Genomic DNA, 71,622 nt, shown 5'->3' with positions numbered 1-71,622 from the left:
CACCTCCGGTAGATTGACTGTCAAGCAAACACCAGCCTTGGTTGCACAGCAGCTCATTAAATACTCAACTGGACACTCCCTTCTTGGATGAGCTCAGATGCATGGCTGACAGTAAAAATCCAAGCGCCCTGATACTACTAGACCTTTCAGCGGCGTTTGATACTGTCAGCCATGCATTGCTCCTGGGCAGACTGACTCGGCTCGGGATAGGAGAGCGAGCCCTCGAATGGCTAACAGCCTTCCTATCTGGGAGGACGCAGAGAATCCAGGTTGCAGATCAGGTCTCCGGTGAGGGCGTCTTATCTTGCGGAGTCCCGCAGGGCTCCGCGCTCTCTCCACTCCTATTCAATCTGTACCTGCAGCCATTGATAGAGTCCCTGGCAAATATGAACTGTAAAGTTTTTAACTATGCTGACGATACTCAGCTGCTGCTGAGTATCGACAATACATCATCAGCTCAGTCCACAGCCCAAGACATATTGCGATTTACAGTGAACTGGATGTCGTCCAACTTACTGAAAATCAATCCAGACAAAACAGAGGTTCTTGTAGTTTCAACCTTGACCTCTCCCTGGAACGATCTGTTTTGGCCACAAGAACTCGGACCCACTCCAAGACCCTGTCCTAGTGTTAAGAGCCTCGGCATGAAGATCGATCAGGAACTCTCGATGGTTAACCAAGTGTCTGCTGTAGTTGGTTCTTGCACTAACCTAATCAGGAAATTGCGGAAGCTTGTTCCCTTACTCTCATGGAATATGCTACGAACCATTGTCTCGGCTACAATAGTGTCGAGAATTGATTATGGCAATGCGCTATATCTTGGCCTCCCAAAAAACCTATCCAATCGTCTTCAGGTTACTCTGAATGACGCAGCACGCCTGATATTTGGTGTGCCAAGGCGGACTCATGCCTCCCCCTTGCTCTACAGGCTTCATTGGTTGCCTGTGGTGCAAAGAGTTGAGTTTAAGAGCTTGTGCATCTGTCACAAAGCAATCCATGGACAGGCGCCAGCCTATATAAAAGAGAGACTTGAATTATACAAACCCAAGCGCGCCCTACGATCCTCTGGTTCCTTTCTGCTGTCCTGCCCACGCTTTAAGCTGGCAACCAAAGGAGGCAGAGCTTTTTCAGTTCAGGCTCCGATAATCTGGAATAAGCTACCGGAGGTGCTTCGTAGAGAGCCCAACCTTCTCCACTTCAGGAAGTCTTTGAAGACTCTACTCTTCAAAGATGCATTTACTTCCTAGTTTCTGGTATTCTAGAATCTCTCTATACTCATCGTGCTTCTTGTTGCTGCACTTGGTTAGTAGCGCTTTGAGACCTGTCGGTGAGCAGGCGCGATATAAAACCCAGTACAAATACAAATACAAATACAAACCTGGGACTGTAACAAAGCGGGCGGTTTTGATCCCACTTTTATATGTATTTTTCAGATACTGGGTGTGGATCCAATATCTGAAACTTTAGAACAGGCTTGGGTTGGTTCTTCTTTCAAGTAGCCTTTTCAGGCTGCCCTCAAGACAAACTTGTGTAAAATTGTGTCTCATAGCAGCTAATACTGGAGTTGCCTCTAAGTAGGAGCACCCACACATGGGCACAATTAATTCTAAGTTCTCTGCATCAGGCTCTTGTCAGCCTTCATGAGGCAGTATTCAGGGACAGACAAAAGGACAGAAATGTCCTCACCTTGAATAACAGAAACTGCAGTCCTACACTTCATCCCTATCAACTAAGAAATGGTAGTCTTTAAGAAGCACTAATCAGCATCCCCTTGCTAGGAAAAAAGTTTTGATGGAATTTCTAAAGAAGCCCTTTCTCCACCCTCCTTACTTTAGTGTTGTGCCGTGAGTTCGCCGCTCCTCCCCTTCGTTCAATGCCTGTTGATTCTCATTACTGCTGCCCACTCTTTCTTCTGTGCCCCCCTGGTATTGTGATTTGATTCTTTTTTCCTTACTGTACATTGTTTTCTCCTCACTGCCTTCATTTACTCTGTGTCCCTGACCACCCCTTTTGCCGCCAACACCCCCGCTCTGCCCCCGTTCATGCCGCTGCTTCCCTGCGGCCCGTCCCCTCGCTTGCCCATAGGCCACCCCGCTCCCGCCTCCCAGCTGCTCCTCCCTCCCACCTACCCTTATATGGAGGCCGATGTGCAGCAGTGAGAGCGACCCACGACCCTGCTTGCAGGTCGGGCTGCTCCAAATGCCGCACAGCACCTCCGCTGTGTCAGAGCCTCTCCCCCGCTGCCGCCGTGAGTTCGCCGCTCCTCCCCTTCGTTCAGTGCCTGTTGATTCTCATTACTGCTGCCCACTCTTTCTTCTGTGCCCCCCTGTTTTCTCCTCGCTGTCTTTGTTTACTGTGTGTCCCTGACCCCCCCTTTTGCCGCCAAAACCCCCGCTCTGACCCCTTTCCTGCAGCTGCTTCCCTGCGGCCCGCCCCCTCGCTTGCCCATAGGACGCCCCGCTCCCGCCTCCCAGCTTCTCCTCCCTCCCTTCACGCCTTAAATGGCATGTCAGAGGCAAGCCCGTCTGCGCCCGTCCGTGCCTGGACTGCGCCCAGCGCCAGAACCCCTGCACTTCGAAGCCGCCACAACACCAGACTCCGCTACGACTCCAGCACCCTCCACGCACTCAACCCTGGACGAGACCACTCCTACTACCGGGCCACCTCGAAGCGCACCCAAGGGCCTGCCGGAACTGCAGCTTCACCAGCATCCGGCCCGCCAAACCAGCAACCAGAGAACCCAACCACCTCCGTTGCATCCTGCTCAACACCCGCTCCGCTCGCAAGCACGCCATCGAACTCTGGGACCTCCTAGACTCAACCAGCCCGACGTCGCCTTCCTGACGGAGACCTGGCTGAACGCCACCTCGGCACCCGACATCACCATAGCCATCCCAGAGGGCAACAAGATCTCCCGCAGAAACTGCACCAACGGGGTGGGAGGGGGAATCGCCATCATCCACAAGGACGCCCTTTAGAGTCTTGACCAACACAGACGACACCCTCACCACCTCCAAGCACATGCACTTCCAGATCCACACCGACCCCAACACCACCCTCAGAGGAACACTCGTCTACAGACCACCCGGACCCCAACCACAGTTCAGCGACACCATCGACAAACTCATCAGCACCCACGCCCTCGCCTCCATGGACTACATCCTCCTCGGGGACCTGAACTTCCACCTCGAGAACAACAACGACGTCAACTCCACTGCCCTGATCGACAGCCTCACCAACCTCTGACTCAAACAGCTTGTGACGACACCCACCCACGCCGCTGGCCACACACTGGAACCCATCTTCTCCACTAGTCCTCACGTCTCCTTCAACCACACCACCGAACCCCACTGCACAGACCACAGATGCGTCCACTTCTCCTTCAGGAAACCCACCACACACCACCACACCCAACAGTTGCCACGCCGCCGCTGGAGCAAGATCACCAAGGACCAACTGACCACCACCCTCGCCCTGGAACCACCCGCAGACCCCACCGACCCCGACACCGCCGCCATCAACCTCAAACAGTGGATCAACGACTGCGCCGACACCCTAGCCCCACTCAAGACCTCCGCAACCAATCACACTAACAAGAAAGCCGCATGGTTCACCGAAGACCTCCGGAGCTCCAAGCGCACCTGTCGGAAGCTGGCGAAGAACTGGCTCCGCAACCAAACACCAGACAGCTACACCGCCCACAAGGACGCCACCCGCAGACACCACCAACTCATCAAGACCGCCAGGAGGACCGCCTTCAAGGACCGCCTAGACAACAATGCACACAACAGCAAAGAGCTCTTCAACATCATGAAAGAACTCTCCAACCCCAGCTCCAACACCAACGACATTCCACCATCACAAGACCTGTACGACTCACTGGCCACCTTCTTTCACTGCAAGATTACCGACACCCCCACCTCCGCCGCCGAGACCACCACCCCTGCGACCCCCACCCGCATCAGTCGTCTTCCAGAAGAGCTGGAAGCACGCCGAGATCAATGCCCTACTGAAGAAACCCAAGGCGGACCTCAAAGACCTCAAGAACTTCCGGCCCATCTCCTTGCTCCCCTTCCCGGCAAAAGTCACAGAGAAGATCGTCAACAGACAGCTGACCTGCTACCTCGAAGACAACAACATCCTGGACCCATCCCAATCCGGCTTCCGCAGCAACCACAACATCGAGACTGCCCTCATCGCCGCTACCGACGACATCAGGATCCTCATGGACAAAGGAGAAACAGACGCCCTCATCCTCCTGGACCTATCAGCAGCCTTCGACGCGGTCTGCCACCGCACCCTAACAGCACCGTGCACGCCTCCTTAATGCCGGAATCCAAGAGAAGGCCCTAGCCTGGACCACATCCTTTATCTCCGGTAGAACCCAGAGCGTCCGCCTCCCACCCTTCCGCGACCACCGAGATCATCTGCGGCGTTCCACAGGGATCCTCCCTCAGCCCGACGGTGTTCAGTATCTACATGGCTCCACTCACCCACGTCGCACAACAAAGCAGCCTCAACAACATCTCCTACGCCAACGACACCCAGCTGATCATATCCCTCACCGAAGACCCCCACACCGCCAAAACCAACATCCACAGAGGAATGAAGGCCATCGCTGAATGGATGAAGGACAGCAGGCTGAAGCTGAATTCAGACAAGACATAGGTCCTCATCCTCGGCCCCACCTCATCAGCCTGGGACGACTCCTGGTAGCCTACATCGCTAGGAACGGCCCCTGAACCCACTGACCACGCACGCAACCTGGGGGTCATCCTCGACTCTGCCCTCTCCATGACCAAGCAAGTCAACGCCGTCTCCGCATCCTGCTTCAACACCCTCCGAATGCTCCGCAGGATCTTCAAATGGATCCCCTCCGACACTAGGAAAACCGTCACCCAGGCCCTTGTCACCAGCAGACTGGACTACGGGAACGTCCTCTACGCAGGGACAACAACCAAGCTCCTGAGACGGCTGCAACGCATCTAGAACGCCTCGGCACGACTGATCCTCGACACCCCCCGACGCAGCCACATCGCACCCCACCTTAGAGGCCTACACTGGCTCTCCGTCGACAAGAGGATCACCTTCAAACTCCTCATCCACGCACACAAAGCCATACACAACGCCGGACCGGCATACCTCAACGACTGACTCAGCATCTACACCCCCACCCGCAGCCTCCGATCTGCCAGCCTCGCCCTCGCCACAGTGCCACGCATTCGGAAAACCACCGCCAGCGGCAAATCCTTCTCCTACCTCGCCGCCAAAACCTGGAAAACGCTCCCCACCGACCTACGGCAGACCCAGGACCTGATGGCCTTCAGTAGACTCCTCAAGACCTGGCTCTTCGATCAGTAGCAGCCCCCCCCACCCCAACCCCCTCCCCCCCCCCCACTACCCCTCCCCCTCCTGCACCTTGAGACCCTCACGGGTATGTAGTGCGCTTTACAAATATAATGATTGATTGATTGAGTGTCTGGAACCCAGCTCTCCAGCCACAGGCATGCATGCAATACCCTTCTACCACCTGGGGAAGCTGTCTTCATCCTCCATCTTGTGCCATGCTAAACCAGTGGCATCTAAAATGGATACCACTGGCTTCAGTACACAGACACACATACACATAGAGCCTTAAAACAACACATGTACTAACACGCAAATTATACATGCACATGCACTTGACATACACACAGGATATCATAGCAAAGTTCTCGGGTAACAGTAGAACTTTACACAAGAGGGATCAGCAGATCACATTCTGATTAACATAGATAAAAATATCTGGTCATGCTATGGATTCACAAAACACAGTACTCTTTCATCACCGCTGTATGCACTACATCAAGCCCAGACTGACCGAAATGGGCAGCAGGAATTTCCCCAGGAGGCTGGAAGGGTTTGGGGGCCGGTTCTCTTAGTAATGGCAGATTTTTGTAGCAGTGCAGCAGTTTGAAAAGCACTTCAAAGTTCCTTGTATATTCAGCAGTTTTCATGTAACAATAAACGTGTCAAATGAACTCTGGTGATTAATGTACCTGCTGGAGAGAGATGGGAGTTTTCTCTAGTAGCAGGTTTGACTCATCAAACGTAGTGCAGAAGGTTAATATGCCTGCTTTAGGGACCCATACCATGCATATCAAAAAAATAAAATATTATTTGCATAGCTCAGTGGGTTACTGCTTTTTTCACAGAGATTCTTCTGTTACTGTGCAGTTCATAAGTTACAATCGTAATCTAGCACAGTGAGCTATGAACTGCAATCAAAGAGCTGCATGCAAGCTGCATGGTACAGGTTAGAAAGTTATGTTTTTCCCAGTCTTTCATTATCCTGATGTTACAAAAAAAAAGATTTGTTTGGGTAAAAATAAATTCTTATTATTAAAGTCAACCGTAACCACTGTGTTATGTTCTGACTCATGAGTTTGTGTTTCTCCAGACCAAGCACTCCTAATATGTCTCCCAGCATGGATGGCATGTGAATCCTACACCTTGTAGTTCCCTTTGCCTCATGTAACATTTTCTACACACTGATTTACGCATGTATAATTCATTGTCTGGGGGGGGGGCGAGGCTAGGCATCAGGCAAGATGGCCGCACTCTAGTGTAGCTCTGCCGGCCGCAGTGATTATCCTTCCCCTCCTGAGCAATCCACTACTACGCTGGGCGTGAGGGACTCGCCGACATTGTGGGATATTCAGCGCTGCTGTTATTGCCACTTGGGAAAGCCTAGCGGTGCAGTTAGACCGCCTGGCAGAGTGGAGCATGGTATAATAGCGGCCGCGTGAGCCCTGAGGCGGGTGCCGTCGCAGCCAGCGGCCCAGATCACTCACCTTGTGGCGAGGTACGGTGAGGAGGAGGCACGGTGGGATATCGGCGGATGACTCCGGGGGAACCTGCATCAGACGCCGTGACCGGGGCAGACTGCTCCTCCTCCGAGGCCCGTCTGGAGGTGCGGACTATGCGGGGCGCCGGCTCGTGCGGCCGCGGTGGGCCCCGGGCCTTCCATAGGGAGTTGAGTGCGCCTTTCGCGTGCTTCTCCTGCGGTTTTCAATAACGCTGCCGGAGCGCGAGGCTGATGCTCTGATACCACTGTGCTGCGGGGGCGACGCTGTGGCCCCCCCTGGAGACTGTGGTAAGGAGTACGCACCCCTGGGTCAGCCATTACCCCCTCATGGGTCCTCCCCGTCCCAGTCCTTACTACGTGAGGCAGTCCTGCCTCCACCCAGCCAATCAAAACGCCAGAAATCCAAAGGTTGAAGGTTACATAAGCCCCTCCCATCCACCGCCATGCCTGTTTTTTTTCTGCTCCGACGGCTGTCGGAACGCTGGTGCTCCCGGTTCCTGTCTCTGTTCCTGGTTTCTTCTGGAGGGTTTGGCGGTGCCGTGAGTGTTTCTTTTCCATTTATAATGCTTCTGATGTGGACTTTTCACATTTCTTGCGTGGCCACTCCGGTCCTCCGGTTGGCCTCGCTCCTGTTCTGGGGTCAGGATACTCCCGGTTCATGTGCTGGGCTGGGGCGGCGAGCCCTCCTGGTGTTCTGGCCCCAGGTCGTTCGGCGCTGGTGCTTTAGTGCAGCGTCCGGCCCCTGCTGCCATGTTCTTCTTATGTGGCTGTGGGTGGAGACTGCAGGGATGCCTTTTTTGTATCTTCTTCGATCTCGCATGCGAGATTGTTGTTTGGGGGCAGTGTTTCCTGGAGGTTGCTGGGCACTTCCTTTGTTGGTGTGTTGGGAGTTTCCTGTGGGGTTTACTCCTTTGCTCGCCATGTTTGAGGGGGCTTCCTCTCCGGCGCATCCACGGAGCTGTTGCTCAATGGTATGTCATATGCCTCTGGCGTCACTGGCTCTCATATGCCAAGGGTTCAAGTCCTGCCTATGCTGTCAATGTGACTTGGGATGTTCATTTTCATGCTGTGCTTTGGAAGTTTGCATTCTCTTTGTCCACTTAGCATCTTTTGCAGTTTTTTCTTGGCCTGTTTTGCGCTGTCTGCGCTGCTGGTGCATGCGGCTATGCCATCATCTACTGTTGATGGGGGTGTGGACATTTTCCCCTGTTGGGGTATACGTTCGGGGATGGTGCATGTGATTTCTAGCATTTTGATGCTGGATCTTTCTCCCTGATTCATTTGCTCCTGCGGGGTTTATTCCCGGTTTTATTTTACCGGCCATTTCGTGCTGTCCTGTTGGCTGTACTGACTGCGGTGTGGCCTGGCGTTGCCTTGCGGGGTGTTCCTCTCTTTCTGGGGGCACGATTTCGCCTGGCGGTCTTTGTCACCTGGTATCCACCATTTTCTTCTTTTTGCACCTTCTTCCTCTGTCTTCGGAGGCGTCTTCCCTGGAGGACCGGGTTGGGAGGTTGGTGAATTCCGCTCTCAGGAGTTCGTATGCGGCTTCTCCTTTTGGGGTGTATGCTTGCTCTTTTTCGGTCTGTGCTTCGCAGGTTCTTTTCTTGGGGGTCCCTCTTTCTAGTACCGGATGGTTGGGCCTTGTCCTCGGCTACAGGGGCGGCGGGGGCTTGTGAGGTTTCTCTCTGGCCTGCGTTTTGGTGCTTTGCCATTCCCCTGGCGCCTTGGTCCGCTGGCTGCATTTTTTGCACTCCGTTTGATTCCCTGCCTCTGCGGCGCCTGCTGCTGCCCCCTGGGTGTCAGTCGGATATGTTGTGCCCAGGAGGAGTCTCTGTGGCCTGGTGGTTGAGTCTCTTCCTCTTCAGGTTCTGTGTTCCGCTCCTGGTGTTGACCTGCTTGTGGGTCACCTGTCTCCTTTGTTGACATTGTTTCGATTTGGGGGCTCGGCTCCGTTGTTCCTGACTCGTTGGTCCGGTCTGCTTTCCGAATGGTGTGTCCTGTTGGTCATCAATCTTGGTTGCCGGTTTCCATTCCGGGGTCGTCCCTCTTTTGGCTGTTTTCACGGTTGCTTCGTTGTCCGTTGGCGCTGTGATGCGTTCTGCCATCTTCTTTGGCGTCAGCCAATATTTTTTGTCGCTGCACTCTGTGGTGCTGGTTTCTGTGACGGAGTGGGGCCGGGGGTCCTCTTTCTCTCTGTTCCTGGTCCTGGCCCCCGTTGGTCTTTCTGTTTGGTTCTGCTTCCCGGAGCTTTGATCGGGCTGGTGAGGCTGTGTCCCTTTCGATTGTGCCCCTTGCTGCCCGGTTTTTCCCCTCTTCTTGGTGGATGATTTTGGCTTCCCTAGGTCTGGGAGTCCCCTGTTTTTCTCGTTCCCTACCATCCGGCTGCTCAGAGGTTTGCGGTGGTTGTGTTCCGTTTCCTGTTTTCAGGTGTTTCCTTTCGGCCTCTCTCCTGCTCCCCTGGTTTTTTCCACAGCGCTGGCCCCTGCTGTGGGGGTTTGCTGGCCTGGTTCCAGTTTCTGGGGGCATATTGGGTCGGGCCGTTCCTCGCCTGGTTCCTGTTCGGGGGCTTCGGTTCCTCGGGACCGGTTTGGCGCTTTGCTGGGAGCTGTTTCTCAGTGCTCGCTTTGGCGGCTCGTATGCTTTTGTGTTGAGCGTTAACGGTGGGGGTTGGCATGGCCCCTGCGCTAGGATGACACGCATTTCATGGGGCGCTCCATATGTCCGGATCTATTTTCTGCCCTGTTGGATCTTCTGCGGGTCCTACTGGGTCTCCATCCTGCCCCAGCTTGGGGTTGGTCGTGTGTCCAGCGGATGGTGGTTGCCTCCTCGGCTGTGGTTCCTTGGGCTCTCATGCACCTCGTGTCCTTGGTGTTTTTTCTGTTGACTCGCTGGGTACTTTTTCATGCTGGTTTCGGGGCTTTGGTTCCTCTTTCCCCATGTCTGGTGGCTTTGCTCTCCCGGCCTGGTGTGGGGGGGTGCTTTCTGCTTCCCTCTCTCCTCTTGTTGTCCTCGGATGCCTGTCCTTGGGTTGGGGGCCCCGTTGGGGTCCTTGGTGGCCGGCTTGTCGGTTGTTCGGACTGGCGCTCCGGTGGCTCGTTGTTGTTTGGGCCTTCCTGGGGGGTCCCGGTACGTGTCTCTGTTCCTGCTGGCTTCCCTGTTTTGTGTCTGGGCGGCGTTTTCTCTGTTGGCTTTCGGGGGGGTCTTGAGAAACATCCCTGTTACGGCGGTTGGTTTCTCTGATGGAATGGTACTCTGATTGTGCCTTCCTTTGGTGGCTTGGGCCGCTTCCCCCCCGTCCTCTGTTTGGTGCTGTCTAGTGCTTGTTTCGGCGGGACATATCCTTTTATTGGGACTATGCACGGGTGCTTGGGACTGTGCACTGGTGCTTGGTATGGCCCTGCGCTGGGATGTCTTGCTGCTACGTGTAGCATTCCCTCTCTGTTCCTCTGTTCCAGGTCCTTTTGTCTTTGGTTTGGGACTCTGGTTCGGTCGTGTTTGCTTCTCCTCCTGTTGCTCTTCTCCCCCGGTTTTTGTTCCGGAGTGGTCTCTCCTCGGGGGTTGCTTTCTCGTTTCCTTGGCCTGCGGGTTTTCTGTATGCCTTCGCTCCCGTTTTCTCCTCCCGGGGGTTCTGCGGAGGTTTGGGGGGTGTCGGTGTTGTTGGGTTGGCCTCGCTGTTTTTGGTTTCTGCTCCTGCTGTTGCTGGTGGGTGTCGGTTTTGGCCAGCCTCCCTTGCCTCCAGCTCTGCTTCTGGGTCCGCAGCTGTCTTTGCCCTATCTTTGGCGCTTGCTTCTGACTGCCTGGCTCTTGAGCGGCTGTCTTTGGCGTCTTTGGGCTGTTCTTCTGTGGTGGCCGGTGGCATGTGTTGGTCGCGTTTGCCTTCCGCTCTTTGGAGCTGTGATGCACTTTGGGGCTCTTTTGTTTCCTGGTGCTCTTCTCTTGGTCGGAATCCGTGCTGGGGTTCCTGTTTCTGTGCTGGTTTCTCCGGCTTGGGTTTGTTGTTGGGATTTTTCCCCTTTGTCTGCTCGTTGTCGGCGGTTTGTGCTTGTCGGGGCCTTGGGGCTTCCTCGGTGGTTGTTGCCCTTTGGTGAGTCGGCTTCTTCGGGGCTTTTGCTTCGTTGTCCGGGCTCTCCTATGCTCGTTTCTTCTTTGGGCCTTGCCTGCTGTTTTGCATGGTCTGCGGTTGCCCCTTTCGTGTCCTTGTTAGTGGCGGTCTTGTTGTGGTTGTCCACTGCGGTGGCTTTTTTGCTGGCCTTCACTTCCGCTTGTCGGTTGGGTGAGTTGGGTGCCTTGCTCGTTTTGTTTCCTTCTTTGCAGTTTCTGCTGGTTTGAGTTGTTTTGCGGCTTAGATCGGGCTTTTCTGCCCGTTTCTTCGTGTTTCCTTTTGCGGCTGGAGGTGTTCCTTACTGTTTTGCCTGCTGAGGGGGTTTCTCCTGTTTCCCTTCTTTGGGTGTTCGCAGGGCTCTTCTGTTTTGCCTCCAATGTTCACTACAGTCTCGGGTTTCTCCTAACCTGTTTGTCTCCTGTGGGTTCTGTGTCTGCTTTCTGTGCTGAGGCGGCGGGGTCTCTATCTGGGTGCTTTGTGGGGCGGCCATTTGGCGGTCCCGTCGCACGTTTGTGCGACTTTCTCGGCTTGATGTTTTCTTGCCTCTTTTGACGATTTCTGTTGGCGTCTTGTACGCTGCTGTTCGTTGATACTTTGTTGTTTATAGTTTTGTGCTTTTGCATGGATCCCTGGTGTCCTGCAGTTTTTCTTCTTGGTTCACTGCTTGTGAGTTCCTCACGTAGTAAGGACTGGGACGGGGAGGACCCATGAGGGGGTAATGTCTTATTACTTACCGGTAATCATCATTACCCCGATTCGGGTCCTCCCCGTCCCAGTCCTCTTCCCTCCCTCCCTCTCGCTGTGTTTGTGTCTGAGTCTTGTTGATAACAGGCATGGCGGTGGGTGGGAGGGGCTTATGTAACCTTCAACCTTTGGATTTCTGGCGTTTTGATTGGCTGGGTGGAGGCAGGACTGCCTCACGTAGTAAGGACTGGGACGGGGAGGACCCTAATGGGGGTAATGAAGATTACCGGTAAGTAATAAGACATTGCTATTCTGCCGGCTACACGCTGGGGAGTAGACACTGGTGAACTTTTTAAAGCAGGGATATAAGATCAGGGCAACACACATGACATGAATTGAGGCCCGCTGCTCACCCCTCCCTGTTGTGAGAATCGCTCCTAACGCTGAGTCTGCCATATTGAGGAGCTTAGTAATACCGTACGCTCTGAGCCTAGTACACTGATTGCGCCATACAGGTGGGATGAGTAGTGCATCAGCGGCAGCAAGAGGATACAGAGTCTGGGGCTATTTCTTCTACTGCCCCCACAACTTAGCAAACAGGAAACGTAGAAGGCCACTGCTGGTTGCAGAGCGAGACACCACCTGAACTCAGCCTTGGGGGCTCCTGTGGGACGACGAGTGGAGGATTCGGGGTGCAGACAGTGGGCCCTTCATTCTGCCTTTGCTGACACAAGACATCATGGGCAAACCCGATAAAACCCAGCCTAGGCTTAAATTCGATCAACGCAAAGGCGCAAAATTGTCGCAAAACGCAGCTTCCGATTCTGAGTTAGACGCTACGTCGCAGCCGCCAACAGTGCTGGAGAAATCTCTGGCTGCCATACAGGCCATAATTTAACACAAAAAGAGAGGGGGGGCCGGGAGCTATTAAGGTCAAGTGTCTGCGCTCCTCATGTTTACATTTGTTTTCACAAAGGGACACTGTTCCTATTGCGGGGTCAGAAAAGTCACCCACGCATCAGGGTGCAAATAGTCACCCGTGCAGTAAAGATAGAAAAGTGAGAAGATAAGAAAAGGAAAAAGCTATCCTAAGTAATTATGACCCACTGGTAAAGGGGAACAACAAATTGTCCTCTGTTGCCCTCACACACCCCAGGGGGTGTCATGCTTCATCATTGGGCAGTTGCTCCTCGTAGGGCCGGCGTTGCAATTCCCTACGGGTCCCCCGAAGGGTCTCTGTTAGACGGGACCTGGAGGGTCGGCCGAGGACAAGGGGAGAGGTCTCCAGCGATCGTACAGACAAGTAACTTCCCCCCCACAGATGGACACCACACAAAGATAAGATTTAACGTTCTTTATAAGCAATCTTGAGGTACGGTAAAATGGTACAAGGAGGTCTGGACTCAGGGGTCCCCTCGATTCTAGTCTCTTGGATGGGAAAGGGGGTAGCGGGACAGTCTTATTACAAGTATGGTAGTTGCGTTGAGATGATGGGTAGCTCACAATCCTCGAGCTCGGCGTTCTTGGAGGACGGGCCGCGGCAGCGCCAGCAGGTCCCGGGGAGATCGAAGGTGGTAACGGTCCGCGGCAGCGCCAGCAGGTCCCGACGAAGATGGTAGTTACAACGGGCCGCGGCAGCGCCAGCAGGTCCCGACGAGGATGAAGGTTGCAAAGGGCCGCGGCAGCGCCAGCGGCAGGACGACAGTTCACAAGGCAGGGCTGTGGCAGCGCCAGCAGTCCGTCAAGGATGAGTTCTTCTCGGTGTCTCTCGACTCCAGGATACAACTGCCTTCCTGCTCTGGAGCTGCCCCAGTTATAGGTCTGGCGGCCTTTGATGTCCGGACCCTCGCACTTGGAGGTCGGGAGGTCCGGGATGAGGGAGTCCAGACACCCAGCAGGGGGGTGGAGCCAGCGCCCGGGGAGGCTGGGGGCGATCGGCACCTGGCGGGGGAGAGCCATCGACACTTCTTTCTCCCATTGACCTGCCAAGTGGTCCGTTCACCTCCTGGGTGGATGGTGGTGCCGGGATGTCGGGGCCTGGCCAGGCCCAGGGTTGGGGTCGAGCTGAGGCCATGCGGCCTCGTGGTGCAGTGTCCAAGATGGCGGCCGGGCTAGGCAATGGTGCTGACGATGGCCCGGGCCCGTGATACAGAGATGTCCGGGGGTAGGAGTCCCGTAGGGGACGGAGTGTGGGTTGCTTCTGTGGGTAGCACCTGGAGAGCCGGTGTCCTGGCTCTGTCATGCAGGGAGGGAGCGAGCCCTTCAGGTGGCCTGTCCAACATGCGTCCCCCCCAGCTGAAGGCGGGGAGAGTCACCCATCTTCTTGGGGACTCTCCTCGTTGAGGCGGAAAAAGCGTGACAGGCCATCCGCGTTGGCGTGATCCTGGCCAGGGCGGTGCTCCACAGTGAAGTCCATCCCCTGCAGGGAGATGGACCATCGCAAAAGCTTGGGATTTTCCCCCCGCATCTGCATTAGCCGTTGCAGGGGGCGATGATCTGTTTGCACCCGAAAGTGGGTACCGAAGAGGTAGGGTCGGAGCTTCTTGAGGGCCCATACTACTGCGAAGGCCTCCTTCTCGATGGTGCTCCAGCGCTGTTCTCGGGCCAACAGACGTCTGCTGATGAAGGCCACTGGTTGGTCGACTCCTTCGGTGTTCAGTTGGGAGAGGACGGCCCCAATGCCATGGTCGGAGGCATCAGTCTGGACGATGAACTCCCTGCTGTAGTCGGGAGCCTGGAGTACCGGGGCGGTGCACATGGCGACCTTCAACTTCTCGAAGGCCGCTTGACAGTCGGTAGTCCAGTCGACTCTTTTTGGCTGGTTCTTGGATGTAAGTGCCGTGAGGGGCCCCACAATGCTGCCATAGTCCTTCACAAACCGCCGGTAGTATCCGGTGAGCCCCAAGAAGGCCCGGACCTCGGTTTGCGTTACGGGTGGCTGCCAGGACTGGATGGCAGCGATCTTGAGTTGGAGGGGGGCCACCAGACCGCTCCGCACTTGGTGTCCGAGGTAGGTCACGGACCCCTGGCCAATCTGGCATTTGCTGGCCTTAATTGTGAGGCCGGCCTGTTGGAGGGCCTTCAGGACCTCTCGGAGGTGGCGGAGGTGGTCTGACCAGTGGCGGCTGTAAACCGCGATATCGTCCAGGTAGGCGGCGCTGAACTCTTCGAGGCCCGCCAATACCTGGTTCACCAGGCGTTGAAAGGTTGCTGGAGCGTTTTTCATGCCGAATGGCATCACTTTGAAATGGTAGTGACCATCCGGGGTGGAGAAAGCGGATCGTTCTTGCGCCCTGGGGGTGAGGCCGATCTGCCAGTAGCCCGCTGTCAGGTCGAAGATGCTGAGGTAGCGGGCAGCCCCCATGCGGTCGATCAGTTCATCGGCTCGGGGAATGGGGTGAGCGTCGGTCCGGGTGACAGCGTTCAGACCCCGATAGTCAACGCAGAATCGGAGCTCGGGGGTGGTGCCGGGGGCAGCAGCTTTGGGGACCAGCACGACTGGGCTGGCCCAGGGGCTGTCCGAGGGTTCGATGACTCAGAGTGTGAGCATTTTTGACACTTCTTCTTGGATGCAGGCGCGTACCCGATCTGGCACGCGGTACGCCTGATGTCTGATGGGGGGACTGTCCCCAGTGTCCACGTCGTGCAAGCACCAGGGGGTGACCCCTAGGGTGAGGGAAAATAGGGCTGCGAATTGCAGCAGGAGAGCCCGACAGTCTTGGCGCTGCTCCGAGGTTAGGGCATCTGACAGTCGGACCCCGTCTACTGAACCATCTTTCTCACGGGTCCTCAGTAGGTCAGGGAGGGGCTCGGAGTCTTCTTCCGCTCCACTGTCTGTAGCCATCAGTAGGCTGAGCTCCGAGCGCACAAAGTGGGGTTTGAGTCTGTTGGCGTGGAGGACCCGGAGGGGGTTCCGGGGAGATTCCATGTCGATGAGATAGGTGACGGGGCTCTTGCGCTCGATCACCTTGAAGGGCCCCGTCCACTTATCCTGCAAGGCACAAGGTTCGGTGGGGGACATCACCCATACTTGCTGGCCAGGTACGAACTCTATGGAGGAGGCGTTCTGATCGTACCATTTCTTCATGTCCTCCTGACTGGCTTCAAGATTGGCTTTGGCGATTTCTCGGAATCGCCTGGTCTGATTGCGGAGGGTCAGGAGGTACTTGTAGACGTCTGGAGGGGTTTTCAGGGGGGCCATCTCCCAACCTTCCTTGACTAGGCTGAGGGGCCCTCGAACAGGGTGTCCGTACAATAGTTCGAAGGGGCTGAAGCCGAGGGACTTCTGAGGGACTTCTCGGTAGGCGAAGAGGAGGCACGGGAGGAGCACATCCCACTGGCGGCGGAGGGGCTCTTCCAACCCCATAATCATTCCCTTGAGTGTGCGGTTGAACCGCTCAACCAGTCCGTTTCCTTGCGGGTGAAAGGGGGTTGTGAATCGGTAGGTGACCCCGCACTGCTGCCAGAGGGATTTCATGTATTTTGAAATAAAGTTCATGCCTCTGTCACTGACGACTTCCCGGGGGAAGCCCACCCGGGAGAAGATCCCCATTAATGCTCGGCCGACCACCGGTGCTGTTACAGTTCGAAGGGCGATGGCCTCGGGATAGCGGGTGGCGTGGTCCACCAGTACCAGGATGAATCGATGCCCTTGTGCTGTTCGGGGGTCCAGGGGCCCCACAATGTCTATTCCCACCCTTTCGAACGGGGTGGTAACCACCGGGAAGGGCTGCAGGGGTGCCTTGAGTTTGCGGCCGCTCTTCCCGCTGGCCTGACAAGTGGGACAGGACCGGCAGTGGTTGAGTACGTCATTTCTCATTTTGGGCCAGTAAAAGTGGGTCACCAGGCGGTTGTAGGTTTTGTCCTGACCCAAGTGTCCGGCCAGGGGGACGTCGTGGGCCAAGTTCAACAGGAAGTCTCTAAAACGGAGGGGCACCACCAACACTCGACTGGCCCCCAACTCGGCGATTCTTTGTTCGCTGTACAATAGATCATTGTCCCAATAGATCCAGTGGGCCCCGGCGGTATCTCCCGCGCTCTGGGCGAGTGCTTGTTGTCGTAGTCCCTCGAGGGAGGGACATGTCTTTTGCTCTTGACGGAATTGTTCCTGGGTGGGTCCCCCTTCTTGACGCCACTGAGCCAGGTCTGGGAGGTCCTGGGGCTGAGCGAGTTCTTCTTGGGTTTGTTCCGGGGGGTCGGTGGGGTCGGCGTCCCCCACTGGAGCGATCGGGGGAGGAGGTGCTGGCCATTCGGGTTCTTCTGGTCGGGGGATGGCGCGGGCCGCCATGGACCGGGTGGTTACGCACGCCCAGTCCGGGAGGTCCAACATCCCCAGGTGCTCTCTTCTTTCCACGGAGGCCCACGGGGAACTCTTGAGATCGTTCCCCAGGAGACAGTCCACGGGGGCATCATCGCGGACCATCACCTTCAGTATGCCGGATACTCCTCCCCACTCGAAGGGGACGCAGGCCATCTGACACATGCTCTCCGAATTGTCGGCTGAACGGACGGGGCAGAGAACGTTCGGTATTATTTGTTCCGGGGTTACCAGGTGACAGCGGACGGCCGTCACACTGGCTCCCGTGTCACGTAGGGCTTCAGCCTTGCGCCCATTTATGTTCACCCACTGACTGTATTTTCTGGTGTTGGCGGGTAGGGGAGCCCGCGGGATCATGTCTCTTCCCCCTAGGCACGCCAGGACCATGGCGGCCGGTTCCCACTCTTGTTGCTCTTGTTCGTATTCTTCCTGTTCTTCGGAGACTTGCTCTTCTCCTAGGGCGGCGGCAGCTACCTGGCGGGGCCTCGGAGTCTGGTTCTGTGGGCAGTTCGGGTCATTGGCGTAGTGACCGACTCGCTGGCACCGATGACACGTGACATTGGCTCTGAACCACGGGCGCATCGGGGGGTTGCCCCGGCCGGCCGGGGGCGGGGTGCTGGTAGCGGGAGCGGCCGGGACGGCGTCTTTCCCCCAGCCCTGGCCTCCTCCTCCTCCTCGGGGACGGTGATGGCCTTGGCCCACTCGGGTGCTTTCCCATCGGTCAGCCTCGGCGGCGAGCTGCCGTGGATCAATCAATTTGCTGTCGAGGAGGTGCTGCCTGAGCTCGACGAAGCAGTTGTTGGATAGGTGTTCCCATACGACGAGGTTAAAAAGCTGCTCGTAGGTCGTTACGTTGCTCCCCTTGATCCACCCCTCAAGGGCTCGGCTGAAATAGTTTACATATTCCACCCAAGTTGTACCCGGGATTCGGGTGCAGTCGCGGAACCTCTGGCGGTACATTTCGGGTGTCAGCCCATATCGAGTGAGGAGGGCGGCCTTCATGTGATCATAGGACGTCATTTGATGGTCCGGGAGCTGTAACAGGGCATCACGGCCTTCATTGACGAACCTCCCCCATAGACCGGCTCCCCAGTCACTTCGATCGATCCGGTGGGAGGTCATGGCGATCTCGTAGGCCTTGAACCACTGCTGTATGTCGTCGTTTCGGTAATACTCTCGGACGACATCTTTGGGAATGTGGACCTTTGGTTCTGTAACTCCTGGGGTGCCCGGTTGCTCGGGCACCCCCAGGTCTTTGCTTTGCTTTCGTAGTTCTATCTCTGCTAGTTTGCGCTCGTGTTCGTATGCCAGTCTTTTTTCTTCGAGCTCTCTTTGTCTTTGTTTTTCTTCCCGCTCTTCTCGGAGCCGTAAGTGTTCTAGGTTCAATTTTTGTTCCGCTAGTTTTAGTTCTCCATCCATTTTGAGCCGTGCCAACTCTAATTCATGCAGTCTGCTTTTTTCTCGCTCTTGGATCTCTTCCCGGGAGAGACCCGTTCTCCTTTCTTCAGAAGGAGCGGTGCTAGTCTCTGGTGCCTCGACGCGTTGGTCCCGGGGACCGGCGGTATTTGCTTCTGCCCATGATTCTAGGGCGTGCTTAAAGTCATCTTTTGTGCTCAGACCGGTGGTAGCGATGCCCAGTTCCATACAAAATTGTTTTAATTCTCGATGGTTGTACTCCTCCAGCTTGTCCATTTGGAATTTCTCCGTAGACCCGCTCTCTTGGGTCGACATTGTGGTTTAGTCGTGGGGTGAGTTGCTTTCTGTACGATTACGCGTTGGTTCGGATCGCGCCGCTGGCCACCAATGTTAGACGGGACCTGGAGGGTCGGCCGAGGACAAGGGGAGAGGTCTCCGGGGAGAGCCGTCTCCAGCGATCGTACAGACAAGTAACTTCCCCCCCACAGATGGACACCACACAAAGATAAGATTTAACGTTCTTTATAAGCAATCTTGAGGTACGGTAAAATGGTACAAGGAGGTCTGGACTCAGGGGTCCCCTCGATTCTAGTCTCTTGGATGGGAAAGGGGGTAGCGGGACAGTCTTATTACCAGAGAAGGGTGCAAGGCGGAGGGGGAGAAGGGTGCAAGGTAGAGGGGAGAAGGATGCAAGGCAGAGAGGAGAAGGGTGTAAGGCAGAGGGGAGAAGGGTGCAAGGCGGAGGGGAGAAGGGTGCAAGGTGGAGGGCAGAAGGGTGCAAGGTGGAGGGGAGAAGGGTACAAGGCAGAGGGGAGAAGGGTGCAAGGCAGAGGGGAGAAGGGTGCAAGGCAGAGAGGAGAAGGGTGCAAGGAAGGTAGAGAAGGGTGCAAGGTAGAGAAGGGTGCAAGGCCGAGGGGGAGAAGGGTGCATGGCAGATGGGAGAAGGGTGAAAGGCAGAGGGGAGAAGGGTGCAAGGTAGAGGGGAGAAGGGTGCAAGGCAGAGGGGAGAAGGGTGCAAGGCAGAGGGGAGAAGGGTGCAAGGCAGAGAGGAGAAGTGTGCAAGGCAGAGAAGAGAAGGGTGCAAGGCAAAGAGGAGAAGGGTGCAAGGCAATGAGGAGAAGGGTGCAAGGAAGAGAGGAGAAGGGTGGAAGGTAGTGAAGGGTGCAAGGCGGAGGGGGAGAAGGGTGCAAGGTAGAGGGGAAAAGGGTGCAAGGCAGAGAGGAGAAGGGTGCAAGGCAGAGGGGAGAAGCGTGCAAGGCGGAGGGGAGAAGGGTGCAAGGTGGAGGGGAGAAGGGTGCAAGGTGGAGGGGAGAAGGGTGCAAGGTGGAGGGGAGAAGGGTGCAAGGCAGAGGGGAGAAGGGTGGAAGGTAGAGAAGGGTGCAAGGCGGAGGGGAGAAGGGTGCAAGGTAGAGGGGAAAAGGGTGCACGGCAGAGAGGAGAAGGGTGCAAGGCGGAGGGGAGAAGGGTGCAAGGCGGAGGGGAGAAGGGTGCAAGGTGGAGGGGAGAAGGGTGCAAGGTGGAGGGGAGAAGGGTGCAAGGCAGAGGGGAGAAGGGTGCAAGGCAGAGAGGAGAAGGGCGCAAGGCAGAGAGGAGAAGGGTGCAAGGCAGAGGGAAGAAGGGTGCAAGGCGGAGGGGAGAAGGGTGCAAGGTGGAGGGGAGAAGGGTGCAAGGTGGAGGGGAGAAGGGTGCAAGGTGGAGGGGAGAAGGGTGCAAGGCAGAGGGTAGAAGGGTGGAAGGTAGAGAAGGGTGCAAGGCGGAGGGGGAGAAGGGTGCAAGGTAGAGGGGAAAAGGGTGCAAGGCAGAGAGGAGAAGGGTGCAAGGCGGAGGGGAGAAGGGTGCAAGGCGGAGGGAAGAAGGGTGCAAGGTGGAGGGGAGAAGGGTGCAAGGTGGAGGGGAGAAGGGTGCAAGGCAGAGGGGAGAAGGGTGCAAGGCAGAGAGGAGAAGGGTGCAAGGCAGAGAGGAGAAGGGTGCAAGGCAGAGAGGAGAAGGGTGCAAGGTAGAGAAGGGTGCAAGGCGGAGGGGGAGAAGGGTGCATGGCAGATGGGAGACGGGTGAAAGGCAGAGGGGAGAAGGGTGCAAGGAAGAGAGGAGAAGGGTGCAAGGTAGAGAAGGGTGCAAGGCGGAGGGGGAGAAGGGTGCAAGGCAGAGGTGAGAAGGGTGCAAAGCAGAGAGGAGAAGGGTGCAAGGCAAAGGGGAGAAGGGTGCAAGGCAAAGGGGAGAAGGGTACAAGGCAAAGAGGAGAAGGGTGGAAGGCAGAGGGGAGAAGGGTGCAAGGCAGAGGTGAGGAGGGTGCAAGGCGGAGGGGGAGAAGGGTGCAAGGCAGAGAGGAGAAGGATGCAAGGCAGAGAGGAGAAGGATGCAAGGTAGAGAAGGGTGCAAGGCGGAGGGGGAGAAGGGTGCAAGGCAGAGGGGAGAAGGGTGCAAGGCAGAGGGGAGAAGGGTGCAAGGCAGAGGTGAGAATGGTGCAAGGAAGAGAGGAGAAGGGTGCAAGGTAGAGAAGGGTGCAAGGCGGAGGGGGGAAGGGGTGCAAGGCAGAGAGGAGAAGGGTGAAAGTTAGAGACGGGTGCAAGGCGGGGGTGGAATAGGGTGCAAGACAGAGAGGAGAAGGGTGCAAGGCAGAGGGCAGAAGGGTGCAAGGCAGAGGGAGAATGGTGCAAGGTAGAAAAGGGTGCATGGCGGAGGTGGACTAGGGTATATGAGGAAGGGGAGAAGGGTGCAAGGGGGAGGGGGAGAAAGGTGCAAGAGGGAGGGCAAGAAGGGTGCAAGGCAGAGGGGAGAAGGGTACAAGGGGGATGGTGATGAAGTTAAAAATGTGCCCCCCTTGGAAACATTTCTGCGGACACCCATGGAACGCACACTACTTTGTGAGGGGGAGTAGGAGAGTGTGGAGAGAGAGAGAGAGTGGAAAGAAACAGTGGAGAGAAACAGTGGAGAGAAACAGTGGAGAGAGAGGATGTATGTCGTTACAACGCATACTTTTACTCCGCGTACCATTACAACGCGGTATTTACAACGCATACCGCTACAACGCATAGCGCTTTGGGGTGCTGGATAGTGGTAAGTATAATTTACTATTCTAACTCCAGTCCCCGTGGACCCTAGGGAAGGTGTTGGATAGTAAATTAAACTTACCTCTTATCCTAGAGCGCCCCCCAGCGCAATGCGTTGTAACGGTATGCGTTGTAATGCCTGCGTTGTAGTGGTAGTGCGGAGTAAAAAATGCGTTGTAACAGGTGAATACCGAGAGAGAGAGTGGCTAGAGAGAGAGAGTGGAGAGAGACAGTGGAGACAGAGTAGACAGTGGAGAGAGAGTGGAGATAGACAGTGGAGAGACCGAGAGTGGAGAGAGAGTGGAGAGAGCATGGAGAGACACTGGAGAGAGTGGAGAGAGAGAGAGTGGAGAGAGAGAGTGGGGAGAGAGAGAGTGGAGAGAGTGGAGAGAGAGAGAGTGGAGAGAGAGAGTGGAGAGAGAGAGAGTGGAGATAGACAGTGGAGAGACCGAGAGTGGAGAGAGAGTGGAGAGAGCATGGAGAGACACTGGAGAGAGAGAGTGGAGAGAGAGAGAGTGGAGAGAGAGAGAGTGGAGAGAGAGAGTGGAGAGAGAGAGAATGAAGAGAGAGAGTGGAGAGAGAGATAGAGTGGAGAGAGAGATAGAGTGGAGAGAGCGAGTGGAGAGAGCGAGTGGAGAGAGCGAGTAGAGAGAGCGAGTAGAGAGAGAGTGGAGAGAGAGAGTGGAGAGAGAGAGTGGAGAGAGAGAGAGAGTGGAGAGAGAGAGAGTGGAAAGAGAGAGAAAGAGTGGAGAGAGAGTGGAGAGTGGAGAGAGAGTGGAGAGTAGAGAGAGACAGTGGAGAGAGATACAGTGGAGGGAGACAGTGGAGAGAGAGTGAGTGGAGAGAGAGTGAGTGGAGAGAGTGGAGCGAGAGAGTGGAGAGAGAGAGAGTGGAGCGAGAGTAGAGAGAGAGAAGGGAGAGAGGGTGGAGAGAGAGAGATTGGAGGGAGACAGTGGAGGGAGACAGTGGAGGGAGACAGTGGAGAGAGAGAGACAGAAGAGAGATTGTGGAGAGAGAGACAGTAGAGATAGAGTGGACAGAGTTGAGAGAGAGAATGGAGAGAGTGGAGAGAGAGTAGAGACTGACTGACTGACTCAGAGACTGAATACTGACTGACGAGAGACTGACTGCCTGAGAAACTGACTGAGAGAGAGAGTGACTGCCTGACAGAGAGAGAGAGACTGATTGAGAGTGAGACTGACTGACAGAGACTGGCTGAGGTAGAGAGAAACTGACTAAGAGAGAGACTGAGAGAGAGAGGCAGAGACTGACTGACAAAGAGATAGACTGATTGACTGTGAGAGACTGACAGAGAGAGAGACTGACTGAGTGAGAGACTGACAGAGAGAGAGAGACTGACTGAGTGTGAGAGTCTGACTGACAGAGATTGACTGACAGAGAGAGAGAGAATGACTGACTGAGAGAGACTGACTGACTGGGAGAGAGAGAGAATTGGCCGCGATACACAATTCGTTCGTCATATCCCAATCTGGTGCAAGGTAGAGGGGAAAAGGGTGCAAGGCAGAGAGGAGAAGGGTGCAAGGCGGAGGGGAGAAGGGTGCAAGGCAGAGGGGAGAAGGGTGCAAGGCAGAGGGGAGAAGGGTGCAAGGCAGACGGGAGAAGGGTGCAAGGTAGAGAAGGATGCAAGGCGGAGGGGGAGAAGGGTGCAAGGCAGAGGTGAGAAGGGTGCAAAGCAGAGAGGAGAAGGGTGCAAGGCAAAGGGGAGAAGGGTGCAAGGCAAAGGGGAGAAGGGTACAAGGCAAAGAGGAGAAGGGTGCAAGGCAGAGGGGAGAAGGGTGCAAGGCAGAGGGGAGAAGGGTGCAAGGCGGAGGGGGAGAAGGGTGCAAGGCAGAGAGGAGAAGGATGCAAGGCAGAGAGGAGAAGGATGCAAGGTAGAGAAGGGTGCAAGGCGGAGGGGGAGAAGGGTGCAAGGCAGAGGGGAGAAGGGTGCAAGGCAGAGGGGAGAAGGGTGCAAGGCAGAGGTGAGAATGGTGCAAGGAAGGGAGGAGAAGGGTGCAAGGTAGAGAAGGGTGCAAGGCGGAGGGGGGAAGGGGTGCAAGGCAGAGAGGAGAAGGGTGAAAGTTAGAGATAGGTGCAAGGCGGGGGTGGAATAGGGTGCAAGACAGAGAGGAGAAGGGTGCAAGGCAGAGGGGAGAAGGGTGCAAGGCAGAGGGAGAATGGTGCAAGGTAGAAAAGGGTGCATGGCGGAGGTGGGCTAGGGTATATGAGGAAGGGGAGAAGGGTGCAAGGGGGAGGGGGAGAAAGGTGCAAGAGGGAGGGCAAGAAGGGTGCAAGGCAGAGGGGAGAAGGGTACAAGGGGGATGGTGATGAAGTTAAAAATGTGCCCCCCTTGGAAACATTTCTGCGGACACCCATGGAACGTACACTACTTTGTGAGGGAGAGTAGGAGAGTGTGGAGAGAGAGAGAGTGGAAAGAAACAGTGGAGAGAAACAGTGGAGAGAAACAGTGGAGAGAGAGAGTGGCTAGAGAGAGAGAGTGGAGAGAGACAGTGGAGAGAGACAGTGGAGACAGAGTAGACAGTGGAGAGAGAGTGGAGATAGACAGTGGAGAGACCGAGAGTGGAGAGAGAGTGGAGAGAGCATGGAGAGACACTGGAGAGAGTGGAGAGAGAGTGGAGAGAGAGAGTGGGGAGAGAGAGAGTGGAGAGAGTGGAGAGAGAGAGAGTGGAGAGAGAGAGTGGAGAGAGAGAGAGTGGAGATAGACAGTGGAGAGACCGAGAGTGGAGAGAGAGTGGAGAGAGCATGGAGAGACACTGGAGAGAGAGAGTGGAGAGAGAGAGAGTGGAGAGAGAGTGGAGAGAGAGAGTGGAGAGAGAGAGAATGAAGAGAGAGAGTGGAGAGAGAGATAGAGTGGAGAGAGAGATAGAGTGGAGAGAGAGAGAGTTGAGAGAGAGAGTGGATAGAGAGAGAGAGTGGAGAGAGCGAGTGGAGAGAGCGAGTGGAGAGAGCGAGTAGAGAGAGCGAGTAGAGAGAGAGTGGAGAGAGAGAGTGAAGAGAGAGAGTGGAGAGAGAGAGAGAGTGGAGAGAGAGAGAGTGGAAAGAGAGAGAAAGAGTGGAGAGAGAGTGGAGAGAGAGTGGAGAGAGAGTGGAGAGTAGAGAGAGACAGTGGAGAGAGAGACAGTGGAGGGAGACAGTGGAGAGAGAGTGAGTGGAGAGAGTGGAGCGAGAGAGTGGAGAGAGAGAGAGTGGAGCGAGAGTAGAGAGAGAGAAGGGAGAGAGGGTGGAGAGAGAGAGAGAGTGGAGGGAGACAGTGGAGGGAGACAGTGGAGGGAGACAGTGGAGGGAGACAGTGGAGAGAGAGAGACAGAAGAGAGATTGTGGAGAGAGAGACAGCAGAGATAGAGTGGACAGAGTTGAGAGAGAGAATGGAGAGAGTGGAGAGAGAGTAGAGACTGAATACTGACTGACGAGAGACTGACTGACTGAGAAACTGACTGAGAGAGAGAGTGACTGCCTGACAGAGAGAGAGAGACTGATTGCGAGTGAGACTGACTGACAGAGACTGGCTGAGGTAGAGAGAAACTGACTAAGAGAGAGACTGAGAGAGAGAGGCAGAGACTGACTGACAAAGAGATAGACTGATTGACTGTGAGAGACTGACAGAGAGAGAGACTGACTGAGTGAGAGACTGACAGAGAGAGAGAGACTGACTGAGTGAGAGAGTCTGACTGACAGAGATTGACTGACAGAGAGAGAGAGACTGACTGACTGGGGTAGAGAGAGAATGACTGACTGAGAGAGACTGACTGACTGGGAGAGAGAGAGACTGACTGGGAGAGAGAGAGACTGACTGACTGAGAGAGAGACTGACTGACAGAGAGAGATTGACTGACAGAGACTGACAGAGAGAGAAAGAGACTGAGAGACTGACAGAGAAAGAGAGACTGACCAACAGAGAGAGAGAGACTGACTGACAGAGACTGACTGATAGAGAGACTCTCAGAGAGAGACTGACTGACAGAGAGAGAGACTGAGACTCTGACAGAGAGAGAGACTGACTAAGAGAGAGAGACTGACTAAGAGAGACTGACAGAAAGACTGACAGAGAGAGAGCGAGAGACTGACTGACTGACTGAGAGAGACTGAATGACAGAGAGTGATAGACTGACAGAGAGAGAGACTGACTGACAGAGAGAGACTGACTGGCTGACAGACTGACAGAGAGAGAGAGAGAGAGAGAGAGAGAGAGAGAGAGACTGACTGACTGACAGAGAGAGTGACTGACTAAGAGAGACTGAATGACAGAGAGAGATAGACTGACTGACTGAAAGAGAGATACTGACTGACAGAGAGAGAGAGAGAGACTGTGATGGAATTGGGGTCAAAGTGTGTATGAAGCTATGCAATGCCTCTTAAGATTGCTATTGTCTAATAAAAATAAAAATGTATTATCAAAATGTGCTCTTTGTGGTTACATCTGCTTTTGAAATACTGCATTGAAGCTTTGTTCAATGTCTTAAAACGGAAATGAGAAGGAGCAGTGGATGCACTTTTGTCAAAACTAAACGATGAGTGGGCCCGATGTTGTATATCATGACAGGAGTCTGCATCAGGAAACCCACATAACATTGGGCAAACGTCCCCGGCGTACTGATGGCAGGGACCCTGTAATGAATGGACCGCCACCTATGATAGCCTGCGGGCAGACTAAGCCCAACCTTTAACTCCACCATTCAATTCAATTCAATTCAAGGATTCTTTATTCGATGATTAAAAATCACCATAAAAGCACATACATATATACATGATTAAAAATATTTCATTAAATCGTTATCAGAATCCTAATTATAATAGTTATTTATACCCATGACAAAAAAGGAGAAGGGGATTTGACACATTAAAAAAAAGGGATTAATAACAGTTTTAGGCATCATTCCTCTCCTCTGGTTACCCTTAATCGGACCGCCACTTTAATAAAATTCATTATGCAACACAATGTTAAAGGATCAGATGCTTTCTGTAAATAGGTTAAGGCCTCTCTAGCATGTTTCAGATTGGCTTGTTTTAAGGTTTTCACTAAAAAATCTACGCCTGGGCATTGCGTAAAAAGGACACAGGAGTACAAAGTGAAGGGAATCCTGCGGAGACCTGTTGTCGCAGCCGCAGGTTCCCTTCTGCTCAGTTGTGGTTAAAAACCCTGCTGGTGATGCCAGTAAATGCGGAAGTAGATTTAATCTAAAACGGCACATCAGAAATCTATCCTGAGCATTATGCATGAGGTACAAGTATGGCTCCATTCCCTCGGTGCTCTTAACCAGGTTATGAGCCCTCACAGTCTTTTTGGGCCCTTCAGCCTCAGCTCTCTGTAGTGCTTTTAGATCTAAAAAAGCTTTTGTTACTAACGCTTTGTGCTGGGATACAATTGCTACCGGGTCAGTGAAGAGGTTCCTGTAGCCAAGAGCCTCTAGGGTACTCTTTACATAGTTGAGCCATGGGATTCTCATACATTTGTCTCTTTCTAAGCAATCATTTAGAATTTCCCTGCTCAGAGACGCCTCAGGGTTGACCCAAATTTTTAACCAGGCCACTATTGGCCTAAGTTTTACCAGGTCTTCTAGGTAAGGCCTCCCTAGTTCCCTGTGTGCTATGAAGCCAGCGGTGCTTGGGGGTACTCTCAAGATGGTTCTTAAGTATTTATTTTCTTCCCGCTGTATTTTCACAGTGTTAACAAAGCCCCATACCTCTGCCCCATAGATCACTTTGGAGCAGCATATGGAGCTATACAGGTTCATCACCTGTTCAGGACTCCATCTACCTACCCTCCTACCATAACTTGCAATAGCGCCATTAGTAGCAATCATTTTGCAACAGCGCTCCTCAACCAGGGCGTTAAATTGTAAAGACCCGTCAAAAATTACACCTAGATAGGAAAATGTTTTGACCTCTTCTATTTTATGGTTTCCTATCGTATACGTAAATTTGGTGCATGGTTTGTTACCAGCCAACAACACATATGATTTGCCCAAATTGACAAAAAGGTCTAAAGAGCCCATAAACTTAACAAATCCATCGATCAAAATCTGTAAGCTCCTAGGCGTACGTGCGAGCAGGACCGCGTCATCTGCGTAAAGCAGAACGGGAATATGACGCAACCCTACCCTTGGACAGTCTGTCTTTAAGTTTAACAAAAACTGCTCCAGATTATTTATATAAAGTGAAAATAAAAATGGGGCACTCTTACACTCTTACAAGGAAATGAATCGGTCAGCCCACCCTCCCTATTAAATCGGACTTTAGCAGAGGTATCACTGTGAAGTTCCCTTAAAATATTAATTAGGCCAACCTCAATCCCCATAAGAGACATCATGACCCAGAGTTTCTCCCTATTTACATGATCGAATGCCGCTGCCAGGTCCATGAACCCCATATAGATGGCTTCATTGCTGGCCATGGTGTATTTGGCAGTCAGCATATAGAGGTTCAGGCATTGGTCACTGGTGGACCTCCCCGTCCTGAATCCATATTGAGTGTCCGAAAAGATGTTATTTTCCTCGGTCCACTCGGACAATCTGTTGAGGATCGCCCTTCCCAGGAGTTTGGCAGACACATCAATCAAGGAAATCGGGCGATAACACTGGGGATCGTCCCTGTTGCCCTTCTTAAAAATAGGGACAATTATGGCCTTTGACCAGGACGGCGGCAAACCACAAGTAATGGCGGTATTTATGACCCTAGTCATTATGGGAGCCCACAGTTCTACACAGCTCAGAAACAGATCAGGGGGGATCCCGTCCGGGCCAGGGGCTTTGTTTTTTGTCAAGCCCTCTATTCCAGCGGTGATCTCCTTAATGGAAAACACTACTGTAGTGCCCTGGTGTGAGGTCCCTGCATACTCTTCAGTTGTTCCTGGCTCATGGTTGTACAGCCCCTTATAATGAGAGACCCACTGTTCTGGTAGGATGTTTGATCCTATCTCCGGGGCATTGTTTTCCTGGAAAGTTGGTTGATTAATAATTCTCCAGAACCCGGACATGTCCCTATTTTCCCCCCGCTTCTCTTAGGTCTGCCCACGCTTCTCCCTGTACAGCTAATTTCCTCCTCTTAGTCTCCCTCTTATATTTGTTCCTACACATAGCAATTTGTAGGATATCCCTTGGTTTGTTTTTAAGGCTGCTTTTGAGCTCCCTCAAAGCCTTTGAGCAGTCTCTATCAAACCACTGTGGGTTACAATGGTTCCTTATGGGCGCGCTAGTTTTTAATAGACCGTCTATAAGGTCAGCAATCTGGCCAAATGCTTCAAGCAACCGAGGGCCTTGTACACCCATATCTAAACAGTCATCCATGGCGGGTTTTCCAGAGTCCATCAAGGATTTATAGAAGGTTTCCCCGTCTATTTTGGACCACCTTAATCTCCTTCCCTGGTCTGTTACCTTCTCAATAATTGTGCCTTGCTATCTACTTCTTGGACCCGCCAGATGCAGCAACCCCAATACAAGGGGATTGTGGTCACTAAAAGTGCTCCATTCTATCCCTACGCTGATGACTCTATTTATTAAAAGTCTAGAGACTAAGATATAGTCAATAAAAGAGGAGCATCCTCTGCCCTTAAATGTTGGTGGTAGGCTGCCATCCCTCTGCACACCCATCATATTAATAGTGTGCTCTAGATCGTGATTAAGAAGGAGTTTACTAAAAGCTAGACCATCCGGCGTGTGGGAGAAATGCGGCCCTTTCTCTACGGGGCAATGAGACCATTCTGCGTCTATTGGGACCAATGCCGAGCATAGGTGACAGTTAAAGTCTCCCATGACCAGCAGAGCAGGTACCTGTCCCACTTTCCTAACTATGATTTCCTGACCCAATCTGTCATCCAGTTCTCCTACAAATGAGGTATGGTCTCCCCCTACCCCATTGTTGTAAATATTGAAAACAGTAAGTCTTAGCCCCTTCCCATTAAACCGTACTGCTTGTATAGCATGAGAATTCCAGTCCGTAATGGACCAGCTGCCCGGAAGGTTTAGATCTACATATATAGATAGTCCTCCCATGGCTCTCCCCGATCTCGTTTTTTGCGCCGGGACAAAAAAACATTTATACCCCTGAATGTGAAAGTTGCTATTATCAAGGGCCCATGTCTCCTGGAGGCTAATTACATGAAAGTTGCTAATATAATTGCGCCACTCTTTGTTATTAAATTTGGCTGCCAAGCCTGCTATGTTCCAGGAAATTATTCTCATTGCGTCATGAACATGCTCTATTCCCCCACTGAGCCCAATTCGTTCCACAGTCTCCACCCGACCGGGTTCCAACCCATTTCCTCCCTTTATAAGTTCAGTAGCTATAACCATGATCTCATTTGCCTCAATCCCCCTAGCCCTACTAGGTGAAGTTTGCTGTACCAGCAGGCTTTGCTGCCCAGATTCCAATGTTGGACCCCCTATATTTACAACTCCTGGACATACATTTCCCCTTGTGTTGGTATATCTGTCCATGTGTCAATCGACCCCCTCGAGTCCATTCAGGCAGCTAAATCGATAGAAGTCATGGAAGGGTGTCACCGGACGATGAAAAACTGGCCGAACTTTGAAATCATGGTGTCTACTGTAGGAGAGTAGGGTCTGCAATCCCATGATCACCCGGATTTTTTTGCTTTTGTTTCACTGGTTTACGACTTTCTCTGGCTGTGGGCCTGCTAATCAGACCCACAGTCTGGCTGTTCTCTTTCTAAATTACAACATGTACCCTAGGTGCATTTACCAATTGGAACTGTGCCACCTTATCAGACCCCGTAACGTAGGGCATAGGTGTACCCAGGGCCGCCAGGGGCTGCAGCATGTATTATGCCACCCCTGGTTGGCCTCCTAAATTTGACACAACTGGCTGCATGACAGCTGGGGCAAAGTCGTGTAAGCACCCTTTGCTGTAGGTATAGTAGCTCTATATCTAACCATACAATGGACACCCGAGTTCCTATCAGTCACTCCTATGGCAGGCCTTGACAATCCTGAAGGCAGAGTGCGTGGGCTCGTGTGAACTAGGTTCTGGCCCGAGCCGAGCCCGGTTGCAGCTTGCGGAATCAAGACCCAATGGCTGTTCCATGATAACGCGTACCACATCGGTAACTTCGGTATCGCGTTATCAAGGCATATCGAGTAAGGTGTCATACGAATCGGGATGCTGCCCTCTCACCAATTCTGGCGACGAGGTTAGCATTCCGCCCTTCTAGAGGGACACGACATGTACGTAACTGTGAACCCCGGTTAAAGTTAACTAAAGCCTCAGCTCCACCAAATGGATGCTGCCACCACAGACACGAGTCTGACCTCCTGCTGCTGGGAGTCCTTCCAGCGAGGGGCGCTTGGACAAAGGGTTTCCTGTCGAGGGCGGTGTTCGCACCGTCCCAGACAGGGTTTGTGTATTCTGGGTAGGTAGGGCTTCTGCGAGAAGGTGACTGCGGAGTGGCACCCCGGTGCTCACTACGCATCTGCCGGTCAGAACCAGTTCCAGGGGCGCCAGCCCTGGCCTGGGGAAAGTCCGGCAGGGGAGAGGGGTGTAACTACCCCCCTTCCTGGTCCCACCCTTAGGGCAGGACCTAGTCATGTACCCACCCCTTTCTTTAGAATAAAGGCCGGAGCGGGGACCCTTCCAAATTAGATCATCTTTGAATCAAGAACTACTTTCTACGAAAGGACATTCGAGACTCTTCTCAAGATTTCTCCCTTGTGACTAAGGAGTAGTCACCCTGCATCAGCGGGCACCATCTAAGAACTCTGCGGTTTGCTGCAAGTCCTTCCTCAAGGATCCGACGGCCCAGCTCGACGAGAACCGGCTTCCCTGGCACCTCTGACCTCTACCCACGTCATCAGCTCAGCTGTGATCTGTGGGTGCGACGAGACCTCGAGGGACCGGCCATCATCAAAACCTGCACGCTTTCTTAACCAGCACGACCATCGAAGCCATTCTCTGGTGAGTGCTCTGGGGTCCGAGAAGCCCCGACCCTGAGCCGCTCCAGCACCGAAGTGCAGTCTCCCAGCATCTCCACGATCTGCGTGGGGCCCTTCTGCTCGCTGCTCAGCACGTTGTCTGGTCACTAGCCGCTGGCTTGTGCCCTTCTGTGACGACATCCGACAATCAACGCTGCTGGTCTGGTTGCTCCAGACCGGCCCTTGCTCCCTTTTCCGAGAGGAGCACCCCGGACCCTCCTGGTCCATTCAAGACGCCATCTTAGGCCCACCACGTGGCCCTGAGATCTGCCAAGGCTTGTTGCCCCAATCCTGGGCCCAGCGACGCCGACAGCATCATCCTTCGTGGGACAGCTCGCACCTCCATCCTGGTCGCCGACAACGCCTCCTGGTCCGTGAGACTGCAGAGCCTAGCGTCGCCCACTCACCTGGTCGAGGTGACGGCCAACCGGTGCCCTCCTGGTGCCCTCTGACTACTGGCTAGTAGTACGAACTTGGTCCCATCTGCTTTCAGGTGTCATCGATCTCCGATCCAGGCTTGGATCTCTACGAACTATTCATCACTGGTCGCCGGCCAGCAACTCCTTTTCTTCTGGCTCCTGGCTCGTCAGCGAAGACCCCGACGCCTGTAAGACTTGTGCAGCCGCAGCCCTCGTGGCTAGGTAACTCGGCATTTCGGTGCCTGCATAGCCTCCTTACTCTAGGGTCCTGAGTCCCTCGCTTCCGACTTGCCTTATCGGGTCCGCCCGAGACCACTAAACTTTCCGTGTCCTCGGACACTTGTTTTAATTGTGCACTTGAAGTATTTTCCTAAGAGATTTGGTTTGTGCTTAGTACCCTGTCCTCATAAAGAGTACAGGGCTGTTGTGATTCTTAATAAATAACTGTTTATTTTCATAACACTTGTGTGGTGTCCTTTCACTTGGTGTTCAAGGGGTATATGTGGTATAACAGCTGGCTTAACACGCCCTCTCGAGTCTTTAGCCTTAGACTGCTCGTATCCACGCTACTAGGATAGCTGGTCTATAGGTTGACTTACAACCAAACACCATAAGGGTCGTTGGAACGATACATAGCGGTCGCTAGAATAGCGAACGTTGCATATCGGGCCAACTTCTCACATTGGTGAGCAGCGGTTGGGATTTGAGCTTGCTGTTGTTTTACCACACGTATCCTAAGAATATCTTGTTGAAAGATCGCATAAGTACTGTTAGCACATATAACTAAAGCTTAGAATACTCTGAGTTCTACTGAACCAGCTGTGGCAGCTCCTCAAGGCGTAGCACACCTTGGCTGCAACTCTTAGCAAGGGAACAGTAGGTAAACACATAGTGTAGGTAGGTGCATCACTTACACCACACTAGAAACAGTATGTCGGACAAAGGAGGAAACTCTGAGTCTCCCCTTGTGTCAGTTGACCCTCCACAGGTCATCCCTTCAAGATATACTGTGCTGAGCTTCAAGGAGTTAAGGCAAGTGTGTTACTCCAGGAAGATCAAGCAGGGGTCTAACCCCACAACGTCCTTTCTGATTGGTCTCTTGGAGACTTATGATGCCAGAAAAGCTGAGACCCTTCTTAGCTCTTCTAATCCAGAAGGAGACATGCCTCCCCTTGAGGGAACCAGAGGCGATCCTGACCTCATCTACCTCTCAACTGAGAACGAAGATGTGGAGGATGATGAGGATGGGGATCCCTCTGGGGATGAGGCAGATAAGGGACAGGTAGAAGTCGTTAGACTAAGCAGGTCCAACTTAAGCAAACATGACAGTGGTACTGGGGGACCCCCGGGGCCACTATCAGGTCAGCTTAACATTGGGAATGGACGAGCCAGATCTCTGTCAAGAGACTCTGGCAGATCCCTTCAAACCAATGGCTCTCACAACTCTTCGCAAAGAGGGATGACGTCCCCTCAGCGGAGAGTGTACGAAGCTAAGGAAAGGGCAGCTAATCTGAGGATCGAAAGGGAAGAACTTGCCCTGGCCAAAGAAAGGCTTGCCTTTGCTAGAGAGCAACAGTTAAGTGGGGAAGTCCCCACTGGTGGCAGCATTGTACCTAGTAATAGGGAAAGGAGTTTTGATACGAAACACCTTGGTAAGATAGTGCCCCCCTTTAAACAAGGGGACGACATCCACAAATGGATTACTGCTTTGGAGAGGGCCTGCACGGTGCAAGGTGTTCCCCAGAGTCAGTGGGCAGCTATCTTGTGGCTCTCCTTTGAAGGTAAAGGAAGAGACAAGCTCCTCACCACAAGGGTAGAGGATGCTAATAATTACCACGTCTTGAAGAATACACTCGTTGAAGGGTTTGGCCTAACCACTGAGCAGTACAGGGTGCTGTTCAGGGATACCCAGAAAACGCAGTCTCAAGATTGGTCTGACTTTGTCGATTGTGCCACTAAGGCTTTTGAGGGCTGGTTGCTGGGCAGTAAGGTTACTGATTACCAAGGATTGTATAATTTGATGATGAGAGAACAAATTTTAAACAATTGTCAGAACCAGTTGTTGCATCAGCATCTTGTCGACTCGGATCTGACCTCTCCCCAAGAATTGGGAAAGAAGGCAGACAGATGGGTTCGTACAAGAGTTAAACAGAACCAGGGCCAGAATCAAGGTGGTCAGAAGAAAGCAGACCAGAAGGGTAAAGATTCTAAGGGGGAACAAAATGACCAGAAGTCTTCGACAGGTCCCCAACAACCCAAAGAGGGTGGGGGTCAGGCTCCCCAAAAGAAGAAAGAAGGCCAATCCAAAAGATGGTGCTAGTACTGCAAAAGTAAATCTCACTGGTTTAGTGAGTGCACCAAGAAAGGAGGAGGGCAGACTCCTGCCACTGCATCCCCTAAGGCACCTGTGCCCCCTAGTACAGCCAGCAGTGGTAGTGCACCTCCCAAGGGTTTAGTAGGGTTAACCCTGGGTTCTGAGGGGCGTGACAACTTAGTTGGTACGCTCACTCAGGCTGTCCTTGTCAGTACAGGGGATGTGGATATGTCCCCTGACGTAAGTCCCAATACTTTGGGCAAATACCGACAGACACCTTTCATAAATGGAAAAATGGCTCAGGCCTATAGGGACACTTGTGCCAGTGTCACCATGGTGACACCTAACTTTGTGGACCCTGGACAGATCATGCCAGGTACAGAAGTCCTGGTGACCAATGCAAGCAATGTCACTACCAATCACAGTATGGCAATTGTAGCTTTCTCCTGGGGAGGGGTAACTGGCCAAAAGAAGGTTGTAGTTAGTTCAGACCTCCCAGTGGATTGTTTGTTGGGCAATGATTTGGAGTCATCACAATGGTCAGAAGTGGAGCACCGGACTCACATGGAAATGTTAGGTTTGCCAGCACATGTGTTCGCTGTGACCAGGTCACAGGTCAGGAAATGCCCCACTGAACAGGTGCTGGATCCTGGAACAACGGACCAGACACCTCCCAAGAAAAAGAGCGGTAGGGTTAAGGCTGCGCCTTCCCCCTTGCCCCAGGTCGTGGATCAAGTCTCAGAGGAGGCTGACCTACAGGAATTGAGGGAAACTGAGCCGAGAGAGTTCGAACTTGATCAAGTTGAATTCTTGGGTTCAGGGGGACCCTCAAGGGAAGACCTGGGGAAGGACCAGTTAGACTGCCCTTCTCTTGAACCCCTCAGACAGCAGGCTGCTGCTGAGGCTGCTGGGAACGCCACAGGTACCCACAAGGTATACTGGGAAGATGGACTCCTGTACACTGAGTCAAGAGACCCCAAGCCTGGCATGACCAGGAGGCTGGTTGTACCCTTGTCTCAGCGAGGTTTCCTACTTACCTTGGCCCACGAGATTCCCTTAGCAGGTCACTTAGGCCAGACGAAGACGTGGGACAGGCTTGTCTCGCACTTTCACTGGCCTCATATGAACGAAGATACAAAGGAGTTTTGCCGCTCCTGTGTCACTTGCCAAGCCAGTGGTAAGTCAGGTGGCACGACAAAGGCCCCCCTTATACCAATGCCTGTGGTGGGGGTGCCCTTTGAACGGGTGGGGATTGACATCGTCGGTCCCATGGAACCACCAACAGCATCAGGGCACAAGTTTATACTGGTGGTAGTGGATCATGCCACCAGGTATCCTGAAGCTATTCCCCTTAGGACCACTACAGCACCTGTTGTGGCAAGAGCCCTAGTTGGAGTATTCTCCAGAGTGGGCTTTCCTAAGGAGGTCGTCTCCGACAGAGGTGCAAACTTTATGTCGAGCTACTTAACTGCTATGTGGAAGGAATGTGGTGTCAACTACAAGTTCACTACACCCTATCATCCACAATGCAATGGGCTTGTTGAGAGATTCAACAGGACCCTGAAAGGGATGATTCATGGACTACCTGAAAAGCTTCGGCGTAGATGGGACGTCCTGATCCCCTGCCTTTTATTCGCTTACAGAGAGGTCCCACAGAAGGGGGTTGGCTACAGCCCTTTTGAACTTTTGTACGGGCATCCTGTAAGAGGACCCCTGTGTTTGGTGAAGGAAGGATGGGAGAGACCTCTCAAAAAGCCTGCAACCAACATAGTGGACTATGTGCTTGGCCTCCGCTCGCGGATGGCTGAATACATGGAGAAGGCATCCGAAAACCTTAAGGCCAGCCAAGAACTCCAAAAAGCTTGGCATGACCAAAAGGCTGTCTTGACTGTTTACCAGCCCGGACAGAAGGTGTGGGTGTTGGAGCCAGTGGCCCCAGCAGCACTCAAGGACAAATGGTCCGGGCCCTACACCATCCTGGAGAAAAAGGGAGAGGTCACCTACCTGGTCGACCTGGGAACTCCCCGGAGCCCCCACAGGGTGCTTCATGTCAACAGGCTCAAGGCATATGTCGACAGGAAGGACATGAGTTTGCTCATGGCCCTAGATGAGGGACAGGAGGAGGAGAGTGACCCTCTCCCCGACCTGCTCACTCAGAATCCTGACGATGGATCGGTAGATGGTGTTGTCTTTTGTGGCAGCCTCTCCGAACATCAACAGAAAGACTGTAAACAGGTTCTTCAGTCTTTCAGACATATGTTCTCTCTAACACTCAGTCAGACCAATTGGTGCACCCATGAGGTTGACACTGGTGACAGCTTGCCCGTCAAGAGTAAAATCTACCGGCAGCCTGATCACGTTAGAGACTGCATCAAGAGTGAAGTGCAGAAAATGTTGGAGCTGGGAGTCATTGAACCCTCGGATAGCCCTTGGGCTAGTCCCGTAGTTCTAGTGCCGAAACCTCACACCCCGGGCGGTAAGAAAGAGATGAGGTTCTGCGTAGACTACAGGGGTCTCAATGCAGTCACTAAGACTGACGCCCACCCAATACCAAGGGCAGACAAGCTTATCGATAGACTGGCTTCGGCCAACTACTTAAGTACGTTTGACCTGACAGCTGGGTATTGGCAAATCAGGTTAGCTGAGGACGCCAAGCCTAAGACCGCATTTTCTACCCCTGGTGGGCATTATCAGTTCGTGGTGATGCCCTTTGGTCTGAAAAATGCACCTGCCACCTTCCAAAGGTTGGTGAATCAAGTCCTTACTGGGCTGGATGACTTCTGTGCGGCATATCTAGACGATATTGCTGTCTTTAGCTCCACCTGGGAGGATCACCTGGTCCACCTGCGGAAAGTGTTAGAGGCCCTGCAAGCCGCAGGCCCCACTATCAAGGCCACCAAGTGCCAGATAGGGCAGACACAGGTTGTATACCTGGGCCACCTTGTAGGTGGAGGCCAGGTTCAGCCACTGGAGAGCAAAATACAGTCAATCAGGGACTGGGCACCTCCAACCACCCAGACTCAGGTTCGAGCTTTCTTGGGCCTGACTGGATACTACCGGAAGTTTGTCAGGAACTATGGTTCCATCGTGACACCATTAAATGAACTGACAAGTAAGAAAATGCCAAAAAAGGTTCAGTGGACAGCGAGCTGTCAAAAAGCATTCGATGACCTAAAGCAGGCCATGTGCACGGCGCCTATCCTTAAGAGTCCAGACTACTCCAAACCATTCATTGTCCAAACAGACGCTTCTGAGTTGGGTGTGGGAGCTGTTCTTTCTCAACTGAATTTTGATGGTCAAGACCAGCCCATTGCTTTTATAAGCAGAAGGCTGACCCCTAGAGAGAAGAATTGGTCAGCTATTGAGAGGGAGGCCTTTGCTGTGGTTTGGGCCCTGAAGAAGCTGAGGCCATACTTGTTTGGCACTCACTTCAAGATTCAGACCGACCATAAGCCCCTCTTGTGGCTAAATCAGATGAAGGGTGAAAACCCCAAACTGCTTAGGTGGTCCATTTCCCTACAGGGGATGGACTTTACAGTGGAACATAGACCTGGTACTGATCATGGCAATGCCGATGGGCTCTCCAGATATTTCCACTTAGAACAAGAAGACTCACCTGGTCAAGGTTAGCTTATTGTTCCGACGTTTGGGGGGGGGTCATGTAGGAGAGTAGGGTCTGCAATCCCATGATCACCCGGATTTTTTTGCTTTTGTTTCACTGGTTTACGACTTTCTCTGGCTGTGGGCCTGCTAATCAGACCCACAGCCTGGCTGTTCTCTTTCTAAATTACAACATGTACCCTAGGTGCATTTACCAATTGGTACTGGGCCACCTTATCAGACCCCGTAACGCAGGGCATAGGTGTACCCAGGGCCGCCAGGGGCTGCAGCATGTATTATGCCACCCCTGGTTGGCCTCCTAAATTTGACACAACTGGCTGCATGACAGCTGGGGCAAAGTCGTGTAAGCACCCTTTGCTGTAGGTATAGTAGCTCTATATCTAACCATACAATGGACACCCGAGTTCCTATCAGTCACTCCTATGGCAGGCCTTGACAATCCTGAAGGCAGAGTGCGTGGGCTCGTGTGAACTAGGTTCTGGCCCGAGCCGAGCCCGGTTGCAGCTTGCGGAATCAAGACCCAATGGCTGTTCCATGATAACGCGTACCACATCGGTAACTTCGGTATCGCGTTATCAAGGCATGTCGAGTAAGGTGTCATACGAATCGGGATGCTGCCCTCTCACCAATTCTGGCGACGAGGTTAGCATTCCGCCCTTCTAGAGGGACACGACATGTACGTAACTGTGAACCCCGGTTAAAGTTAACTAAAGCCTCAGCTCCACCAAATGGATGCTGCCACCACAGACACGAGTCTGACCTCCTGCTGCTGGGAGTCCTTCCAGCGAGGGGCGCTTGGACAAAGGGTTTCCTGTCGAGGGCGGTGTTCGCACCGTCCCAGACAGGGTTTGTGTATTCTGGGTAGGTAGGGCTTCTGCGAGAAGGTGACTGCGGAGTGGCACCCCGGTGCTCACTACGCATCTGCCGGTCAGAACCAGTTCCAGGGGCGCCAGCCCTGGCCTGGGGAAAGTCCGGCAGGGGAGAGGGGTGTAACTACCCCCCTTCCTGGTCCCACCCTTAGGGCAGGACCTAGTCATGTACCCACCCCTTTCTTTAGAATAAAGGCCGGAGCGGGGACCCTTCCAAATTAGATCATCTTTGAATCAAGAACTACTTTCTACGAAAGGACATTCGAGACTCTTCTCAAGATTTCTCCCTTGTGACTAAGGAGTAGTCACCCTGCATCAGCGGGCACCATCTAAGAACTCTGCGGTTTGCTGCAAGTCCTTCCTCAAGGATCCGACGGCCCAGCTCGACGAGAACCGGCTTCCCTGGCACCTCTGACCTCTACCCACGTCATCAGCTCAGCTGTGATCTGTGGGTGCGACGAGACCTCGAGGGACCGGCCATCATCAAAACCTGCACGCTTTCTTAACCAGCACGACCATCGAAGCCATTCTCTGGTGAGTGCTCTGGGGTCCGAGAAGCCCCGACCCTGAGCCGCTCCAGCACCGAAGTGCAGTCTCCCAGCATCTCCACGATCTGCGTGGGGCCCTTCTGCTCGCTGCTCAGCACGTTGTCTGGTCACTAGCCGCTGGCTTGTGCCCTTCTGTGACGACATCCGACAATCAACGCTGCTGGTCTGGTTGCTCCAGACCGGCCCTTGCTCCCTTTTCCGAGAGGAGCACCCCGGACCCTCCTGGTCCATTCAAGACGCCATCTTAGGCCCACCACGTGGCCCTGAGATCTGCCAAGGCTTGTTGCCCCAATCCTGGGCCCAGCGACGCCGACAGCATCATCCTTCGTGGGACAGCTCGCACCTCCATCCTGGTCGCCGACAACGCCTCCTGGTCCGTGAGACTGCAGAGCCTAGCGTCGCCCACTCACCTGGTCGAGGTGACGGCCAACCGGTGCCCTCCTGGTGCCCTCTGACTACTGGCTAGTAGTACGAACTTGGTCCCCTCTGCTTTCAGGTGTCATCGATCTCCGATCCAGGCTTGGATCTCTACAAACTATTCATCACTGGTCGCCGGCCAGCAACTCCTTTTCTTCCGGCTCCTGGCTCGTCAGCGAAGACCCCGACGCCTGTAAGACTTGTGCAGCCGCAGCCCTCGTGGCTAGGTAACTCGGCATTTCGGTGCCTGCATAGCCTCCTTACTCTAGGGTCCTGAGTCCCTCGCTTCCGACTTGCCTTATCGGGTCCGCCCGAGACCACTAAACTTTCCGTGTCCTCGGACACTTGTTTTAATTGTGCACTTGAAGTATTTTCCTAAGAGATTTGGTTTGTGCTTAGTACCCTGTCCTCATAAAGAGTACAGGGCTGTTGTGATTCTTAATAAATAACTGTTTATTTTCATAACACTTGTGTGGTGTCCTTTCACTTGGTGTTCAAGGGGTATATGTGGTATAACAGCTGGCTTAACACGCCCTCTCGAGTCTTTAGCCTTAGACTGCTCGTATCCACGCTACTAGGATAGCTGGTCTATAGGTTGACTTACAACCAAACACCATAAGGGTCGTTGGAACGATACATAGCGGTCGCTAGAATAGCGAACGTTGCATATCGGGCCAACTTCTCACATTGGTGAGCAGCGGTTGGGATTTGAGCTTGCTGTTGTTTTACCACACGTATCCTAAGAATATCTTGTTGAAAGATCGCATAAGTACTGTTAGCACATATAACTAAAGCTTAGAATACTCTGAGTTCTACTGAACCAGCTGTGGCAGCTCCTCAAGGCGTAGCACACCTTGGCTGCAACTCTTAGCAAGGGAACAGTAGGTAAACACATAGTGTAGGTAGGTGCATCACTTACACCACACTAGAAACAGTATGTCGGACAAAGGAGGAAACTCTGAGTCTCCCCTTGTGTCAGTTGACCCTCCACAGGTCATCCCTTCAAGATATACTGTGCTGAGCTTCAAGGAGTTAAGGCAAGTGTGTCACTCCAGGAAGATCAAGCAGGGGTCTAACCCCACAACGTCCTTTCTGATTGGTCTCTTGGAGACTTATGATGCCAGAAAAGCTGAGACCCTTCTTAGCTCTTCTAATCCAGAAGGAGACATGCCTCCCCTTGAGGGAACCAGAGGCGATCCTGACCTCATCCACCTCTCAACTGAGAACGAAGATGTGGAGGATGATGAGGATGGGGATCCCTCTGGGGATGAGGCAGATAAGGGACAGGTAGAAGTCGTTAGACTAAGCAGGTCCAACTTAAGCAAACATGACAGTGGTACTGGGGGACCCCCGGGGCCACTATCAGGTCAGCTTAACATTGGGAATGGACGAGCCAGATCTCTGTCAAGAGACTCTGGCAGATCCCTTCAAACCAATGGCTCTCACAACTCTTCGCAAAGAGGGATGACGTCCCCTCAGCGGAGAGTGTACGAAGCTAAGGAAAGGGCAGCTAATCTGAGGATCGAAAGGGAAGAACTTGCCCTGGCCAAAGAAAGGCTTGCCTTTGCTAGAGAGCAACAGTTAAGTGGGGAAGTCCCCACTGGTGGCAGCATTGTACCTAGTAATAGGGAAAGGAGTTTTGATACGAAACACCTTGGTAAGATAGTGCCCCCCTTTAAACAAGGGGACGACATCCACAAATGGATTACTGCTTTGGAGAGGGCCTGCACGGTGCAAGGTGTTCCCCAGAGTCAGTGGGCAGCTATCTTGTGGCTCTCCTTTGAAGGTAAAGGAAGAGACAAGCTCCTCACCACAAGGGTAGAGGATGCTAATAATTACCACGTCTTGAAGAATACACTCGTTGAAGGGTTTGGCCTAACCACTGAGCAGTACAGGGTGCTGTTCAGGGATACCCAGAAAACGCAGTCTCAAGATTGGTCTGACTTTGTCGATTGTGCCACTAAGGCTTTTGAGGGCTGGTTGCTGGGCAGTAAGGTTACTGATTACCAAGGATTGTATAATTTGATGATGAGAGAACAAATTTTAAACAATTGTCAGAACCAGTTGTTGCATCAGCATCTTGTCGACTCGGATCTGACCTCTCCCCAAGAATTGGGAAAGAAGGCAGACAGATGGGTTCGTACAAGAGTTAAACAGAACCAGGGCCAGAATCAAGGTGGTCAGAAGAAAGCAGACCAGAAGGGTAAAGATTCTAAGGGGGAACAAAATGACCAGAAGTCTTCGACAGGTCCCCAACAACCCAAAGAGGGTGGGGGTCAGGCTCCCCAAAAGAAGAAAGAAGGCCAATCCAAAAGATGGTGCCAGTACTGCAAAAGTAAATCTCACTGGTTTAGTGAGTGCACCAAGAAAGGAGGAGGGCAGACTCCTGCCACTGCAGCCCCTAAGGCACCTGTGCCCCCTAGTACAGCCAGCAGTGGTAGTGCACCTCCCAAGGGTTTAGTAGGGTTAACCCTGGGTTCTGAGGGGCGTGACAACTTAGTTGGTACGCTCACTCAGGCTGTCCTTGTCAGTACAGGGGATGTGGATATGTCCCCTGACGTAAGTCCCAATACTTTGGGCAAATACCGACAGACACCTTTCATAAATGGAAAAATGGCTCAGGCCTATAGGGACACTTGTGCCAGTGTCACCATGGTGACACCTAACTTTGTGGACCCTGGACAAATCATGCCAGGTACAGAAGTCCTGGTGACCAATGCAAGCAATGTCACTACCAATCACAGTATGGCAATTGTAGCTTTCTCCTGGGGAGGGGTAACTGGCCAAAAGAAGGTTGTAGTTAGTTCAGACCTCCCAGTGGATTGTTTGTTGGGCAATGATTTGGAGTCATCACAATGGTCAGAAGTGGAGCACCGGACTCACATGGAAATGTTAGGTTTGCCAGCACATGTGTTCGCTGTGACCAGGTCACAGGTCAGGAAATGCCCCACTGAACAGGTGCTGGATCCTGGAACAACGGACCAGACACCTCCCAAGAAAAAGAGCGGTAGGGTTAAGGCTGCGCCTTCCCCCTTGCCCCAGGTCGTGGATCAAGTCTCAGAGGAGGCTGACCTACAGGAATTGAGGGAAACTGAGCCGAGAGAGTTCGAACTTGATCAAGTTGAATTCTTGGGTTCAGGGGGACCCTCAAGGGAAGACCTGGGGAAGGACCAGTTAGACTGCCCTTCTCTTGAACCCCTCAGACAGCAGGCTGCTGCTGAGGCTGCTGGGAACGCCACAGGTACCCACAAGGTATACTGGGAAGATGGACTCCTGTACACTGAGTCAAGAGACCCCAAGCCTGGCATGACCAGGAGGCTGGTTGTACCCTTGTCTCAGCGAGGTTTCCTACTTACCTTGGCCCACGAGATTCCCTTAGCAGGTCACTTAGGCCAGACGAAGACGTGGGACAGGCTTGTCTCGCACTTTCACTGGCCTCATATGAACGAAGATACAAAGGAGTTTTGCCGCTCCTGTGTCACTTGCCAAGCCAGTGGTAAGTCAGGTGGCACGACAAAGGCCCCCCTTATACCAATGCCTGTGGTGGGGGTGCCCTTTGAACGGGTGGGGATTGACATCGTCGGTCCCATGGAACCACCAACAGCATCAGGGCACAAGTTTATACTGGTGGTAGTGGATCATGCCACCAGGTATCCTGAAGCTATTCCCCTTAGGACCACTACAGCACCTGTTGTGGCAAGAGCCCTAGTTGGAGTATTCTCCAGAGTGGGCTTTCCTAAGGAGGTCGTCTCCGACAGAGGTGCAAACTTTATGTCGAGCTACTTAACTGCTATGTGGAAGGAATGTGGTGTCAACTACAAGTTCACTACACCCTATCATCCACAATGCAATGGGCTTGTTGAGAGATTCAACAGGACCCTGAAAGGGATGATTCATGGACTACCTGAAAAGCTTCGGCGTAGATGGGACGTCCTGATCCCCTGCCTTTTATTCGCTTACAGAGAGGTCCCACAGAAGGGGGTTGGCTACAGCCCTTTTGAACTTTTGTACGGGCATCCTGTAAGAGGACCCCTGTGTTTGGTGAAGGAAGGATGGGAGAGACCTCTCAAAAAGCCTGCAACCAACATAGTGGACTATGTGCTTGGCCTCCGCTCGCGGATGGCTGAATACATGGAGAAGGCATCCGAAAACCTTAAGGCCAGCCAAGAACTCCAAAAAGCTTGGCATGACCAAAAGGCTGTCTTGACTGTTTACCAGCCCGGACAGAAGGTGTGGGTGTTGGAGCCAGTGGCCCCAGCAGCACTCAAGGACAAATGGTCCGGGCCCTACACCATCCTGGAGAAAAAGGGAGAGGTCACCTACCTGGTCGACCTGGGAACTCCCCGGAGCCCCCACAGGGTGCTTCATGTCAACAGGCTCAAGGCATATGTCGACAGGAAGGACATGAGTTTGCTCATGGCCCTAGATGAGGGACAGGAGGAGGAGAGTGACCCTCTCCCCGACCTGCTCACTCAGAATCCTGACGATGGATCGGTAGATGGTGTTGTCTTTTGTGGCAGCCTCTCCGAACATCAACAGAAAGACTGTAAACAGGTTCTTCAGTCTTTCAGACATATGTTCTCTCTAACACTCAGTCAGACCAATTGGTGCACCCATGAGGTTGACACTGGTGACAGCTTGCCCGTCAAGAGTAAAATCTACCGGCAGCCTGATCACGTTAGAGACTGCATCAAGAGTGAAGTGCAGAAAATGTTGGAGCTGGGAGTCATTGAACCCTCGGATAGCCCTTGGGCTAGTCCCGTAGTTCTAGTGCCGAAACCTCACACCCCGGGCGGTAAGAAAGAGATGAGGTTCTGCGTAGACTACAGGGGTCTCAATGCAGTCACTAAGACTGACGCCCACCCAATACCAAGGGCAGACAAGCTTATCGATAGACTGGCTTCGGCCAACTACTTAAGTACGTTTGACCTGACAGCTGGGTATTGGCAAATCAGGTTAGCTGAGGACGCCAAGCCTAAGACCGCATTTTCTACCCCTGGTGGGCATTATCAGTTCGTGGTGATGCCCTTTGGTCTGAAAAATGCACCTGCCACCTTCCAAAGGTTGGTGAATCAAGTCCTTACTGGGCTGGATGACTTCTGTGCGGCATATCTAGACGATATTGCTGTCTTTAGCTCCACCTGGGAGGATCACCTGGTCCACCTGCGGAAAGTGTTAGAGGCCCTGCAAGCCGCAGGCCCCACTATCAAGGCCACCAAGTGCCAGATAGGGCAGACACAGGTTGTATACCTGGGCCACCTTGTAGGTGGAGGCCAGGTTCAGCCACTGGAGAGCAAAATACAGTCAATCAGGGACTGGGCACCTCCAACCACCCAGACTCAGGTTCGAGCTTTCTTGGGCCTGACTGGATACTACCGGAAGTTTGTCAGGAACTATGGTTCCATCGTGACACCATTAAATGAACTGACAAGTAAGAAAATGCCAAAAAAGGTTCAGTGGACAGCGAGCTGTCAAAAAGCATTCGATGACCTAAAGCAGGCCATGTGCACGGCGCCTATCCTTAAGAGTCCAGACTACTCCAAACCATTCATTGTCCAAACAGACGCTTCTGAGTTGGGTGTGGGAGCTGTTCTTTCTCAACTGAATTTTGATGGTCAAGACCAGCCCATTGCTTTTATAAGCAGAAGGCTGACCCCTAGAGAGAAGAATTGGTCAGCTATTGAGAGGGAGGCCTTTGCTGTGGTTTGGGCCCTGAAGAAGCTGAGGCCATACTTGTTTGGCACTCACTTCAAGATTCAGACCGACCATAAGCCCCTCTTGTGGCTAAATCAGATGAAGGGTGAAAACCCCAAACTGCTTAGGTGGTCCATTTCCCTACAGGGGATGGACTTTACAGTGGAACATAGACCTGGTACTGATCATGGCAATGCCGATGGGCTCTCCAGATATTTCCACTTAGAACAAGAAGACTCACCTGGTCAAGGTTAGCTTATTGTTCCGACGTTTGGGGGGGGGTCATGTAGGAGAGTAGGGTCTGCAATCCCATGATCACCCGGATTTTTTTGCTTTTGTTTCACTGGTTTACGACTTTCTCTGGCTGTGGGCCTGCTAATCAGACCCACAGCCTGGCTGTTCTCTTTCTAAATTACAACATGTACCCTAGGTGCATTTACCAATTGGTACTGGGCCACCTTATCAGACCCCGTAACGCAGGGCATAGGTGTACCCAGGGCCGCCAGGGGCTGCAGCATGTATTATGCCACCCCTGGTTGGCCTCCTAAATTTGACACAACTGGCTGCATGACAGCTGGGGCAAAGTCGTGTAAGCACCCTTTGCTGTAGGTATAGTAGCTCTATATCTAACCATACAATGGACACCCGAGTTCCTATCAGTCACTCCTATGGCAGGCCTTGACAATCCTGAAGGCAGAGTGCGTGGGCTCGTGTGAACTAGGTTCTGGCCCGAGCCGAGCCCGGTTGCAGCTTGCGGAATCAAGACCCAATGGCTGTTCCATGATAACGCGTACCACATCGGTAACTTCGGTATCGCGTTATCAAGGCATGTCGAGTAAGGTGTCATACGAATCGGGATGCTGCCCTCTCACCAATTCTGGCGACGAGGTTAGCATTCCGCCCTTCTAGAGGGACACGACATGTACGTAACTGTGAACCCCGGTTAAAGTTAACTAAAGCCTCAGCTCCACCAAATGGATGCTGCCACCACAGACACGAGTCTGACCTCCTGCTGCTGGGAGTCCTTCCAGCGAGGGGCGCTTGGACAAAGGGTTTCCTGTCGAGGGCGGTGTTCGCACCGTCCCAGACAGGGTTTGTGTATTCTGGGTAGGTAGGGCTTCTGCGAGAAGGTGACTGCGGAGTGGCACCCCGGTGCTCACTACGCATCTGCCGGTCAGAACCAGTTCCAGGGGCGCCAGCCCTGGCCTGGGGAAAGTCCGGCAGGGGAGAGGGGTGTAACTACCCCCCTTCCTGGTCCCACCCTTAGGGCAGGACCTAGTCATGTACCCACCCCTTTCTTTAGAATAAAGGCCGGAGCGGGGACCCTTCCAAATTAGATCATCTTTGAATCAAGAACTACTTTCTACGAAAGGACATTCGAGACTCTTCTCAAGATTTCTCCCTTGTGACTAAGGAGTAGTCACCCTGCATCAGCGGGCACCATCTAAGAACTCTGCGGTTTGCTGCAAGTCCTTCCTCAAGGATCCGACGGCCCAGCTCGACGAGAACCGGCTTCCCTGGCACCTCTGACCTCTACCCACGTCATCAGCTCAGCTGTGATCTGTGGGTGCGACGAGACCTCGAGGGACCGGCCATCATCAAAACCTGCACGCTTTCTTAACCAGCACGACCATCGAAGCCATTCTCTGGTGAGTGCTCTGGGGTCCGAGAAGCCCCGACCCTGAGCAGCTCCAGCACCGAAGTGCAGTCTCCCAGCATCTCCACGATCTGCGTGGGGCCCTTCTGCTCGCTGCTCAGCACGTTGTCTGGTCACTAGCCGCTGGCTTGTGCCCTTCTGTGACGACATCCGACAATCAACGCTGCTGGTCTGGTTGCTCCAGACCGGCCCTTGCTCCCTTTTCCGAGAGGAGCACCCCGGACCCTCCTGGTCCATTCAAGACGCCATCTTAGGCCCACCACGTGGCCCTGAGATCTGCCAAGGCTTGTTGCCCCAATCCTGGGCCCAGCGACGCCGACAGCATCATCCTTCGTGGGACAGCTCGCACCTCCATCCTGGTCGCCGACAACGCCTCCTGGTCCGTGAGACTGCAGAGCCTAGCGTCGCCCACTCACCTGGTCGAGGTGACGGCCAACCGGTGCCCTCCTGGTGCCCTCTGACTACTGGCTAGTAGTACGAACTTGGTCCCCTCTGCTTTCAGGTGTCATCGATCTCCGATCCAGGCTTGGATCTCTACAAACTATTCATCACTGGTCGCCGGCCAGCAACTCCTTTTCTTCCGGCTCCTGGCTCGTCAGCGAAGACCCCGACGCCTGTAAGACTTGTGCAGCCGCAGCCCTCGTGGCTAGGTAACTCGGCATTTCGGTGCCTGCATAGCCTCCTTACTCTAGGGTCCTGAGTCCCTCGCTTCCGACTTGCCTTATCGGGTCCGCCCGAGACCACTAAACTTTCCGTGTCCTCGGACACTTGTTTTAATTGTGCACTTGAAGTATTTTCCTAAGAGATTTGGTTTGTGCTTAGTACCCTGTCCTCATAAAGAGTACAGGGCTGTTGTGATTCTTAATAAATAACTGTTTATTTTCATAACACTTGTGTGGTGTCCTTTCACTTGGTGTTCAAGGGGTATATGTGGTATAACAGCTGGCTTAACACGCCCTCTCGAGTCTTTAGCCTTAGACTGCTCGTATCCACGCTACTAGGATAGCTGGTCTATAGGTTGACTTACAACCAAACACCATAAGGGTCGTTGGAACGATACATAGCGGTCGCTAGAATAGCGAACGTTGCATATCGGGCCAACTTCTCACATTGGTGAGCAGCGGTTGGGATTTGAGCTTGCTGTTGTTTTACCACACGTATCCTAAGAATATCTTGTTGAAAGATCGCATAAGTACTGTTAGCACATATAACTAAAGCTTAGAATACTCTGAGTTCTACTGAACCAGCTGTGGCAGCTCCTCAAGGCGTAGCACACCTTGGCTGCAACTCTTAGCAAGGGAACAGTAGGTAAACACATAGTGTAGGTAGGTGCATCACTTACACCACACTAGAAACAGTATGTCGGACAAAGGAGGAAACTCTGAGTCTCCCCTTGTGTCAGTTGACCCTCCACAGGTCATCCCTTCAAGATATACTGTGCTGAGCTTCAAGGAGTTAAGGCAAGTGTGTCACTCCAGGAAGATCAAGCAGGGGTCTAACCCCACAACGTCCTTTCTGATTGGTCTCTTGGAGACTTATGATGCCAGAAAAGCTGAGACCCTTCTTAGCTCTTCTAATCCAGAAGGAGACATGCCTCCCCTTGAGGGAACCAGAGGCGATCCTGACCTCATCCACCTCTCAACTGAGAACGAAGATGTGGAGGATGATGAGGATGGGGATCCCTCTGGGGATGAGGCAGATAAGGGACAGGTAGAAGTCGTTAGACTAAGCAGGTCCAACTTAAGCAAACATGACAGTGGTACTGGGGGACCCCCGGGGCCACTATCAGGTCAGCTTAACATTGGGAATGGACGAGCCAGATCTCTGTCAAGAGACTCTGGCAGATCCCTTCAAACCAATGGCTCTCACAACTCTTCGCAAAGAGGGATGACGTCCCCTCAGCGGAGAGTGTACGAAGCTAAGGAAAGGGCAGCTAATCTGAGGATCGAAAGGGAAGAACTTGCCCTGGCCAAAGAAAGGCTTGCCTTTGCTAGAGAGCAACAGTTAAGTGGGGAAGTCCCCACTGGTGGCAGCATTGTACCTAGTAATAGGGAAAGGAGTTTTGATACGAAACACCTTGGTAAGATAGTGCCCCCCTTTAAACAAGGGGACGACATCCACAAATGGATTACTGCTTTGGAGAGGGCCTGCACGGTGCAAGGTGTTCCCCAGAGTCAGTGGGCAGCTATCTTGTGGCTCTCCTTTGAAGGTAAAGGAAGAGACAAGCTCCTCACCACAAGGGTAGAGGATGCTAATAATTACCACGTCTTGAAGAATACACTCGTTGAAGGGTTTGGCCTAACCACTGAGCAGTACAGGGTGCTGTTCAGGGATACCCAGAAAACGCAGTCTCAAGATTGGTCTGACTTTGTCGATTGTGCCACTAAGGCTTTTGAGGGCTGGTTGCTGGGCAGTAAGGTTACTGATTACCAAGGATTGTATAATTTGATGATGAGAGAACAAATTTTAAACAATTGTCAGAACCAGTTGTTGCATCAGCATCTTGTCGACTCGGATCTGACCTCTCCCCAAGAATTGGGAAAGAAGGCAGACAGATGGGTTCGTACAAGAGTTAAACAGAACCAGGGCCAGAATCAAGGTGGTCAGAAGAAAGCAGACCAGAAGGGTAAAGATTCTAAGGGGGAACAAAATGACCAGAAGTCTTCGACAGGTCCCCAACAACCCAAAGAGGGTGGGGGTCAGGCTCCCCAAAAGAAGAAAGAAGGCCAATCCAAAAGATGGTGCCAGTACTGCAAAAGTAAATCTCACTGGTTTAGTGAGTGCACCAAGAAAGGAGGAGGGCAGACTCCTGCCACTGCAGCCCCTAAGGCACCTGTGCCCCCTAGTACAGCCAGCAGTGGTAGTGCACCTCCCAAGGGTTTAGTAGGGTTAACCCTGGGTTCTGAGGGGCGTGACAACTTAGTTGGTACGCTCACTCAGGCTGTCCTTGTCAGTACAGGGGATGTGGATATGTCCCCTGACGTAAGTCCCAATACTTTGGGCAAATACCGACAGACACCTTTCATAAATGGAAAAATGGCTCAGGCCTATAGGGACACTTGTGCCAGTGTCACCATGGTGACACCTAACTTTGTGGACCCTGGACAGATCATGCCAGGTACAGAAGTCCTGGTGACCAATGCAAACAATGTCACTACCAATCACAGTATGGCAATTGTAGCTTTCTCCTGGGGAGGGGTAACTGGCCAAAAGAAGGTTGTAGTTAGTTCAGACCTCCCAGTGGATTGTTTGTTGGGCAATGATTTGGAGTCATCACAATGGTCAGAAGTGGAGCACCGGACTCACATGGAAATGTTAGGTTTGCCAGCACATGTGTTCGCTGTGACCAGGTCACAGGTCAGGAAATGCCCCACTGAACAGGTGCTGGATCCTGGAACAACGGACCAGACACCTCCCAAGAAAAAGAGCGGTAGGGTTAAGGCTGCGCCTTCCCCCTTGCCCCAGGTCGTGGATCAAGTCTCAGAGGAGGCTGACCTACAGGAATTGAGGGAAACTGAGCCGAGAGAGTTCGAACTTGATCAAGTTGAATTCTTGGGTTCAGGGGGACCCTCAAGGGAAGACCTGGGGAAGGACCAGTTAGACTGCCCTTCTCTTGAACCCCTCAGACAGCAGGCTGCTGCTGAGGCTGCTGGGAACGCCACAGGTACCCACAAGGTATACTGGGAAGATGGACTCCTGTACACTGAGTCAAGAGACCCCAAGCCTGGCATGACCAGGAGGCTGGTTGTACCCTTGTCTCAGCGAGGTTTCCTACTTACCTTGGCCCACGAGATTCCCTTAGCAGGTCACTTAGGCCAGACGAAGACGTGGGACAGGCTTGTCTCGCACTTTCACTGGCCTCATATGAACGAAGATACAAAGGAGTTTTGCCGCTCCTGTGTCACTTGCCAAGCCAGTGGTAAGTCAGGTGGCACGACAAAGGCCCCCCTTATACCAATGCCTGTGGTGGGGGTGCCCTTTGAACGGGTGGGGATTGACATCGTCGGTCCCATGGAACCACCAACAGCATCAGGGCACAAGTTTATACTGGTGGTAGTGGATCATGCCACCAGGTATCCTGAAGCTATTCCCCTTAGGACCACTACAGCACCTGTTGTGGCAAGAGCCCTAGTTGGAGTATTCTCCAGAGTGGGCTTTCCTAAGGAGGTCGTCTCCGACAGAGGTGCAAACTTTATGTCGAGCTACTTAACTGCTATGTGGAAGGAATGTGGTGTCAACTACAAGTTCACTACACCCTATCATCCACAATGCAATGGGCTTGTTGAGAGATTCAACAGGACCCTGAAAGGGATGATTCATGGACTACCTGAAAAGCTTCGGCGTAGATGGGACGTCCTGATCCCCTGCCTTTTATTCGCTTACAGAGAGGTCCCACAGAAGGGGGTTGGCTACAGCCCTTTTGAACTTTTGTACGGGCATCCTGTAAGAGGACCCCTGTGTTTGGTGAAGGAAGGATGGGAGAGACCTCTCAAAAAGCCTGCAACCAACATAGTGGACTATGTGCTTGGCCTCCGCTCGCGGATGGCTGAATACATGGAGAAGGCATCCGAAAACCTTAAGGCCAGCCAAGAACTCCAAAAAGCTTGGCATGACCAAAAGGCTGTCTTGACTGTTTACCAGCCCGGACAGAAGGTGTGGGTGTTGGAGCCAGTGGCCCCAGCAGCACTCAAGGACAAATGGTCCGGGCCCTACACCATGCTGGAGAAAAAGGGAGAGGTCACCTACCTGGTCGACCTGGGAACTCCCCGGAGCCCCCACAGGGTGCTTCATGTCAACAGGCTCAAGGCATATGTCGACAGGAAGGACATGAGTTTGCTCATGGCCCTAGATGAGGGACAGGAGGAGGAGAGTGACCCTCTCCCCGACCTGCTCACTCAGAATCCTGACGATGGATCGGTAGATGGTGTTGTCTTTTGTGGCAGCCTCTCCGAACATCAACAGAAAGACTGTAAACAGGTTCTTCAGTCTTTCAGACATATGTTCTCTCTAACACTCAGTCAGACCAATTGGTGCACCCATGAGGTTGACACTGGTGACAGCTTGCCCGTCAAGAGTAAAATCTACCGGCAGCCTGATCACGTTAGAGACTGCATCAAGAGTGAAGTGCAGAAAATGTTGGAGCTGGGAGTCATTGAACCCTCGGATAGCCCTTGGGCTAGTCCCGTAGTTCTAGTGCCGAAACCTCACACCCCGGGCGGTAAGAAAGAGATGAGGTTCTGCGTAGACTACAGGGGTCTCAATGCAGTCACTAAGACTGACGCCCACCCAATACCAAGGGCAGACAAGCTTATCGATAGACTGGCTTCGGCCAACTACTTAAGTACGTTTGACCTGACAGCTGGGTATTGGCAAATCAGGTTAGCTGAGGACGCCAAGCCTAAGACCGCATTTTCTACCCCTGGTGGGCATTATCAGTTCGTGGTGATGCCCTTTGGTCTGAAAAATGCACCTGCCACCTTCCAAAGGTTGGTGAATCAAGTCCTTACTGGGCTGGATGACTTCTGTGCGGCATATCTAGACGATATTGCTGTCTTTAGCTCCACCTGGGAGGATCACCTGGTCCACCTGCGGAAAGTGTTAGAGGCCCTGCAAGCTGCAGGCCCCACTATCAAGGCCACCAAGTGCCAGATAGGGCAGACACAGGTTGTATACCTGGGCCACCTTGTAGGTGGAGGCCAGGTTCAGCCACTGGAGAGCAAAATACAGTCAATCAGGGACTGGGCACCTCCAACCACCCAGACTCAGGTTCGAGCTTTCTTGGGCCTGACTGGATACTACCGGAAGTTTGTCAGGAACTATGGTTCCATCGTGACACCATTAAATGAACTGACAAGTAAGAAAATGCCAAAAAAGGTTCAGTGGACAGCGAGCTGTCAAAAAGCATTCGATGACCTAAAGCAGGCCATGTGCACGGCGCCTATCCTTAAGAGTCCAGACTACTCCAAACCATTCATTGTCCAAACAGACGCTTCTGAGTTGGGTGTGGGAGCTGTTCTTTCTCAACTGAATTTTGATGGTCAAGACCAGCACATTGCTTTTATAAGCAGAAGGCTGACCCCTAGAGAGAAGAATTGGTCAGCTATTGAGAGGGAGGCCTTTGCTGTGGTTTGGGCCCTGAAGAAGCTGAGGCCATACTTGTTTGGCACTCACTTCAAGATTCAGACCGACCATAAGCCCCTCTTGTGGCTAAATCAGATGAAGGGTGAAAACCCCAAACTGCTTAGGTGGTCCATTTCCCTACAGGGGATGGACTTTACAGTGGAACATAGACCTGGTACTGATCATGGCAATGCCGATGGGCTCTCCAGATATTTCCACTTAGAACAAGAAGACTCACCTGGTCAAGGTTAGCTTATTGTTCCGACGTTTGGGGGGGGGGGTCATGTAGGAGAGTAGGGTCTGCAATCCCATGATCACCCGGATTTTTTTGCTTTTGTTTCACTGGTTTACGACTTTCTCTGGCTGTGGGCCTGCTAATCAGACCCACAGCCTGGCTGTTCTCTTTCTAAGTTACAACATGTACCCTAGGTGCATTTACCAATTGGTACTGGGCCACCTTATCAGACCCCGTAACGCAGGGCATAGGTGTACCCTCGGGCCGCCAGGGGCTGCAGCATGTATTATGCCACCCCTGGTTGGCCTCCTAAATTTGACACAACTGGCTGCATGACAGCTGGGGCAAAGTCGTGTAAGCACCCTTTGCTGTAGGTATAGTAGCTCTATATCTAACCATACAATGGACACCCGAGTTCCTATCAGTCACTCCTATGGCAGGCCTTGACAATCCTGAAGGCAGAGTGCGTGGGCTCGTGTGAACTAGGTTCTGGCCCGAGCCGAGCCCGGTTGCAGCTTGCGGAATCAAGACCCAATGGCTGTTCCATGATAACGCGTACCACATCGGTAACTTCGGTATCGCGTTATCAAGGCATGTCGAGTAAGGTGTCATACGAATCGGGATGCTGCCCTCTCACCAATTCTGGCGACGAGGTTAGCATTCCGCCCTTCTAGAGGGACACGACATGTACGTAACTGTGAACCCCGGTTAAAGTTAACTAAAGCCTCAGCTCCACCAAATGGATGCTGCCACCACAGACACGAGTCTGACCTCCTGCTGCTGGGAGTCCTTCCAGCGAGGGGCGCTTGGACAAAGGGTTTCCTGTCGAGGGCGGTGTTCGCACCGTCCCAGACAGGGTTTGTGTATTCTGGGTAGGTAGGGCTTCTGCGAGAAGGTGACTGCGGAGTGGCACCCCGGTGCTCACTACGCATCTGCCGGTCAGAACCAGTTCCAGGGGCGCCAGCCCTGGCCTGGGGAAAGTCCGGCAGGGGAGAGGGGTGTAACTACCCCCCTTCCTGGTCCCACCCTTAGGGCAGGACCTAGTCATGTACCCACCCCTTTCTTTAGAATAAAGGCCGGAGCGGGGACCCTTCCAAATTAGATCATCTTTGAATCAAGAACTACTTTCTACGAAAGGACATTCGAGACTCTTCTCAAGATTTCTCCCTTGTGACTAAGGAGTAGTCACCCTGCATCAGCGGGCACCATCTAAGAACTCTGCGGTTTGCTGCAAGTCCTTCCTCAAGGATCCGACGGCCCAGCTCGACGAGAACCGGCTTCCCTGGCACCTCTGACCTCTACCCACGTCATCAGCTCAGCTGTGATCTGTGGGTGCGACGAGACCTCGAGGGACCGGCCATCATCAAAACCTGCACGCTTTCTTAACCAGCACGACCATCGAAGCCATTCTCTGGTGAGTGCTCTGGGGTCCGAGAAGCCCCGACCCTGAGCCGCTCCAGCACCGAAGTGCAGTCTCCCAGCATCTCCACGATCTGCGTGGGGCCCTTCTGCTCGCTGCTCAGCACGTTGTCTGGTCACTAGCCGCTGGCTTGTGCCCTTCTGTGACGACATCCGACAATCAACGCTGCTGGTCTGGTTGCTCCAGACCGGCCCTTGCTCCCTTTTCCGAGAGGAGCACCCCGGACCCTCCTGGTCCATTCAAGACGCCATCTTAGGCCCACCACGTGGCCCTGAGATCTGCCAAGGCTTGTTGCCCCAATCCTGGGCCCAGCGACGCCGACAGCATCATCCTTCGTGGGACAGCTCGCACCTCCATCCTGGTCGCCGACAACGCCTCCTGGTCCGTGAGACTGCAGAGCCTAGCGTCGCCCACTCACCTGGTCGAGGTGACGGCCAACCGGTGCCCTCCTGGTGCCCTCTGACTACTGGCTAGTAGTACGAACTTGGTCCCCTCTGCTTTCAGGTGTCATCGATCTCCGATCCAGGCTTGGATCTCTACGAACTATTCATCACTGGTCGCCGGCCAGCAACTCCTTTTCTTCCGGCTCCTGGCTCGTCAGCGAAGACCCCGACGCCTGTAAGACTTGTGCAGCCGCAGCCCTCGTGGCTAGGTAACTCGGCATTTCGGTGCCTGCATAGCCTCCTTACTCTAGGGTCCTGAGTCCCTCGCTTCCGACTTGCCTTATCGGGTCCGCCCGAGACCACTAAACTTTCCGTGTCCTCGGACACTTGTTTTAATTGTGCACTTGAAGTATTTTCCTAAGAGATTTGGTTTGTGCTTAGTACCCTGTCCTCATAAAGAGTACAGGGCTGTTGTGATTCTTAATAAATAACTGTTTATTTTCATAACACTTGTGTGGTGTCCTTTCACTTGGTGTTCAAGGGGTATATGTGGTATAACAGCTGGCTTAACACACCCTCTCGAGTCTTTAGCCTTAGACTGCTCGTATCCACGCTACTAGGATAGCTGGTCTATAGGTTGACTTACAACCAAACACCATAAGGGTCGTTGGAACGATACATAGCGGTCGCTAGAATAGCGAACGTTGCATATCGGGCCAACTTCTCACATCTACCCCTCCGGGCGACCCTCGTCCAGTTGTCATGGGCTTGATCGAGATACATAGGGGTAGGAGGGAAGAAAAACGACACTTGTAGAGTCTGGATTGTTGATTCGAGGGATCTATTCTTCCCATGACATATATGGGTAACAGTCCCAGCGTCTCGGAAACTCACCAGGATACAATCCCCTATTATAGATTTGTTTGTTTTACCCACCCAAGGTACCCTTCTCACCATGATGATCTCATTGTTAAGGTGGGCCGGAAGGGGTCTGTTCAAATTCAGCCACTTGATAACCTTGCTTTTCAGTGAGCAGAAGTTCTCACCTTCTCCCACTTCGAGTGGGGGAACACCGGCCATGATTACCATAAGATCATTTGCCTCTGGGGGGAGATTGGGTCTACGGGGTCTAGGAGCAGGCTTCACTGGGGCTGGGGGAGCAATACTGCCAGAGATTGGCATAGGAGGAGCTAGGCCTACAGGTGAGGGTGGGATATTAGGTTTTCGTAGATGAGCTGGGGCTAGATTAGCCATAAGGGGTTGTGGGGGGGGGAGCAACAGTGGTCGCCAAGGGGGGTGCCAAACTAACTGGCGTGTTAGGGAAATTGGGAGGGACAATTGGAGGGAGATTAGTCTCAAAAGATCTACCCTGGGGGCTAACCGAAGATTTCATACTACTTAATGTGGCCTCCAGTATAGTGAGTCTAATCTCAACCTTTTTAATGCTCTCGCTAATCGGCAATAACAGTGACCTAAGCAAAAATTCCAAATTTCCTAGCAGGACAACAGAAAGAGGAACATTGGTAACACTATTTACCGTGGCATCGGCCAAATCGGTAGTAATGGTAGCCTTTTCGGGAGGTGTTATTTGTACATCTTCCAGTAACCTCACAGTGGTTGGGGGGGGTTTTGGGGTTCTCCCAAAATCAGAGTGGGGAATTTTTGTTTTAGTTTTTCCCTGGCCACCCCTCGACTTCCTCCTGCGTTTATTGGGTGGGGGGCCGTGTACCCCTTGCACAAGAGTTGGCTTAGGTTTGACTTTCCTGGCTTTAATGGCAGGTGGGGGCTGGGTGATTAGATCAACAGTCACACAACTTGGGCTAATAGGGGGGGGGTAACGTTAGTGGTTGATTCAATAGGGTTATTGGTACAATCCCTCAGCAAAAGGGGGACATCGTCCAATGAGGATGACTCCTCGCTAAGTGATATAGAGTTATCTCCAAGGGGCCTATTTTTCAGATTTTCGATAGAACGTCTACGCTCCGCCCTGCGCTTGATCAACGTGCTTTCCTTATCCCCGTCTCCCGCAGCCCGGGGGAAATAATTATCTAGAGTCCTATTTTTAACTCCTCCCAGCTTCATAGGGGTGCCCTCCGTGGCCGGGGAAGGCATAACAAGACGCTATAGGTGCAAGACTTAAAAGGAGAAAGTATAACAATAATAATCCAGTGTCCAAGCAATAAACTGAAGAAAGTAGGCCCAGCCCGGCCTTATCCGGCCTATGAGGGCCTCAGAGGGCCCGCCCTTTGCCCAGGCTTAGCCCCGGGCTGTGTCCCGCGCGCGTTCCGCGGCGCGGGACTCGGAGCGCGATTTTAACACTACAGGCGGGGGGGGGGGCGGGGACGCCGAGGGAAGAGGCAGCAGCTGCGTGATTCCAAACCTGCTGGACCTCGCAGAATGCGATATTGACACCCCCGATTACAGGTAAAGAATGTTTCATTCATCAGGTATACTATTCCCCCCAAAAATTGCACAGGTTGGGTGTGCGTGAATCGGCCTGCTGTAGCAGATGTGGACGTGATGAGGATGACTTTTTGCACCTAGAGTGCCAGAGTGGGGCGGTATTCAGGTACAGGGAACAAGTAATTGCTCTAATTCAATAGATGACAGGCCAGGCGCTATAATGTACGCCCCCTCGAGTGCTTATTAAACTACGCCCCCCAATGCAGATCGTTAGGTGGTCGATTTGTGCGAGTGGCTCTATTACTAGCTAAAAGGCGTGTACTGTTCACGTGGGATAGTCGACTGAAACCGAATGTGAATCTGTGGCTTAAAGATATTGCCTATTGCCAGGAACAACTAGAACTATATGCAGAAGAATTGCCAACGTCATCCAGACCCAAGGATATCTGGGCCCCCTTCAGGGAGTACTTGTGGGCTCAAACTGAGCAAGCCTTGGATTGACTGCCTGTCGCACTAATGACACTGAACTAGTGTGTAAATCTCGGACTTGTTCAGCATATGACAGCATCAGCAAACATGATTAGTATGTGTGGTAATGTAACCAATCACTGAGTTTCATCTGTTTTTATGCGGCTAAAGGTTGTTAAATTGGGCAGCATTGTTATAATTTCTGTTCGAAGCAATGCCATTGTATTGTACTGGTGCACTGTGATCATATTATGTGCTTCATCAGGAATTCTTCAATAAACAAAGTTTAAAAAAATAAAATAAAATAAAATAATTCTTTGTCTGTGAGTGTGTGTGTGTGATGTTCAGTGCTCCGACACCCTACACTGGTAGGAGAAGTGCTATAAAACAAATAAAATACACATGAAAGAGGGCTTTGGAGAGATTAGAGGCCCTTTTGGTGGTTGATAGTGAGGGAATCATTGAATAGCCCCAACAAAGTTTGTTGTATCCTGGTGCACAGTAAGGTCATCATTTACTATGCTTTAAAAGCTAATACAATTGAATATATAATAACAAAAGAGTTGTAGAATGCACCATTTACCCCCAAATTTTCTTGTGGGGAGAACCCCCCCCCCCCCCCCCCCCCCCAGCCACTCTTTGTAGTGGTCAGAATAGCTCTCTGCACTTGCAATGTACCGTTCAGGGGCTGGTCTGACAAAATTTGCCAGGGCTGCTCTGAGTTCCCAGTTTGGCCAGGATAGGGAGAAAAGTCATCTGTCCACTCTGAGGTCACGCGTGGTGAGTGCCCCAGGTCACTGGGTAGGTCCTAGAGATTTCACTGCCAAGGATTGGCCTAGGCCTCCGTACACATGCTTGATTAGTGTGAAGCCAGGGCCAAAATACAAGTTTAAAAAAAACAGATTCACACACGTTTGAGCACTCATGGCAAGGGAACACTCCTGTGCATGATACAAGGAGAATTCCCATCCCAACACAGGTAATGGAAAGTTCTATGTATTTACCACGCTGAGAAATTATCTGCATTATATTTAATCCTGCTGTGTAAACACTTGCCTCCCAGGTTACTAAGGATGAGCAGTCAGAGGCTTCTCAGGGGGGAAACATGAGGGGCAAGAGCTTAGAAGTTAACAAACAAATAACAGATGTAATAACTTATGGGCCAGCTCAATGGTTGTCTTTTTGAAAAAGCAAGTACTGTAATCACACAAAAGAACTAAATGCTACACAAATTAATTTACATTAACCCCTTCGCTGCGGGGGTTATTTTCTCGCTGTACTGGGGGGAGGGGGGCGCGCACGGCGCCCGCATGCTCATGACGAGCTGAGCTCGTCATGAGGTACGGCGCTCCTGTGCTCATGACGAGCTCAGCTCGTCATGACCACACCCGTTCCCGTGGAACGCTCAGCACAGCAGGGGAATTATCCCGCATGCGAGCGTTCCACGGCTCATGACGAGCTGAGCTCGCCATGAGCACCGGAGCGCCGTGGCTCATGACGAGCTCAGCTCGTCATGAGCATGGAAAGAGTTAAATGAATACAGACTGTTTTGTTAATTGCATTCTACAGATGGCGTTACACACTCCTGCTCCATTATCCTCACCACATCTAGAGTCCTCAGTATCTGGTGGTGAAGGCATGGAATCAGTCATGGGTGCAGATTATTACTGTTATTCCCAAGAGGAGAGCACAACTGAATCATTCCAAAATGGATGTTACTGGCTTCAATACTCACACACATAGAGCCTTCATACAACAAATGTACTACACACATACTATACATATACGTGCACTTGACATACAAACAGGATATCAGAGCAAGGTGTTCTGGTAACAGTAGAACTTTACATAAGAGGGGTCAGTGGATCACACTCTGATTAACACAGATAAGAAAATCTGGTCATGCTAAGGATTCACAAAATACAGGACATTTCCATCACCGCTTTATGTGCTACACCTAGAAGAGGGAGAATAATCAATCTGTCCAATCGGAGCCCACGCTTGGTGAGCGGCAAGTTCTATGTACCATGCTGAGTAATTATCAGCATTATATTTAATCTTGCTGTGCAAACAAAAAAGTGACTTATTTTTCTATACTTTACCTTGGTGAATCCAATGTAAAGGAATATTTTGCATCTGTTGCTTGTGTATGCATGTTTACACTTTGTAAAATGATACGTTTTGGCAAACAGTGAACGACTGCAAAGGATGGTTCAACATTTTTTCACTGTAATTGCTATTTGTTTACAGAGATGAATATTGTATGTAAGAAATTTCATGATTGAGGGGGTGAAATCCTACTCAAGCAACAACCACAATTCTTGTCAGGGTGAACCACGAATGTCACTAAACTAATCTGTGCTTAACTCTTTAGTAGCTTGGCACAAAAGCAGACAGGCTTAACTTGGAGACACTGTGTTAAGTATTTATGCAGCATACAAACAGTAATAAGGATAAAACAAAACACAAAGATGTAGGTAATCCTATTTTAAAAAATGAGACCAAAACGACAAAATTTCAATCAGTAGAACCGAAGTTTTGAATTTTAAAGTTTTATGTAAGTATAGCACCTAAAAGCACAAAGCGCCACCCACAGTCGTCTGGTCATGCTAGAAAGGGGAAAAGTCAAATGGTCAGTTCGACCATGATGAAGCCTCATGTAGATACAGGATGTAGGTTAGCCCTGATGAAAAAGTTACCTCTTCAAAGTCCAGCACAACGAGTCCTGAACTTCAGGATATCTCCTTTTCTTTTGGAGGAATGCATTATGTTGACAGTCACAGGTTCCTTGGGGGACACTTCTTGTTGATCAGGAAATCACTCCAGTAGAGCGAGCAGGACTCAGGGAAGTGTAAGTGGAGGTCCTGGCAGGTCCGGTTGTAGTAGGGCAGCTTGGCAGTTCCAGAGAGGTCTCTGGATCTTGTTGTGTCCCTGTAGTTCAGAAGAGGTGGTGAGCCAACTGACCCATGGAGTTTCTCAGGTTGCTTGGGATTAAGGTAGCAGGTACAATCTTCCTTCGCAGAAAGCAGGGCTGGCCTCAAGCAGCAGGGCAGGCCTCTGAAGAACAAGGCAGGCCTCAAACTGTAGGGCAATCTTCTGGGAAATAAGGGAAGCCTGAAGCAGGAGGTAGTACTCTTGTAGTAGCAGGGTAGTCCTCTGAGGAACAAGGCAGGCCTTGGGCAACAGGTCAGTCCTCTGGGGAACAAGGCAGTCCTTCTTCTGTAATGTCTACAGATCCAGGGGTGTGCTGAAAAGTGACTCAGGAGGTCCAATATGTATTCCTGATGCCATCTTTTGATTTGGGGGAATTTTCTAGGATACCCCCCACAACTGGTTCTGGAAAGTTCCTCTTCCTCTGCCAAGGCTTCAAGAAGTGTGTGGTGACAAAAGACTAGAGTCAGATTCCTTTGTGTGTGCCGGAGACAAGCCCTTTAAAATTCAATCTGGGCAGGGACCAGCTTCACTCCCTACCATCCGGGCAGGATGGCCCTACCCACACCTAGTCCACTATTGTTCACTGCCTGGGCCCAATATACATTCTTGATGGAGGATTAATTAACAGGCTGTGGCGGGGTTGAAGGAGGAGAAAGAGGGGCACGGAGACTTGATCGTGGAATATAGGGCTTTATTTTTATAAAGGTTTTCTTTCTTCTCAAGGAAGTTCTTTCTCTTGCCAATATCGCAGGGTTGACTCTTTGGCTTCCTGGTCTAGGACGTGGAGTGCTGCTTTCTTTGTCAGGGTCCAGGTCGTCATCGGTTGCTCCACCGAAGTTCATGTGGGACCCTAAAGAAATGAAAAACGAGGTCTAACGTTAGGAGGGGGTATTAACACATTCTTCCCATTGGGGTTACCAGGGAGTGCAGGGATCACCGTGAAGCAATACACGAACTCTAATGTGCAGGGTGCCGGGATATTAACGCTAGAAGAACGTCCTAACTAAGCGTTGTCTCCCTTCCTCCCGAACCACCCAGTAACGCGCTGCCGTACCTGGTGTAGCCACACTCCCTGGTGAGTGTGGCTGGGCGGCTCACGGTGTCGTTGGCCTCCTGGCTTCTCTCCTGTCGTAGTCGCAGGCTGGACCTTCTCTCCATCTTCCTCCTCGATGCCGAGTGCACCGCTGCTCTCTTCCGCTTCTTCTCCGCTCGTGCTCACCGTCGTCCACTTCCAGCCGGGCTGTCCTCCTCTCTCCGACCGGCATTCGGTGACGTCATACGCCGAGTTCGGTACTTCCTCAGTTTTTACCAATCCTGTGGCGAACACGTCAGACTGGGGCGGGTCCTCTTCCATTACTGTCTCCCAGTTAAAGGAGCTGTCCCTGGTGTTGTCATCTGGCCAGAAACACCGCGAGTCATTGTCCTGGTGTGGAGAACAAGAGGGAGGGTCATCGACATCACAAGTCCACCAATCCATTTTACGAGTTCCTTCCAGTGTAGGTAGGGACTCCCCGCTACACACCTCCCCCTCTGGCTTCTCCCGATCGGAGAGAACATTAACACGGGACAGATAGTCAGCGTTACCGTGGTCGCGTCCCTTTCTGTGCCTTACCTCAAAGGAGAAGGTTTGTAGGAACAGAAACCACCTAAGGACACGGGGGTTACTGATTTGGTCCTATGCATCCACTGTAGAGGAACATGATCTGTAAGAAGGATAAATGGGCGACCCTCTAGATAATATCTGAGTTTCTCTATGGCCCACCTTATGGCTAATCCCTCTCTTTCAACTGTAGGGTATTTTGTCTCTCGTGGATGTAATGTTCTACTAATGAACAGTACTGAATGTTCCATCTCATCTGGCCCTATTTGGGACAACACTGCTCCAACCCCTGTGTTTGATGCATCTGTGGCTAAATAGAAAGTTTTAGTGAAGTCGGGAGCTATGAGAATTGGACTGGTAGTAATTGCTCTCTTTAAGTCTTCGAATGCTTGTTTTGCTGCATCAGAGGGTTTCTGTATTTGGAGAGGCCGAGTTTCCTTTTTCAACAAGTCAGTCAGTGGGGAAGCGGCCTCAGCAAAGTTTGGTATAAAGCGGCGGTAATAACCTATCAGCCCCAGGAAGGCTCTAAGGTTTTTTTTTGTTGGTAGGAAAGGGAGTATTCAGGATGGCTTTCACTTTCTCCCCCTGGGGAGCTATCACCCCGTTTCCTAGCAGAAATCCCAAGTATTTTACTGTGGAGCAGGCTGCCCTTGATTTTTTTGCATTGATATGGAGTATTGTTTGGAAGTGTTTCAAGTGCTCCGGCCAGATTTTACTGAAAATCACAATATCATCAAAATACACAGAGCAAAATGCTTTATGGGGTTGTAAAATGTCATTCATGAACCGTTGGAACGTGGCTGGGGCACCATGAAGCCCAAAAGGTAGTACATTGAATTCGAACAGGCCCTCATCGGTAACAAAAGCTGTTTTGCATCTATCTTCCTCTCGTAATGGGACCTGCCGATAACCCTTGGTTAAATCTAGAGTTGTTATATAGCGGGCTTCCCCTATTCTCTCCACTAATTCATCTACCCGAGGAATAGGGTAGGCATCAAAGGAGGATATTGCATTAAGAGCTCGAAAGTCCACGCAAAAGCTGGTTGAGCCGTCAGGTTTTGGAATCATCACTATAGGCGAAGACCAACTACTTCTAGATGGTCGTATAACTCCAAGACGTAGAATCTCTTGTACTTCTCTTTTTATGTCTTGTCGCCTTGCCTCAGGTATTCTGTAGGGTCTTAATCTAACTTGTTTTCCTGGTACGGTGTCTATTGTATGTTCAATCCTGTTGGTGAGCCCAGGGATATCTGAAAAGCTATTCTCAAAGGGTTTCAACATGGTCATCAACTCATCTTTCATGTGTTGTGACAGTTCACTGTTTATCGGCAACTGTTCCAAAGTCGTGGGACACGGGCTTGAGGGTATGCCAAAGTGATCATTTTTCGGGATGGGACCTAACCATTTTTTTAGGAGGTTTATATGGAAACATTGTTTCCTAGTGGGAGATACTTGTACTCGGTAGGTAGTGTTGCCTATTATTTCAGTGACGGGGCAAGGACCCAACCATTCGCTTTGAAACTTATGGGTGGAAGAGGGCAAAAGCACTAAGGCCCAGTCACCTACTGCTACCTTCCTCCACTTCTTTCCCTTATCATACTGTACTTTTTGTTTCTGTTGACTCCTTTCTACATTGGAGTATGCTAGATCCCTTAGCTTACCTATCTTACTTTTCAACTGTTGTGTGTATTCCAAGAGGGACCTAGTAGCATTCACCTCTTCTTTTTCCCAGGCCTCCCTCGTGATTTCCAGAAGCGACCTCGGCTGTCTCCTGTATAAGAGTTCAAAAGCTGAGTATCCGGTGCTACTTTGGACCTGGGCTCTGAGAACATACAGAGCTAAAGGCAACAGGAGGTCCCATTCCTTATGTTCCACTGATAACATTTTTCTTAAGGTGGCCTTTAGAGTACGATTGTATCGTTCTACCAGCCCATCCGTCTGAGGGTGGTAGGCGGATGTGCGTATCTGGTGCACACCTAACATTTTACAAACTTCTTTTATAAGTCTGGATACAAAAGGGGTCCCCTGGTCGGTTAATATCTCTTTGGGGAACCCGACTCTTGAAAAGAGTTCCAAAAACTTTTCTGCAATGACTTTCGACGTAGGGGCCCGAAGGGCAAAGGCCTCAGGACACCTAGTCGTATAGTCGACTATCACTAGGGCGTATGTGTTCCCTTTTGCTGTTTTGGGTAAAGGGCCAATTAAATTCATACCCACCCTCTTGAATGGATTACTGATTACTGGTAAAGGTTGCAGTGGAACAGCTGCAGGTTTATATAGATTCTTTTTTTGGCACACATCACACGTGCGGCAGTAGTCAGTGGCCTCTTTGTATATGCCTGGCCAATTGAACCACTTGAGAATATTTTGTAGGGTCTTTTCTGAACCCATATGGCCAGCTGTCAGGTGAGAATGGGCGTAAAATAGAACCTGTTCTCTGAATGACTGAGGAACCAATAATTGTTTTGGTTCACCCGGTTTTCCTACTCTGTATAACAAGTCGTTGTCAATAAGGAACCTAGGATACGGTGTATCAGACTGGTTGGCGGTTCTGTGGGCCATTTCCCAAGCGTTAAAGAGAGTGGAGTCATTGGCTTGAGCGAACTTAAAGTTTCTGTCTAGTACCCATGGCTCTGAAGTTGTTAAGGCTAGCTTGGGAGTTCCCCTACCATCTTTCCTCATTTCTGCCTCGAACAAAGCTAAGAAATCTGGGTTGTCCACCCCAATAATGAGGTCTTCGGGTAGAGAGGCTATCACTCCTACTCTGACAGTGCAAGGAGACCTTCCTTCAGGATGTATGAGAATGTCTGCTAAGGGGTAAGGTTTTACGTCCCCATGAACACACCTTATGTGTACCTCACTATTAGGTAGCAACTGTTCAGGGCTTAGCAAAGAACGTTGTATTACTGACTGACGACACCCCGAGTCTAATAATGCTCTAAACATCTTGCTGTTAAGCAATACATGTACATAGAAGGAGGGTCCCATCTCAGCTGTATACAGCACAGGTCGGGGTATATACCCCACTTCCATTGGTTCCTCTTTCGGTTTTCTTTTTGGACATAGTCGAGCAATATGACCCCACTCCCCACAGTCGAAACATTGTGGACCCTTCATAATGGGGAATTTAAGTTCTTTGTCTGGAGGCCGTGTTTTTGCCGGTTCGGGACCCTGCTTAAACTTTTTCTCACTCTTTTGACTAGCCACCTGTTTGGGCTTCTCAGTGTCCCAAGGAATGTTCGAGGTTGAGCCCTGGAATAATTAGCGGCCATTTCTATGGCTTGTGCCGGTGTTAATCCGGAATGCTGTTTCAGCCATCTTTGTGTTCCATACGGTAATGCCTCCATGAACTGCTCTAAATAGATACACTCCATGATCTCTTGTTTGGTTTTGTTTTCTGGTTTTATCCATTTGTCGGCAGCAGCTTTTAAGCGGAAGTATAAGGTTTTAGGGTTTTCCCCAGGGGTTCCTCTCTCCTTCCTCTCTCCTACTCTATATGCTTCCGCATCCAGCCCTAGGTTGTCCAGAATTATCATTTTAATGTCCTGATATGGAGTGACACCATTATCGTTGGCTACTTGGTAAGCTGATTGAGCCTCCCCCATGAGTAAGAGAGCCAAAAAAAATGGCCACATTTCTTCTGGCCATCCACACGCCCTGGCTGCCCTTTCAAAGTTAGTTAGGAAGGCGTCCGGATCCTCTCCTGGGACATACTTCTGTAGCGCTATTCCCGAGGGATGTGGCACGTGAGGTCTTCTGTCCGATACCGCTATGGCCTCTGGTTCTTTCATCGCTTTTTGTAATCCATCTAACTGGGCTGCCATTGCATTTTTGAATACTTCACGGTCTTCCTGGGCCGACGTCATCTGGCGCTCTACTGCCCACTCCAACTTCTCCTGTCCTTTTATCAGGTGTTGTATTACTTGATCCATCTCGGTTGCTGAGATAACGGAAGGGGATCCCACTTCTGACACCAGTTGTGGCGGGGTTGAAGGAGGAGAAAGAGGGGGACCGAAACTAGATCGTGGAATATAGGGCTTTATTTTTATAAAGGTTTTCTTTCTTCTCAAGGAAGTTCTTTCTCTTGCCAATATCGCAGGGTTGACTCTTTGGCTTCCTGGTCTGGGACGTGGAGTGCTGCTTTCTTCGTCAGGGTCCAGATCGTCATCGGTTGCTCCACCGAAGTTCATGCGGGACCGTAAAGAAATGAAAAACGAGGTCTAACGTTAGGAAGGGGTATTAACACATTCTTCCCATTGGGGTTACAAGGGAGTGCAGGGATCACCGTGAAGCAATACACGAACTCTAATGTGCAGGGTGCCGGGATATTAACGCTAGAAGAACGTCCTAACTAAGTGTTGTCTCCCTTCCTCCCGAACCACCCAGTAACCCGTACCTGATGTAGCCACACTCCCTGGTGAGTGTGGCTGGGCGGCTCACGGTGTCGTTGGCCTCCTGGCTTCTCTCCTGTCGTAGTCGCGGGCTGGACCTTCTCTCCGTCTTCCTCCTCGGTGCCGAGTGCACCGCTGCGCTCTTCCACTTTTTCTCCGCTCGTGCTCACCGTCGTCCACTTCCAGCCGGGCTGTCCTCCTCTCTCCGACCGGCATTCGGTGACGTCACACGCCGAGTTCGGTACTTCCTCAGTTTTTACCAATCCTGTGGCGAACACGTCAGACTGGGGCGGGGCCTCTTCCAATACTGTCTCCCAGTTAAAGGAGCTGTCCCTGGAGTTGTCATCTGGCCAGAAACACCGCGAGTCATTGTCCTGGTGTGGAGAACAAGAGGGAGGGTCATCGACATCACAAGTCCGCCAATCCATTTTACGAGTTCCTTCCAGTGTAGGTAGGGACTCCCCGCTACACACCTCCCCCTCTGGCTTCCCCCAATCGGGGAGAACATTAACACGGGACAGATAGTCAGCGTTACCGTGGTTGCGTCCCTTTCTGTGCCTTACCTCAAAGGAGAAGATTTGTAGGAACAGAAACCACCTAAGGACACGGGGGTTTACTGATTTGTTCCTATGCATCCACTGTAGAGGAACATGATCTGTAAGAAGGATAAATGGGCGACCCTCTAGATAATATCGGAGTTTCTCTATGGCCCATCGACTTCACAAGTCCACCAATCCATTTTACGAGTTCCTTCCAGTGTAGGTAGGGACTCCCTGCTACACAGGCCCAGGTAGGTGCAAACTCCTAAGCCTTAGACGCTTTTGGGCAGGAAAATGCCAACATTCTAAAAGAGGCATTTTCAAAAATGTAATCTAAAATCTGACTTTACCATTACAGAGAATTTTAAGTTACAGTTCATTTGAGTCCAAACAAGACGTTTTCACCTGCTGCCAATCGAAGGCTGGCAGTTATTAAATGCAATATGGTAACCCAATGTTATCCAATGGGAGAAAAAGGCCTTACATGAGTGAAAAACAAAGGTAGGAATTTTTTCAACTACCAGAATATGTTAAACTTGAACCCACATGTCCTACTTTTTAAATACAATGCACACTGGCTCATTAGCCTTTAGGGCCTACCTTCTGAGTGACATATATATATATATATATAAAGGTTGCCCTGATATATGGACGCCTCCAAACTGCTGCATGCTTTAAAAAGCCTTTAATGTAAAACCGGCAATTCAGATCCAACAATAAAAAGTCATTATCTTACGCGTTTCAGAGCGCAAGGGCTCCTTCCTCAGAGAGTGACACTGGATACAACTGCGATATTCAAACAGCACCTCTCACTGCATGCAAGCAATTTATTTTTCCCAGTGCACCTAGCAGGTGCGTTTCCGGTCAGAGCATGCTGGTGCTTGTAGTATGATAAATCCCAAGTGGGTTCAAAGTCAAGGCATGGAATTGAACTGTTGAATATCGCAGTTGTATCCAGTGTCACTCTCTGAGGAAGGAGCCCTTGCGCTCTGAAACGCTTAAGATAACGACTTTTTATTGTTGGAGCTGAATTGCCGGTTTTACATTAAAGGCTTTTTAAAGCATGCAGTAGTTTGGAGGCGTATCAGGGCAACCTTTTTTGTGGATAAATGCACGGCAGCCTGGCCGTGAAGGACGCCACACCCTCTGAGTTCAAAGTGGGCCCAAGAGGTTTTGAACTTTGCAGAACTTCAGGAACAGCTGTGTTTCAAGAATGAAAACCGGAGATTCTTTTCCGCAGCCCACTGGGGCTGTACAAAGTCAAGGCACGGAATTGAACAGGTGCTTTTGGAAACAATCAGTAACCTGATTTGGGAATGGTGGCCTTACTGATTCCCTCTGTTTGATTTTCTTATTAGTAATTTAAAGACTGTGAGGATCTGTGTGTACTACATGGTATGGCTGTGGGGCCTTATCGTGGAGTACATTCACGAATACTGTCTTCAGTACCAGCAATATTGTTTACTTAACCTTAGTTCAACACGTGGAAGCTGTGGCTGCGACCAGCAAGGCTTGGCTAAGGAACTGAGTGTGTAGCATACAACAGCACCAAACAACAAAATAAGAAAATCGCACACCCAAAAAATAGACGAGACAATTTATCAAAATAGAGCATATTTTTATGAATTTTTAGAGAACTTGATGACCTAAATCCACCAGAGAGTGCCGGTAATAAAAATGTTAGACCTGTTTTATCACTTTTAAATGCAGCCCCAAACAAGCATTGGCAATTAGATTTTCAAAATTTTGGAAAGTTAGTGTGAGTACTCCGGCCTGACTTGGGTGACCAAATACAACAGGGATATGGGCTAGGGAGCAAGAAAGGATACTTTGGACAGTTACCGGGCCACCAGAGCGTTTTTGAAGCAAGTTCCAAACTGTATAGGACAAATGCCATACAAGTCAACAAAGTGGTTCTGATGCTGAGGGATGCAGGCAAAGATGCTCAAAAGGATGCTCCGGTTGTGGTGTGGTCAACAGGAGTGTCTTGGTCAGTGGTGTAGCACGGGGATGCGGGGGTCCGCCCTGGGCAGAATGAGTTTTGGAGGTGTCGGCCTCCCCCTGCTCTTACCTGCCATCTTGGGCGGCAATTGCCAACCCCCCTCTGCTCTTCAATGCGGTTGGCCGTCGCCGGGCGGCGATCGGAAAAATATCACCAGCACCTCCCACCCCGCTCGTCAATGCGACCACCACGGGAAGCCAAAGGGCTAGCTACGCCACTGTCTTGTGATGGTTCCTTGGTCCACGAATAATGTGGGTCGACTTTAGCCATGGAGATCAGGGTCCCTTGCAGTCCTACACGTTGCAGTAGTTGGACAGCCAATGTTGTACTACTGGTTATGCTGCACAGCGGTTGGTCCTGAGAAACTACGGGTCCGTTCCGATATCCTATGCGGACGACACCCAGCTCACCTTCGCCTTCAATAAAACCTCTCAATCTCCCCAATCCACCTTCTCTTCCGGCATGTTGGCAATATCTCGCTGGATCCACACAGGTTTCTCTCCCCTAGTACTTCCTCCAACTGAATGCCGGAAAGACTGATGATCTACTCTTTGGAGATGCCCCTCTTCTTTGGACACCTTCATGGTGGCCCCCAGAACTCGGCAAGCCCCCTATACCGGCAACTACAGTTAAAAACCTTGGTGTGCACCTTGTACAGTCCCTAACCATGAAGAAACACGTGGCACACACAGTCGGCTCATGCTTCCACATCCTTGGCCTACTAAGGAAAGCTTTTCCTTATCTCCCAGACTCAATCAGAAAGACCCTCACACAAACCCTGGTATTAAGCAAACTGGACTATTGCAATGCCCTTCTAATCGCAGCAAATGAGCCTTCTCTAAACCAACTGCAAATGATACAGAACACCGGGGCCCGCACGGTCTTGAATGCCCCCCCAGATCAGCCTCCTCTCCCCTCCTTCACCAACTACAATGGCTACCCATACGACAACGTGTGAAATTTAAGATCTCCTGCCTCACACACAAAGCAATCTGGGGTAACGGACCACCCTATCTCGCAGAGAGACTCCACCACTACTCCCCGCACCGGGCGCTGCGCTCCAGTTCCCAATCTCTCCTCAAAATCCCCAGGATAAAAAAGGCTAAAACTGGAGGCAGATCCTTCTCGTACCAAGCCCCACTCATTTGGAATCAACTCTTGCTTGCCTTAAGACAGTGCCAGGACCATCGGAAGTTCAAGAGAATACTGGAAACGCCCTGTTCTAACCTTTCCCACCACTGCAAATTATGCGTTTCCCAAGCGCTGAGATACCCCCTCGCGGGTGATTCAAGCGCTATACAAAAATGTAAATCAAATCAAATCAATCTTTGGTAGGGTCTGATGTCCCTTGTGAATGATGAATCCAAATTTGTATAGCACTCCCGGGTCCGCCAGACTTGGATGCAGGTTTTGGCTATTTCGGATTGTCCTCTGTTGTGGCCGCTGACTGGTAGTCGCAAAACGTCTGTGGTGACCGCCACTTTGACCTTTTGGGCTCTTTCACCTCTTGTTGTCCTGGAGCTGGTTCCAGGAGATTAGCAACCTAATCCTCAGAGTCATTGGTCTTGGTGAAGCTGGAAAATATACTTTTCATGGGGTCAGGAGCCGCAGGCACAGTCCCATTCTTGCTAGCCCAAAAGTGAAGTAGGTGCAGTCCTCTCAATTGTGCAGCCCTTCTTTGCACTGTTCTTGGGCCGCAGGGAAGTCCTTCTTTGGTCCTCTCTTCTTCTCCAATGTGAACTGTGGGATATGGTGCCAGGGGTGCCCTATTTATCCCAGGAAAGTGCCTTGACGGGACCAGGCGTCACTAGCCAATTAGCTACTGGGTTCTCTCCTCTCAAATGACGAAGTCCCTGTGATGTGTGGCATCTAGCTATCCTAAAGTGCCCCATTCTTTCCCTCTTCAAGATGGCACAACCCTTCCTCAATCGCCGGTAGCAGGGTAGCCCACCCTAGAGGTGTGGCTATCAGTGGGCTACATGCCCATGGGAAAACCGGTTTGGACACAAGTTTCTCTCCCCTAGCTCTGTCTCCTAATTGTCAGCAGGAACAAAAGGCATCCTGCTCAGGGATGCTGCCACAAGTGGCCTTTCAATAGCAACTATACCTTTGAAGCCTGCCTTTTGGGCTAACACCCTGAGTGGCCATCCTGGGAGAGGAGGGGACACCCCACTCTGCGGCAACTGCTTTTGTTCCCTGGCCTGGTTGTCATTCACTCCTCTCCTCAA

This window comes from Lissotriton vulgaris, chromosome 1_1 (genome assembly GCF_964263255.1).
Source record: "Lissotriton vulgaris chromosome 1_1, aLisVul1.2, whole genome shotgun sequence".
NCBI classification, from domain to species: Eukaryota; Metazoa; Chordata; class Amphibia; order Caudata; family Salamandridae; genus Lissotriton; species Lissotriton vulgaris.
Note: the sequence above shows the minus strand (reverse complement) of the source record.